Raw genomic sequence first — 72,089 nt, 5'->3', positions numbered from 1 at the left:
TCCCGTTTCATTTGTGAAATTCTCATACTTTATTAGATGGACATTAAATTTTACATGAGATAACTAGACATCCTCATCTTTGCCATGGTTTTAGTCCCATTCATTTATCATACACCATCCCTGATTTATGATTTTTCTAAGTTGATGCATGTTTGGTTGACTTCATTGAGCATGTTCAAAATTGCTTTGACTTTCTGATTTTCATTGACTGCCTTCCACTTGTCCAAATGAGATGAAATTTGACATGCTTACCATGCTGTGGGTTGTGATTGATCATGATTTATTTGGTGATTTTTGGAAAGGTTTAAGATTGGTTTTGATGCAAGTCTTGCTGTTGACTTCTTTGAGCTTCTAAATGCCATGTTTTGACCTAAATTGTTCATGAAATGATGATAGTGATTGATATGAATGTGAACCCAATTGGTATTGATTCTTGATTGTTTGAACATGATTTTGGATGCTTGCCCTTTGCTGTTTTGACTTTTTCATTCCTTTTTGACCCTAGGCTTGTCCTAGTGGTCCTGTTACTCACCTTTGAGCTCATGTTTTCAGGTTGACCAACAAATGACCAATGAGACCATTTCTTTTTGATTGAGCTTGCTTAAATATCATTGTCTAACTTGTTTGTTTTGTAGGTGGCTTGGCTCACATGCCTTAAGCCTTATGCCTTGCACATCCATTTGCTTCTGATTAACTGATGATGTCTGTTTCTCTTTGCTTTGTTTGAAGTTGTATACTAATGTCTGCTTGACTATTTCAGGTGCTTTTAGTTGCTCAGTTCCTTGTGAACTTTTGCTTTGCTTTGCTTGTATAAGCAATTTGCATTGAGGTATATTTCTAATCTTCATGTAGTCTGGAAGACCTGGCCTGTTACTTGGTCAGGCAACTGTCTGAAGTCCTCCTTAAGAGGCAATGTTTGTGGATGTTTAATTTTGTCCTTGCATAGAGTCAAAGACCTCCTAAGTGAAGAGGCAATTGGCAGAACCTAAGGGATATGCAACCTATCCCCTGCTATTCTGTGTGTCATCTGCTTCGCTCACACCACTGTGTTGATGCATTGCAGATACAAACCCAAGATCTTGTACAACTGTACAGTTGAGTCAGTATCAAATGTGTAGAAGGGTTCCCACTTTCTGAACCCACACATTCTTGTCTTGAGCTCTCCCAGGCCAGGGATAAGAGCTGTGAAGTCTTATCTTCACTCACCTTTCATCTGCTTCACCTTAGCCCCTCAATGGCAAGGTTAAGAGCACATTCACCCAGTTCCAGAGGTTTGTTTGTTGAGGTTGATATGACCCCTCGACTAAAACCTAACCCTTGTTTGAGCCACTTGCTTGTGTATAGTGTGTGCTATCTGTGCTTGTATGTTTGTTTGACTTGCTTCCTGTGCAAGTTAGGGTTAGTTTTTACTTGCTTCCTGTGCAAGTTAGGTTTTGCTTGGCTTGCTTCCTGTGCAGGTTAAGTATGTGTGTGGCTTGCTTCCTGTGCAAGCCATGCTTAGGATAGGTTGGCCCTTGTGCCATTTAGCTAGAAACCTTAACTTAGGGATGATTTTGCATGATAACATCTAGGCTCGAGTCGTAGTCTCCCTAGTTGTGTCTCCCTCTGTTATCTGGTTAGGCTAGTCCTTTTTCCCTGCGTAGGGGAACTACGTCGCCCTGATCCTCACACCAGATGAGGTACGTAGGCAGGAGATGAGCAGATCTCTCCGGGCGCCTGTGTCTTTGTTTTGTGTTGTCGTGTGCTTGGAAGCTGATGTAAGTCCATCGAGTGGCATTCGGGTTCCAGTGTTTGTGTGTGTTTTGGTTCGGATGCTGATGTAAGTCCAGTGATTGGCATTTGGGCTCCACGTTTGCCTCCTTGTGTGTGGTTGGTTCGGAAGCTGATGTAAGTCCAGTAATTGGCATTCGGGCTCCATGTTTGCCTTTGTTTATGTTTGTTTGTGTGCGTGTCAGCCGAGCTACGAATGCTCTGATTCTCCTTCGTCCAAGGAGATACGTATGCATAGGATGCGATATCCTAGCGAGCATGTGTCGTTTCCCCAGTCCGAACTACTTCGACTCTGATATCTATGCCTGATAGACTAAGTAGGCCCAGGATGCGATATCCTGCCGAGTCAGTTTCAGTCTTGTTTTCTTGTGTCTCTTTCAGCCAGTGTGTGTGTGTGTGTTTGAGCAGTGTTTAGCAACCATTTTCCTTCCTTTTGTGCGTGGATCCCGTCGAGTACGACGGATGCGTAGGGGTGCTAATACCTTCCCTTCGCATAACCGACTCCCGATCCCATTCTCTTTGGTCGCGAGACCATGTTCTTTCCTAGGTTTACTCTGAGCGTTTCCTTTCCCTCTTTTGGGATAAATAACGCACGGTGGCGGCTCTGTTGTTCTTGTTTTCCCGCCGGTTTTTCGCGTGATGCGACACACGGGCCGTGGTGGATTCAGGTGTTGCTCCCGGTTGGGGGAGTCTGTTGGAATTACCAGTGAAAGAAGATAAGTTCGGGATTGGGTATCAGCCAGTTTTGACTTCTACAACACTTCAGGGGCCGATCACTTTCTCCAGTGCTGGCATCATTCAGTATGGTCAAGTCTCTGCAGTCAACGAAGAAGATGGGGATAGTGATTGTGACATTGACAACTGGGTGTGTCCGAGGATCCCGGGTGAAGTCATCAACAATTGGTCTTCTGAAGAGATTATCCAAGTCACTCTTCTTGAAGAGTAATTTTCTTTGTTTATTCATGCATATCCAAGTCTTACGTTCCGCCCAGGGCGTAATGACTCATTGTAGGGCCCGTCTATGTGACACTTGCATTTTTATCATAAATAAAGGACGTATTTTTGCATTCAAATATTTCGTTCCCTGTCTTTCTATTTTTGCAGTTTTTCAAAATAAAAAAAATGGCAATGTTTTGTTTAGTTTTCACTTCTTGTTCACACTCATAAGCACATACCATCACTCATGCAGATGCACATCACCGGATCCTATTGATAATGTTTCTGCTACGGCTCGTTTCGACTTTGAAAATCCAATCTTTCAAGCTGAAGAAGAGGATGATGAAGACTGTGAACTCCCTGAAGAGCTTACCAAGTTATTAAAACAAGAGGAAAGGGTTATTCAACCGCATCGAGAGTCTGTTGAAGTGATTAATCTCGGCACCGAGGACGCCAAGAGAGAAATCAAGATAGGGGCTGTTTTGAGAGATGATGTGAAGAAAGGGTTGATTGGATTGCTGCAAGAGTATGTTGACATCTTCGCTTGGTCTTATCAAGACATGCCCGGGCTGGACACAGACATCGTGGTACACCGCTTGCCTCTCAAAGAAGGTTGTCCTCCGGTCAAGCAGAAGCTCAGAAGAACAAGACCAGAGATGGCTGTCAAGATAAAGGAAGAAGTGCAAAAGCAGTTGGATGCAGGGTTTCTAGCAGTCACCAATTATCCGCCATGGGTTGCAAACATCATCCCAGTACCTAAGAAGGATGGAAAGGTACGGATGTGTGTCGACTACCGGGATCTGAACAGAGCTAGCCCTAAAGATGATTTCCCATTACCTCACATCGACGTTTTGGTGGATAATACAGCTCAGTTCTCGGTATTCTCCTTCATGGATGGCTTTTCTGGCTATAACCAAATCAAGATGGCACCAGAAGACATGGAAAAGACAACTTTCATAACCCCATGGGGCACCTTCTGCTACAAGGTGATGCCGTTTGGTCTGAAAAATGCCGGAGCAACATATCAACGAGCTATGGTAACTCTGTTCCATGATATGATTCATCATGAAATCGAGGTTTATGTGGATGATATGATTGCCAAATCTCAGACAGAAGAAGAACATTTGGTGAATTTGCAGAAACTGTTTGAGCGTTTGAGGAAATTCAAACTGAGACTTAACCCGAACAAGTGCACTTTCGGGGTGAGATCGGGAAAATTGCTGGGTTTTATCGTTAGCGGAAAAGGGATTGAGGTGGATCCCGACAAAGTAAAAGCGATACAGGAAATGCCAGAGCCAAGAACAGAGAAGCAAGTCCGTAGTTTCTTAGGGAGGTTGAACTACATTGCAAGGTTCATCTCTCACCTAACAACCACGTGTGAGCCAATTTTCAAATTGCTGAGGAAAGATCAGGCTATCAGATGGAATGAAGATTGTCAAAGGGCTTTCGAGAAGATAAAAGAGTATCTACAAAAACCTCCAATCCTTATACCTCCAGTTCCTGGGAGACCTTTGATAATGTACCTGTCAGTGACCGAGAACTCGATGGGGTGTGTATTGGGACAGCATGACGAGTCTGGTCGAAAAGAGCATGCCATATACTACCTTAGCAAAAAGTTTACCGACTATGAAATCAAATATTCGCAGCTTGAGAAAACTTGTTGTGCTTTGGCCTGGGCTGCTCGCCGACTGAGACAGTATATGTTGAACCATACTACCTTGTTGATTTCTAAGATGGATCCAGTGAAGTACATCTTTGAGAAGCCGGCTCTCACCGAACGTGTTGCCCGTTGGCAGATGATTTTAACAGAGTATGATATCCAGTATACATCCCAGAAAGCCATCAAAGGGAGTATTCTATCAGACTATCTTGCTCAGCAGCCGATTGATGATTATGAGCCGATGAAGTTTGATTTTCCAGATGAAGACATCATGTTCCTCAAGATGAAAGACTGTGAAGAGCCAGTTGTTGAGGAGGGACCTGATCCAAATGAAAAGTGGACTTTGTTGTTTAATGGGGCTGTCAATGCTAGAGGAAGTGGAATTGGCGTTGTCATTACAACTCCGAAAGGTGCGCACATACCTTTCACCGCTCGTTTGACTTTTGAGTGCACAAATAATGAAGCTGAGTACGAGGCCTGTATTTTGGGTATTGAGCAAGCCATTAATCTGAGAATCAAGACTCTGGACATCTTCGGAGATTCAGCTCTGGTGATCAATCAAGTGAATGGTGATTGGAATACTCTCCAGCCCACTCTGGTCCCCTACAGAGACTACACGAGAAGACTGTTGACTTTCTTCACAACAGTAAAATTGTATCATATACCTCGTTATGAGAACCAGATGGCAGACGCACTTGCTACTCTATCCTTCATGATCAAGGTAATTCATTGGAACCATGCTCCCAGGATCGATGTGATGCGCCTTGACAGGGCCGCATATGTGTTTGCTGCTGAACTGGTAGTCGATGACAAGCCTTGGTATCACGATATCAAGTGCTTTCTGAAGAATCGAGAGTACCCTACAGGGGTATCCAACAACGACAGAAAGACTTTGAGAAGATTGGCAGGAAGTTTCTTCTTGAACAAAGACAATGTGTTGTACAAGAGGAACTTCGACATGGTTTTGCTCAGATGCGTGGACAGACACGAGGCGGACATGTTAATGCAGGAAGTTCATGAAGGTTCCTTCGGTACTCATGTCGGCGGACATGCAATGGCTAAGAAATTGTTGAGAGCGGGTTATTATTGGATGACCATGGAGTCAGATTGCTCCAAATATGCTCGGAAGTGTCATAAATGCCAGATTTATGCTGATAAGGTGCATGTGCCGCCAAATCCTCTGAATGTGATGACTTCGCCATGGCCGTTTGCTATGTGGGGCATTGACATGATTGGAAAGATTGAGCCGACTGCTTCCAATGGGCATCGCTTCATCCTTGTTGCCATCGACTATTTCACCAAGTGGGTCGAAGCAACGTTGTTCGCGAATGTCACCAGACACGTGGTTGCCCGTTTCATCAAGAAAGAAATCATTTGTCGCTATGGGATTCCCGAAAGAATCATTACTGATAATGGTTCTAATCTCAACAACAAAATGATGAAGGAGTTGTGTCAGAACTTCAACATTCAGCATCACAATTCTTCCCCTTACCGCCCTAAGATGAACGGCGTTGTTGAGGCGGCAAATAAGAACATAAAGAAGATTGTGCAGAAGATGGTCGTCACGTACAGAGATTGGCATGAGATGCTACCCTTCGCCTTGCATGGGTACCGTACTTCAGTACGTACGTCGATTGGGGCAACCCCTTACTCCCTGGTGTATGGTATGGAAGCAGTCCTACCTGTTGAAGTGGAGATTCCTTCTCTAAGAGTCCTGTTGGATGTCAAGTTAGGCGAAGCCGAATGGATTCGGACAAGGTTCAATAAGTTGAGTCTTATCGAAGAGAAGCGAATGGCAGCCATTTGTCATGGGCAGTTGTATCAGAGTCGGATGAAGAAAGCCTTTGATCAGAAAGTGCGTCCTCGTTGTTTCCAAGTCGGAGATTTAGTGTTGAAAAGGATCCTTCCTCCTCAGACAGATCACAGGGGCAAGTGGACTCCTAACTATGATGGACCGTATATTGTCACCAAGGTTTTTGATGGTGGGGCCTTAATGCTTGCAACTATGGATGGTGAAAACTTCACTTCCCCTGTGAACTCAGACGCGGTTAAAAAATACTTCGCATAAAATAGACCCGCTGGACAGTAAAAAGAATAGTCCAGGCAAAAATGGGCATCCCGACGAACCAAGAAAATGAAAAGGTTCGGGCAAAAATTAGGGATTAAAAATGAAAAGATCGTACACCCAGTAAGTTGAAAACCTGAAAAGGCAACTTAGGCAAAAATGGGTATCCCGGTGGATTGAAAACCCGAAAAGGGCGATCCAGGCAAAAGTTAGGGATTAAGCGAATGACTGCGTTCTGAGTTAGTTCTGAATCTCATCTCATGTCGATGACTGGAAATTTTCGAAAGGTAGGAAACAGTCCAATCACCTTTTCAGAAGGCTGATCATCTGGAGGATCTTGAAGACGGGCAAGTCATAGCAGAATTGGAACCCAATAGAAATCCATTTCACATTGCCATTAGATTAATTTCTATTTTTATCTTTTGTGCGATTACCTCTTTCCAGGGATTGCTTCCTGATGTAAATGCCTATTCAGAGGCCATTCAATCAATAAAATCATGTTATTCAGTATATCTCTGTTTTCATTTTCATTTTACTGTTTTGTTTGCAAAAATAACGTTCGAATTTTTGATAAACATTGCATCATGACACATAAGGGCTTTACAGGTACATGCTTAATAAACATTTAAAATTGCTGTAAATTTTAAGTGCTTTGGATCGTCTATTCAGAACAGATACCCTCGGGGCATTTCCTTAAAATCCCCTGCAGATGATCGTGAATATCTTCCCCAGTGAAGTCGCCAACAGACGAATCTGGTGTCTTATCCCTGCAGAGCTGATCAGAGTGTTGGATTCTTCAATCCCCAGCAGGTTCTCACCACTGTACTTCCCCAAGCGTTTGTTTCAGGACATACACTCCCCAGTAGAGTTGACAGTGCCAGACTATATATCCCCAGCGGAGTTGACAGTGCCAGACTGTATCTTTCCAGCAGAAGTGGCTGCTTCTTAGAGTTCGAGGCCAGATCGATAATCCCAATGCCAGATCCATGGTTTCTTTCCTTGAAACAAAACCTCGGTACTGTATCAGTGTTTGCTTCCCCTGTTGAGTCATCTCTCGCAGATCGTGGTTGCCAGAACCACTATCGCTTTCCCCAACAGCAGGTGTTCGATGTCGTTCTCTCCCCAGTCAGAATCTCGGTATTTCGTCATTGCTAGAACACCGTGTGGCGGGTCATTTCCCCACAAAATTCTTTGCGCTGTGCATCTTCAACAGCCTTGCCAGGGTCCAGAAGATGGTGATCATTTCCCCACTAGATCCCCTTGCCTCAGCTTGGCATTCTACCCAGCATTTCGCATCCCTGCATGTAGAATCATATTGCATTGCATCCTCCCAAATCGCGTAGCATTTCCATTTTCATGGAGAATTACGCCATTGAAAGATTCAAACATACGCATGTAAGCATAAAACATTCTCGGTATCCCAAGTGATAAGCTAGAAGTTGTTTCCAGTACTCAGACTGAAGATTGTTCATGACCCACCTTGGTTATCCCCAACAAGTGTCATTGGCCCATGCGTCGCCTCTATTTTCTTTCCATATTTCTGCCGATGCTGACAGGCATGAAGTTTTTCCGGTATTCAGATCGAAGTGGCGTTCAGGCCAATTTCCGGTATTTAGACCGAAGTGGCATTCAGGCCAATTTCCGATATTCAGATCGAAGTGGCGTTCAGGCCAATTTTCGATATTCAGATCGAAGTGGCGTTCAGGCCAATTTCCGATATTAAGATCGAAGTGGCGTTCAGGCCAATTTCCGATATTCAAATTGAAGTGGCGTTCAGACCAGCTTCCGGTATTTAGACCGAAGTGGCATTCAGGCCAATTTCCGATATTCAGATCGAAGTGGCGTTCAGGCCAATTTCCGATATTCAGATCGAAGTGGCGTTCAGGCCAATTTCCGATATTCATATCGAAGTGGCGTTCAGGCCAGTTTCTGGTATTCAAACCGAAGTGGCGTTCAGGCCAGTTTTCCGATGTCCAGATCGAAGAAGTTTCCGACGTTCAGGTCGATGCAACTTGTGGCATTCAGGTCAATTTTCCGATGTTCAGATCGAAGAAGTTTCCGACGTTCAGGTCGATGCAACTTGTGGCGTTCAGGCCAATTTTCCGATGTTCAGATCGAAGAAGTTTCCGACGTTCAGGTCGACGCAACTTGTGGCATTCAGGCCAACCTCTCGGTGTTCAGACCGGTATTAATAATCTCATATCTCCCGATGTTCATATCGAAGTCATTTCCAGTATTCAGACTGATGAGCGGCATTCAGGCCATGGTTATTTCTGTGTTACCATTTATTTTGGTATCCAAGTTAACATTCTTTTTCGGTATTCAGACTGACTCTCACCGTACCAGACGGATTCTTCTTTCAAGACCACCTCTTTGCCGATTCTGACAGACATTGTTACTTCACTTCACTTCAGTGCAAATTTTTGGGCTTTTATTGTATTCAATCCCTTGATACCTCGAAAGTACGAAAGCAGCTGCCATCTTCTTTCCGGGTCTCCAGTTGATTGAATAGGGGCAGCTGTAATACCCCAAAATTTACCCTTCATTTTTCCTGGAAAAAAAAAATGAAAAAAAAAAATTTAATTAATTAAATAAATAAATAAAATATAACAAATTTTTTTGGACTTGGGTCTCCCTCATTTGAGCCCACTACCCACGAAAATCAGTCTATAAATACTTAAGTTTCAGTAGAGGAAAAGACACTTGGAGTTACACTGGGAGATTCACTGGAGAAAGATTTTGAGAGAAGGAAACCTAGGAACTACTCTGCAGCGACCTTCAGGCAGCCCTGAGAAGTTCACTCCGCCTCACACAAACCCTAGTATTACTTTGCAGATCCGGCCGTACCATTCAATCTTAATCAATCTCTCTCATCAGGTTTGCCATATATCCATCACCTTTATGCCTTTAATTTGAATGCTCTAAATGTATGAGGTATTATGGGTGAATTTGATACCTTTTGATGCATGTCCTTTTTGTGAATTTTAATGGCATGATTCATGTGGTTACATTTTGATTTGGGGGCAACCCTTGATTACCCTATCTTTTTGTCCTGTTTGTCTAACCTTTCTGTTGAGTTTTCGTGAGGGCTCACATACTCTTGCAGGGATACCATCCGGAGGTTTATCCTGATTAATCGTATTGACTGATTTTCTTTGATGGTCTAGCTGGAGAGATCTCAGGGTTGCTAATCCTTTAATTGCTGTAACTTCGGATCTTTATCCGTGTGGTAATTTTTTCCTTTTCTCGTACTTTATCGCTTTCTTAGCTGGAAGACCTCGATAGGAGGTAATGTTTGAGCCCCTTGGTGGCATTTTACTTTGAGATACATGTTTTGTGTTTTGTATTCATATCCCCACATGTAGCGCGGTTCCTTCGTCAAGGACTGCCTGTTTGCCCTCGAGCATCCCAAACCCTAAAACCCATAGCAACACGTTTACTCCTTCTACTACAGGCGAGTAAGTCTCCAAAGGTCGAGCATCCGGTAGATTGCGTATTGATGTCGTTCGTCCAAAACCCAATCCACAACCCCGTAGTTAGCCGAACTACGACTTGCTCTGATTCTCATTCCAGATGAGATACGTAGGCATAAGACGCGATGTTTTAGCGAGCACACATCCCCCAACCCATAGGTCAGCCGAGCTACGAAGACTCTGATTCTCATATTCATATGAGATACGTATGCAGTGGATGCGACATCCGCGCGAGTCATTTCTCTTAACCTTTTTTTAGTAAATAAGTACATTAGATAAACCCACACCCTTTAGACAAGAACCACAAAAGTGGATCCCGTAGAGTACTATGGATGCGTAGGGGTGCTAATACCTTCCCTTCGCATAACCGACTCCCGAACCCAAGATTTGGTTGCGAGACCCCGTCTTGTCCTTTCCTTTTTCAGGTTTACTTCGAGCGTTTCCTTTCCCTCCTTTGGGATGAATAACGCACGGTGGCGACTCTTCTGTCTTTTTCTTTCGCCGGTTGTTTTTTTTCGCGCACTGTATTTTTCAGGTTGCGACAACACCACTTTCATCTTTGGAGATTTTCACATGATTAGGAGCAGGTGTCCTTTTATGGCTTGCATTTTCCATGCCAAACTTCTTCACAATGTTCTTGGCATACTTGCTTTGAGATAGAAAGATAGAGTCTTCCATCTGTTTGACTTGTAGCCCAAGAAAGTAGGTCAACTCTCCAACAAGGCTCATCTCAAACTCAGATTGCATTTGTCTAACAAAATGTTCAACCATTTGTTCTGACATCCCACCAAATACAATGTCATCTACATATATTTGTGCCACCATGAGCTTCCCTCCTTCATTCTTCACAAATAGAGTTTTGTCAATACCTCTTTTCCTGTATCCATTGTCAGTAAGGAACACTGTGAGTCTCTCATACCAAGCCCTGGGAGCTTGCTTCAACCCATAGAGGGCTTTCTTCAATTTGTACACATGTTGTGGAAGATTTGGATCTGTGAATCCTTTAAGCTGTTCAACATATACTTCTTCATTTAAGTACCCATTCAGGAAGGCACTTTTTACATCCATTTGAAACAGTTTGAATTTCAGAATACATGCCACTCCAAGCAACAATCTAATGGACTCAAGGCGGGCTATAGGAGCAAATGTTTCATCAAAGTCTACTCCTTCAACTTGAGTATATCCTTGAGCTACTAGTCTAGCTTTATTTTTAGTAACAACCCCTTGTTCATCAGATTTATTCTTATATACCCACTTTGTACCTATGACATCTACTCCTTCAGGTCTAGGAACCAATTCCCATACTTCATTCCTCTTGAATTGGCCTAACTCCTCCTGCATGGCATTGATCCAGAACTCATCAGTCAAGGCTTCCTTGACATTTCTAGGTTCAATCTTTAACACAAAGCAGCCATGTGAGATCACTTCCCTTGATCTAGTAGTGACTCATTTATCTGGATCTCCTATGATAAAATCTTTGGGATGATCCTTCTGAATTCTGATGGAGGGTCCCTTGTTGATTTTGTCATCTTCAGGTTCAGCTTGAGGAGGTTCTCCTTCCTTATTTTTATATGAGAAGTCAGCTGGAGAATCATTCAGAGATGTCTCGACATCGTCTGTGACATCAGTTTGTTGGTCATCAACCACAACATTAATGGATTCCATCAACACATTAGTTCTGGAATTAAAGACCCTATAAGCTCTGTTGTTTGTTGAATAGCCCAGAAATATTCCATCATCACTTTTGGGATCCACCTTCCTTCTTTGCTCACGATCAGCCAAGATATAGCATTTGCTCCCAAATACATGGAAGTATTTGACTGTAGGTTTTCTTCCTTTCCAGACTTCATATAGGGTTGTGGGAGTCCCTTTCTTCAATGTCACTCTGTTGTGAACATAGCAGGCTATGTTCATGGCTTCAGCCCAAAAATGGTAGGGCAATTTCTTAGCATAAATCATAGCTCTGGCTGATTCTTGAAGAGTCCTATTTTTTCTTTCCACCACACCTTTTTGCTAGGGAGTGATGGGAGATGAGAACTCATGATGAATTCCTTCTAAAGAGCAGAATTCATCAAATTTGCTGTTCTCAAATTCCTTCCCATGATCACTTCTAATTTTGATAACAAGACTTTCTTTTTCTCTTTGAAGTTTTAGACGAAGCTCCTTAAAGACTTCAAAAACATCAGATTTTTCTCTTATAAAATTGATCCAGGTGTATCTGGAGAAGTCATCCACCACCACATATGCATACTTCTTCCCACCAAGGCTTTCTACTTGCATGGGTCCCATCAAGTCCATATGAAGGAGTTCCAAAACTTTGGTAGTGGTGTCATGTCTGAGCTTCTGGTGTGACATCCTTGTTTGTTTTCCAATCTGACATTCTCCACAGATTTTTCCCTCATTAAGGTGCAGGTGGCCCAATCTTTGATGCCATATCTTCACTTCTTCCTCTTTGGCTAAGGTACACATTGAAGAGTATCTAGTTTCTTGAGAGCTCCACATGTAGCAGTTGTCTTTGGACCTAACTCCCTTCATGATCACTTTATTTTCCTTGTTAGTAATCAGACATTCAGTTCTAGTGAAGTTTACATTCAGACCTTGATCGCACAGTTGGCTGATGCTTATAAGATTAACAGTTAATCCCTTGACAAGTAGGACATTGTCAAGGTCAGGAACTCCAGGGCAATCCAGCTTACCCATTCCCTTGATTTCACCCTTTGCTCCATCACCAAATGTAACATAACTCATGGCATGAGGGTGAAGTTCGGTTAGCAGATTTTTGTTCCCAGTCATATGTCTGGAGCAACCACTATCAAACTACCAATCTTCTTTGGCTGAAACTCTGAAGGAAGTGTGAGCTATTAGACTTGTAACCTTTGTCTTAGGAACCCATTGCTTTTTGTTGACAGTCCTGTGATGCTTGGATCTTGATTGGTATTGAGACTGAACAGGGCTAGGATAACCATATAGCTTATAGAGAAGGGCTTCAGGTGGCCAAATCTTCCACAATATTGGCATCTCCATCTTTGATGTTTCCCTTTCTGCTGTTGTGACATCTGATGTGACATCTCAGGTTTGCTTTTAACATGGTTGCCCTTAGGTTTGGATTTTGGTTTGCAAACAGTGTAACTGCACTCAGCCTTGAATCCAATACCAGATTTGTTTCCTGTTATTTGGCCAGTCTGGAGAATCCCGTCTAAGATGGCAGATCCATTGTTAAGCATTCTTACACACTTAGTCAACTCATCTAGTTTGGAATTCAAGAGTACAACTTCAATCTTTAATTTTGAGATGGTTTCCACATACTCTTCCTTTTCATTTTCCAGCTAAGCTATCACTTTCTTCTGGCTTTCAACTTGTTTGCACACTCCTGCACTTTTGTGGTACAACTCTTTGTAGGTAGTGGCCAGCTCTTCAAAAGTTCTTTCATCATCAATTGACTCTTCATCAGACCTTCATCTTCCTGTCAATGCAGTCACATGGTTTGTAGCTTCTTCTGTTTCACTTCCATCAGACCAAGAGGCAACAAGACTCCTCTTTTGTTTCTTGAGGTAGGTTCCACATTCAGTTTTAATATGACCATACCCATTACACTCATAGCACTGAACTTCTTTGGGCTTTTCTTCAGACTTTGTTCTCCTACCAAAGTTGTTGGATTTACTGATGTCAGATGCGATGTTCTTGACATTTCCCTTTGCTCTCACATCTACCTTTTTCATCAGTCTGTTGAATTGTCTTCCCGACATTGTTATCTCATTTGCCATATCTTCATCAATATCTTGACCACCTTCCTCATCTTCCTCTTCAGTGTTTGACATGAATGTTATGCTCTTGGCTTTCTTTTCAGCTCCATCACATATTCCCATCTCAAATGTTTGGAGGGATCCAATTAGCTCATCAACTCTCATATTTGAGATGTCTTGAGATTCTTCTATGGCTGTTACTTTCATAGAAAAACTCTTGGGGAGTGATCTGAGTATTTTTCTTACTAACTTTTCATCTGACATCTTCTCTCCTAAAGCTCCAGAGGCATTGGCAATTTCCAGGATACTCATGTGAAATTCATGAATACTTTCATCTTCTTTCATCCTTAAGTTTTCAAACTTGGTGGTGAGCAGCTGTAGTCTAGACATTTTCACTCTAGAGGTGCCTTCATGAGTAGTTTTGAGAATGTCCCAAGCATCTTTAGCTACTTCGCAGTTGTTCACTAATCTGAAGATGTTCTTGTCTACTCCATTTAAGATGGCATTCAATGCTTTGGAATTTCCAAGGGCTAAGTCATCCTCCTCCTTGGACCATTGTTCTTCAGGCTTTTTCCCAGCAGTGGCTTCTCCTTCTTTAGTAACTATAGGGTGCACCCAGCCTGTTAACACAGCCTTCCAAGACTTGTTATCAAGAGATTTTAGAAAGGCTACCATTCAAGGTTTCCAATAATCGTAGTTAGAACCATCCAAGATTGGTGGCCTGTGAACAGATCCTCTATCTCTCTCCATTGTACCAGAAAGTGTTATCCCTAGATCTCACCCAGAACCAGAGCAGGATGCCTGCTCTGATACCAATTGAAATTCTGGTATCAGATATGAGATGTCGAAGGTAATGTCACGACATTAATATCTGTTACCACAAACAGGATAAAGATACAGAATGGTAAAGCAAATGACACAAGCAATTGTTAACCCAGTTCGGTGCAACTCACCTACGTCTGGGGGATACCAAGCCAGGAAGGAAATCCGCTAAAATAGAATCAGTTCAAAGACTCTCCGTACACTTCAACAAGTTACAATCTTTCTCACCTAATCTCTACCAGTGCAATTTCTACCTAAGCACTCTTAGATATGAGAACCCACTCACTTCCCTACAATCACACCTGTGATCTTAAACAACAATCCCTTGAGAAAAGAAAACACTTTTCAATAACACACTCTTGATTTTACTTCACAGTTTCAATCAAGAAGACACACTCTTGATCTTGCTTAACAGCTTTGATCAAGAAGACACACACTTGATCTTGCTTCACAGCTTTGATCAAGTAGACACACACTTAATCTTGCTTCATAGCTTTGATCAAGTAGACACACACTCTTACTTAACAGCTTTATAGTGACAAATTACAACCACAAGTCAGTCCAATTTAATCATCAAAAGATGACTTGAATGGCTTACAAGTCTCACGACTAAACAGACACAAACCCTAGCTCTCTCTATATTTCGCTCAGTATTGGTTGTGTGTTGTAAAACAGGTTTTCTAAGTCCCTTTTTATAGAAGCTTTCAGTTGGGCTTGGACATCTTGAAAACCCTAAATCTATTTTCCAATTAAATCTTTTCATAACAGTTGGTTAGATCTCCTTGGAAAATAAGTAAATCAGGTTGTAATCCATGATTGAATGCGCCAGCTAATCAGATCTTCAATCATACATAGATTGCCATTAATTGTGCAATCACAAAACACCAGACATTCATACTGAATGTTCTGTGTACATGATGTCATGACATCGGGTCTGACATCCTGGAAAAATCCTGCATAATTCCATAATTCCATTTATAACTTCCAGCAGGTACAAAACAACAGATGCCATGACATTGTGTATGACATCCTGATACAATCCTGCATAATTATGTTTTTCCATTTTAACTCCAGCAGGAACATACATATCAGATGCCATGTCCTTGTGTATGACATTCTGAAACAATCCTGCATGATTATGTTTCTTGAACTCCAGTAGGTACATAAGATATCTTATGTTAAGACATCACACATAACATCTTATGAACACTCTTTGTTTTACTAAAATTGCTGCCAACACTTAGAACCAACAGGTTCTATTTATAGAACCACTTGTGTGGGCTTCAAGCTAAAAAGCCCACTTAAGTGTATTTTGGCCCATATCTTATAATATGCCCAAAATCACTTAAGCGTGTGGTACCTTACCATATTTCGTATTCTACTTAAGTACACTGTACCTTACGATGTTCTATAATTCACTTAAGTGCACCGTACCTTACGGTGTTCCTTAGTTACTCCATCTCTCATCAATCCGTCCTTTGTATGTGACCTTGTAGGTTTTCGCGGCATTGACAATTATATTAAATCACGTATTTAACATAATAAACAATGAGTGGTATCTAGCAACACATCACTGCTACCCAAGACACGAAAATGTTATGTGATCTGACAAAACCTTCTGTGATAATACTTATGTGTATAATTACCATTTTGCCCTTATGTCTATATTGAACACAAGGCATAGACCGTGTCATCCTTGTCCAGTTCAATATTGGACCCATAGACATTTATCCTGTTATGCAGGATGGGCAAATTCCATCTAGGTCACTCATGTCCCTCAACATGCTTCGTAGAGTACCCATCAACTGTCTTTATGGTTATCCAGTTACGGACAATGTTTGATCAGCAATAAAGCACTTGACTCTACATCTAGGGTCCATAGTGGTTTCAGGTCGAAGGGTGGTATACACCATTATCACCATGAGAATAACTTATGAAACTTTGTATAACATTCTATATAATATTCTCATAGCGGGTCAATCCAGTATAAACATTACTCTTAATATTCATACCTATGTTTAAGACTTGATAACTCCTTATCCATGATCCGTGAGATGTGATCATCAGTCTATATACATGATAGTCTTTATGCTTTAATGTTATCCCACTTCACAATAAAGCTCGACTATGGATACTTTAAGAATGGTGTCCTTATGTTTAATATGATCTCATGATCAAGTCACACTTGATACATTAAACGGACTAGCTATTCTATGGACTTTATTAAACAAACGTAATAAAGAAAAAGCCTTTTATTATTAATAAATAATTCGATACAAGTACCAAAAGTATTGGCCTCTAGGGCTTACACCAACAGGCATGTCTTGGTATGACCAAGCAAACACATCAGTATATTCTCGGAGAAGCTCTATCATCCTCTCTTTGACCTATGGTGCGAGCAGTGCTCCAACTTTGACTTCTTTTCTATCCTCTTCAGACCCTAAATTGATTACTTCCATAGGCTCTTTGAATGGCTGAATGGTTTTTTCTTCATTTTCGAGCAGTCTAGAGAGTTCATCTGGAATATTTTCCTCTTCTTCTTCTTCCGCTTCGTACACAGGGAATTCAAAGTTGCAAGAGGGCATAGGGTCATTGGTTTTAATGGATATGTCATAAGTTAATCTTTACATGTGATTTTATGCTTGTTTTAGAAACAAATAAAAGTGTGAAGTTATGTGCAGCTATCTGGAAGTGTTTATTTGCTTTTTTTTAGATTACCATTTTCCAGAAAAAAACAACAAAACAATAAAAACAACAATATGGAAACAAAATAAAATTTTCATTGATTTAATTCTTCAAACGTAAGCCCAAACATTGTCACTTTCGCCTTAGGCATAACGAAAGGATTTTTTTTTGAAAAGAAAACAGACAACAAAATATTACTTTGAAATGTGAACAACCACAGGAACATCAACAGAGGTCCAGTTTTGGCGAATTACTCCGTGAGCTATGTGTAGCACCTCAAATTTGCACCTCCCATTTTGTACATTCATTTCATAATAAGTCATTAACATTACATGGTCCACTGCATAGCATTGCATTGTCCATTTGCCCAAGTGCAAGTCATTAGGACAAGATTGGTTAGGAGGATCAGTTGTGCAAGCAAGCAAGTGTATTTTTCAAGGAAGCAAAGCCCTAAGGTGGGTTCATTGAGTTCACATGACCTAGGGATCATTTTGAAGTGGATTGGCCAAGGATTGGATGATCAAAGCTCAACAGTCAAGCTGAATTTCATCTGAAACCCTAGAAAGTCAATTATGGTCAACTATGCATGAAATCAAGGATTTGAAGGTGGGAGATGGTTTGAAAGGCTTCATTCATGTCCATACAAGTCTCATTTGACATGTCAAAGATCAAGATTGAAGAATTTGAGGTCAGATGAAAAGTTTCCAAAAATAGTAAGTGACCTGTAATTTCAAACTGCCAAAAATGGAAAGGTCTTCTCCTCAAATTTACATCATCATAAAAGCTTCAAATGGAATTTTGTCCAACATGAAAGTTGAAGATCTTGCTCTCACCTTTCCAAAAAGTCCAAGGACATCCATTTCTCATGTGTGGTTGGCAAGTTATGATCAAATCATTGTCAAGATATTTTGAACTTCAAGCTTGGATAACTTTCACACCAATTGGCCAAATTGAGTGGGGTTTTTGGCTACAATCTCCATTTGACATGCTCTATCATAATCATTCATTACATTTCACCAGAAATCATCACACAAAAATTGCATTTTTTCACTTTACTTGAATTTGAATTTGGAGGGAAAAAAGTCCATTTGAAAAATATGCATTTTCCACATTTCCCACCACTTGCATTTGGTCTTAAATCATTTTTGGAGTGTGTTTGGACAGATTTTCGTGCACTGTAGCAAGAGTTTCATGCACATGAGAGGTGAATGACCAATTGCACATAAACTTGCATTTTCCTTAATCCTTGCATTTTGGCTAAGCTTGATTAACAAAGTGGATTAGTGCATCATATAAATAGATAATGCTAACAGAATTTTGGATTAACACTTCATTCAAACCAGATCTAGATAAAAATTTGAAAATTGCATAAACTCTTTCTCTCCATTTTTTCTGAAATTCTTCATAGAACTTGCATTGTTCTTCGGGGATCCATCATACACACGCCTTTTGGAAGTGAATTGTGGCAAAGAATCATCACTGTTGAGCTGTTTCTTGGACTGTTACATCAAGCATCTCCCATGGCAGTTGCATTTTTGAGCAAGATCGAGCAAGATTGAGCATTCAGCATTCATCCATTCATCAACCTGAGCAGTGTAGAGCTTCTGTTTCACCTTGCCAAGGCCAGAAAAACACGTTTCCAGATCTGCATCTTCATAGAGGTTGGAATTCGATACTCTTGATTCTTGTAATTAGGATATGCATCTTACAGATCCTCCATTGCTGATCATAATGAACTTTGGATCTTGAATTTTCATGCTGTATTAAGAGAGATATCTGGATTTTAAGTTTGGTTGATGAAACTTCCTTTGATCGATTCTTTTAATATGATTAGAATTAGGTCAAATTATGATTGGATTGATGATGTAGGTTAAGAGATGAATCGAATGGTATGCTGCTTGTTAATTTCTGTGAATGTTGTATCATCATGATGATGAACATGATGAATGTTCAAGAACCCTAGCAATTTTCATTTTCCGACTTGTTTTGATCTCCTGGCCCGTGTGTTTGCATGTTTTTGGTGTTTCTGGACCATGTAGCCATTCACACATCGCCACCTGTATTAGTGAAACGGCGCGTTTCACTTGAAACGCGCCAGGTTTGAAGTGGAACGCAGCTCGATTCCGGGCGATGGCATTTTCCTTTTGGCATTTGCATTATTTTTCACATAAGCTTCACATGTTCATGATTGGTTCTTTCACATTTTTTATTTTTTCTCTACATTAGGAAATTCATATCTCAATGAATACTTGTCCAAATCACATGAGTTTTTTTCCATTGTGTTCCTTGTGATCTCTAGTATTTTTTGATGATTTTTATGAAAATTGTGCACGTGTGGAATCTGTTTGGGCTTAGGGAATGTTCATACATGTCATTTGTTGCACCTTGCTTACCATTTTGATTGTGAAATTGTGATGCTTAATCCAAAATTCTTGAAACTTTGCATGTGTAAACTAGAGACCTTTAGGAACATTTTGGCTTTGAGTTTGTGATTTTATCATTCCACGTTTGTGAGATATGATCTGTTCATTGGAGGTGTGACAATTTGTGTCACACCATTTCTTGTCCAACTTGTGGAATTTCTTTACCATGCCATATGAACTTGAAATGATCTGAATTTTTGCATGTTGATACTTCTGGATGTTAAGTTTGTTCCTGAATTTATGTGGATTTTTTTAGTGCATTTCCAATTTGTTTGAGAATTTCTTTGCTGTTTGACCATTTGTGGACTTCTTGTGAGTCATGATCTTATTTGATTTGTGAAATTCTTGTTGTTTATTGGATGGACTTGAAATTTTGCATGTGTGTTCTAGACACCTTGAAGTTTGCCATGGCTTTGATTTGGTTCATTTATCTTATGCCAATTATGTTTTGTGCTTGCTTAAAGTTGATGAATGATTTGGTGCCTTGTATGAGCTTGTATATGCATACCTTGACTTATGGATTTTAATTGACTTGCTTCCCTTGGTCCAAATGACTTGAAATTTGGTGTGATGATCCTTTAATGAATGTTGTTTAGCCATGATGTTTTTTTGGGGTATTTATTGAAATATTTTTGAGTTGATTTGAATTGAATCATTCTGTTTGGTTCTTTGAGGTTCTAAATTGCATGCTTTGCCTTCTTTGCCTCATGAAATGATATTGGTTGATGATATGAACATGAGACCACTTGGATTTGATTCTTATTTGATTGATCTTGATTTTTGATAAGTTTCATGTTTTGTTTTGGTTTATTGCTCTCATTTTGACCCTAGGCCTTGTCCTAGTGGTTAGTGCTTAATGTTTGAGCTTTGTTTCAGGTCAAAGAGCACAATTGCTTATACTTGATGATGTGCACTCAATTGGAGTTGGTTTATTGCTTGTTTATGACTAACCTTGAGTTTGTTTTGTAGGCATTGAGACTTATGCTTAGGCCTTGGGGCTTGCACCTTTGTGCATTGATGCTTGTTATCTGTTTGTGCTGTGGACTTGTAATTGTCTGTTTGCCTTTTGTTTAAGCTGAGTACTGATTATGTTGGATTGTTTTCAGGTACCTTAGTTGCTATAGTTCCCTTGTGAACTTGCTTTTGCTTTGCTTGCTAGCTTGAGCATTAAGGTATAATGATTCTAACTCCATGTAGTCTGGAAGACCTGGCCTGTTATTTGGCCAGGCACCTGTCTGAAGTCCTCCTTAAGAGGCAATGCTTGTGCTTGTTTATTTTTGTCCCCAAGCAGGAAAAGACCTTTGATAAGGCAATTGGCAGATACAAGAGATGTGCAATCCATCTCCTGCTATTCTTGTTGAGTCATCCCTTTGCTCACACAACCGGTGTTGATGCATTGTGGACATTTACCCAAGATCCTTGTACAGTTGTACAATTGAGTCAGTGTCATAAGTGTAGAAGGATTCTCACTTTCTGAACCCACACTTCATTTGTCTGAAGCTCTCCCAGGCCAGGGATAAGAGCTGTGAGGCACACCCCTCACTTCCTATTTCATCTGCTTCACCCTAACTCTCAATGTTAGGGTTAAGAGCTAACATCACCCTGATACAAGGGCTTATTTGTCGAGGTTGACATGACCCCTTGACTAAAGCCTAGCCTTGTTTGAGCCCCACTTTGTGTGTATATAGTGTGTGCTATTTGTGATTGTTTTCTTTGCTCTGTTGTGCTGTTTAGGATAGCTTGCTCCCTGTGCAAGTTAGATAGCAACCTTAACTTAGGGATGATTTGCATGATAACATCTAGGCTCGAGTCGTAGTCTCCCTAGTTGTGTCTCCCTCTATTATCTGGTTAGGCTAGTCCTGTGTCCCTGCGTAGGGGAACTACGTCGCCCTGATCCTCATACCAGATGAGGTACGTAGGCAGGAGATGAGCTGATCTCTCCGGGCGCCCTTTTGTCTTGTCTTCGTGTGTGTTAGGAGATGGATGTAAGCCCAGCGATTGGCATTCCGTATCCTCTTGTTGTGTGCTTGGAGTCCGGTATAAGTCCATCAAGTGGCATCTGGTTTCCAGTGTGGGTGTGTTTTGGTTCGGAATCTGATGTAAGTCCAACGATTGGCATTCGGATTCCACGTTTGCCTGTATCTGTTGTGTTTGGTGTGCGTGAGCCGAGCTACGGATGCTCTGATTCTTCTTCGTCCAAGAAGATACGTATGCATAGGATGCGACATCCTAGCGAGCATGTTTGCCCCTAGTCCGAACTACGTCGACTCTGATGTCTATGCCTGATAGACTACGTAGGCCCAGGATGCGATATCCTGCCGAGTCAGTTTCTTTTGTTTTCCTGTGTCTCTTTCCGCCAGTGTGTGTTTGTTTGAACAGTGTTTAGCAACCTTTTTCATTCCTTTTGTGCGTGGATCCCGTCGAGTACGACGGATGCGTAGGGGTGCTAATACCTTCCCTTCGCATAACCGACTCCCGATCCCATTCTCTCTGGTCGCGAGACCATGTCTTTTTCCAGGTTTACTTCGAGCGTTTCCTTTCCCTCTTTGGGATAAATAACGCACGATGGCGGCTCTGTTGTTTCTTTTTCCCGCCGGTTTTTCGCGTAATGCGACAGCTGGCGACTCTGCTGGGGATAAAGTTGTTGACCTCTTGCTGGTCCATCTTCCCTAAGCGAGTCACTCCTAGCGTTCTCTAGGTTAGGGTTTTGGTTGCTGTTTGCTGTTATTTATTGCATTCATTTATTTATTGTTTGCATTTATGTGTGCATTAATGTTTGCATTCATTCATATTCATCTGTTGGTTGTGCTGTGTTTCTCTGTTTGGGGTGGGAGTTACTTGAGGTAAAAGGCCCAATACCCAGGCTATGAGTGAAATCTAGGAAACCTAGGAATAGAGTGATTCATGGGAAGCGGGTGGTATGCGCCACTTAGCGGAAAATTGATATCACGAGCAGTTCAGACTCTGATGGGGTATTATCGGTGCATACATCGGGTGTGCATAGGATGATATTCTTGAAAGGGTTGTTTATCCTGCGTTTCTCTCGACCTTACCCTGGCCTAGATGACACCCGTGAGTGGGGAGGGAATGATCATTATTACAGGTACAGTTGGTGACTTGTTGGTGACTTGTGGTCCTGTTGGTGACTCTGTTTCTCAGATTGGGTTCAGATGACAGTTTATCAGATGACTTTGGGTTTCAGATGAATTGCGGTTCCGAGTTTTAGCCGAAGCTTCGATCCTGTGTTCCGAGTTAGCACAGCCTGCCAGTTTTGTCTGCATCATAGCATGTTTATTTTCAAAAGAAATGCAATAAAAAAGAATTGAAAAAAGGGAAAAAAAAGAAAAAAGAAAAACTAATCTCTGCATGCATATCATTTCTCAGGTACATTCCAGAGCTTGTTCACTGATAGAGATGGCAACAGTCCCAGAGCCGAAGCGGAAGACTTGTTCCTACATTTTTCACCGTGAGCCTTTGACATCGCTGATAGAATTAAGCAACCTGGTGACCAGTGATCATATGAGGGGGTTCGTGGATCAGTATGGGGATATTCTGACACTGTTGAAGATAGTAGTCGATCCGGTGCCGTTGCAGACTCTTCTTCAGTTCTACGACCCAGAGCTTTGTTGCTTCACCTTTCAGGATTATCAGTTGGCGCCTACTCTCGAGGAGTACTCCATTCTGTTGAGTGTCCCGATTCAGTATCAGGTTCCTTTCTTGGATGTGCCCAAGGAGGTTGACTTCAGAGTTGTTGCCAGAGCTCTCCAGTTGGGGGTCAAGGAGGTCAGTGATAATTGGAAGTCCAGTTGGGATGTTGTGGGTATGCCTTTGAAGTTTCTATTGAGAGTTGCTAGAAGAGAAGCAGAGAAGGGGAATTGGGAAGCTTTTCACGCCCAGCTTGCTGTCATGATCTATGGAATTGTCTTGTTTCCGAGTATGCCCAACTTTATGGACTATGCTGCAGTCTGTATTTTCATTGGAGGAAACCCGATTCCTACTCTGTTAGCTGACACTTATTATGCTATCCACAGTAGGCATGGTAAGGGGGAGCTATCAGAGGTTGTCTTCCACTGTTGCTCAGATGGTTCATGTCTCTCCTGCCGGTCAGTGGACCTTTTGTGGACGCTCAGAGCACTTATAGGTGGACTCAGAGGGTTATGTCTCTTACTTCATATGATATCAGATGGCAATCTTATCGGATGGACGTGCGAGATGTTATTATGAGTTGTGGAGAATTCTGGAACGTGCCACTTGTGGGGACTAAGGGTTGCATCAATTACAACCCAGTTCTTTCTCTTCGCCAGTTAGGGTTCGTGATGAATGGAAGACCACTTGAAGCGGAGATAGCTGAGAGTCTGTATTTTGAGAAGCGAAGCGACCCTGTTAGGTTGGAGCAGATAGGAAGAGCTTGGAAGTCTATTGGTGTTAAGGATGGAGCTGTCTTAGGGAAAAAGTTTGCCATTGCTATGCCTGATTATACTGATTGGGTGAAGAAGAGAGTGGAAACTTTGCTGTTGCCCTATGATAGGATGAGTCCGTTGCAAGTGCAACCGCCTTTGATCCTTGCTGAGAGTGTACCTGCTGAGCAGTACAAGCGAGCCCTGATGGAGAATCCCAGGTTGAAGGAAAAAGAGCAAGATGCCCAGATGGAGTTGTATCAAGCCAAAGCTGATAGGTTAAACCTGACTCATCAACTCAGAGACATCCAGGGTGTAGATGTTGGTGGAGTGAGGAGTAAGAAGAGATCTTATGCAGAGATGGAGAACTTGCTGGATACAGAGCACAGAGAGTGTTTGAGATTGCAGAGAGCTGAGGCCAGTTATCTGAAGAAGATCAGAGACTTGGAGAAGCAACTCAGAGACAAAGATATCCAGTTGAAGAAGGAAGTCGACCAGAGACTTGCATCAGAGAACCAACTTGGAGCAGAAGTTGTAGAGCTTAGAAGACAGTTGAAGGAGAAGATTACTCCCTTGCCGGAATGCTCAGAGTGTGAACTGTTGATAGACCAGTGTCACTACTTGAAGACGCTCATTCCTGGAAGTCATTTGTCTTAGCTTGTATTCCTGATGTATATGTTGAGAATCACCCCCAGGCCTGTTGGGTGGGATTCGTTGTTGTACTTTGATGTATCTGGATCTTTGTTGACATTGTTGTATGATCCTGTTGCTCATTTATAGATGAGGTTGTTGGTTTCACTCTGTACTCATTGCTCTTGTATGTTGTTCCTGTGCTTCCTGTGTTGTTCTTGTTGCAGGTTGCCATCTTTTGAAGATGAATCAGGCTCTTTGAATGCCTGAGAAATGATCATATCATGTGCATCATATGCATTAGCATCATACTCATATCATATTGCATAACAGGTGTTCTTGCTCGCGACTTCTCACTCTGGTTCCTGTGTCAGGCAGGATAGCTGATCAGAGACCGCACCGGTATTCAACCAGACTCAATCAACAGAGAAGTATGGATCAGGTTCAGACTAAGTTGGCTGAGATGAGGGCGAACATGGCCCAGTTTATGACGATGATGCAAGGGGTTGCGCAAGGTCAGGAGGAGCTTCGAGCCTTGGTTCAGAGACAAGAGACTGTGATTCAGACGTCCAACCGTGCTTCGCCTGTTGTTGCACCTGCTCATGAGAATGTCAATGTTGCTGCTCCCGCCAACGACTATGCCGTCGGGGATGAACTAAGGGGGATAAGGATTAATGGACAGCCTCTTGCTGCTGAGACTGTCAATGTTAGAGCTACCCGGGCTCCTATTTGTCATTCAGCTCCTATTGTCGATAGACAAGAGGACATGTTCACATTGCTGAGTGAAGATGATGAGGTGGTCAGAGTTGAGGATAGGGATCGGAAGGTTGATGCCCTGGCTGAAAAGATTCGTGCGATGGAATGCCAGAACTCTCTTGGTTTCGATGTGACCAATATGGGGTTGGTTGAAGGTTTGAGAATCCCATACAAATTCAAAGCACCGTCTTTTGACAAGTACAACGGTACTTCTTGCCCTCGCACCCACGTGCAGGCATATTATCGGAAAATCTCTGCGTATACAGATGATGAAAAGATGTGGATGTACTTTTTCCAAGATAGTCTATCTGGGGCTTCTTTGGACTGGTACATGGAATTGAAGAGAGATTCGATCCGATGCTGGAGGGATCTGGGTGAAGCCTTCTTGAGGCAATACAAGCACAACATGGATATGGCGCCTAGCCGGACTCAGCTGCAGAGTCTATGTCAGAAATCCACTGAGAGCTTCAAGGAGTACGCCCAGAGGTGGCGTGAGTTGGCTGCGAGAGTTCAACCCCCTATGCTGGAAAGGGAGTTGACCGACATGTTTATCGGCACTCTTCAAGGTGTGTTCATGGACCGGATGGGAAGCTGCCCATTCGGTAGCTTTTCTGATGTCGTCATTTGTGGAGAGAGGACTGAGAGTTTGATCAAGGCTGGTAAAATCAATGATGCTAGTTCCTCGTCTTCCAAGAAACCTTTCTCTGGGGCACCTCGCCGAAGAGAGGGTGAGACTAATGCTGTTCAGCATCGCCGAAATCAGAACAGAAATCAGTACCGTCAGGTGGCTGCAGTGACCATTCCTGCACCTCAACAACGTCAACCTCCACAACAACAGAGGGTTCAACAACAAATGCCACAACAACAACAACAACATCAACAACGTCCGTATCAGCCAAGGCAGAGGGTGCCTGATAGACGTTTCGACCCACTACCCATGACCTATGTTGAGTTACTGCCGGAGTTGCTCAGACTAGGGTTTGTTGAATTGAGGACCATGGCGCCATTGACAAAAATACCACCTGGGTATGATGCCAATGTGCGTTGTGACTTTCATTCTGGTGCGCCGGGACACCACATAGAGAATTGCAGGGCTTTTCATCATAAAGTCCGGGACTTGATTGATGCCAAGACTATCAATTTCGCTCCCGTACCAAATGTTGTAAATAATCCTATGCCTGCGCATGGTGCCCACCGGGTGAACTGTGTTGAAGGGTTTGAAGCTGAGGATTTGGTTGTCTGTGTGGATGATGTACAGACTTCTCTGTCAGTAGTAAAGGGCCGTTTGCTGAACGAGGGTGTCTACCCGGGTTGTGACCAGGGTTGTGTTGCCTGTGCAGAATCTGAGAATGGTTGTGAACGATTGAGGGCCGGTATCCAGGGTCTGATGGATGAGGGCTGTGTCCAGTTTGTTCGGGCTGATAATAGAGATCGTGGGGCAGTGTCAACTGTCACTATCTTTTTCAAACCGTCTGAAGGACGTGGACAAAGAGTTGGTGGTGCGCCTACAACAAGTGGTACGCCAGTTACCATCTCCGCACCAGTAACTGTCACCGCTCCAACTACTATTGATGTCTCAGGTGGAAGACCTGTTGTTGAGAATAATAAGGTTGTGCCTTGGAGGTACGACAATGCCTACCGGAATAATCGAAGGGCTGAGAATCGGGTCAGGCCGACCAATCAGGCTCCAGTAACTATTGCTGCACCTAGTAGAATTCCCGCGGTTGTGAGTCCAGTTGTGGATAATGTTGGGGGTCCGGGAGGCTTTACTCGCAGTGGACGTTTGTTTGCTCCTCAATCGTTGAGGGATGCCAATGCTGAGGCTTCTGCTAAGTCGAAGGGCAAACAGGTTGTGGTTGACGAGGAACCGGCTCAGAAGGATATGCCCGAGGGTTCGTTCGAAAAGGACGTGGAGGAATTTATGAGAATCATTAAGAAGAGTGACTACAAGATCGTAGATCAGCTTAACCAAACTCCGTCCAAGATTTCAATCCTCTCTTTGCTGCTGTGCTCTGAGGCACATCGTAATGCCTTGTTGAAGATGTTGAATATGGCGTATGTACCTCAGGAGATTTCCGTCAACCAACTGGAGGGCGTTATTGCCAACGTGAGCACTAGACATGGTTTGGGGTTCACTGATCTTGATTTGACGCCTGAAGGGCGAAACCATAACAAGGCCTTGCATATCACTATGGAGTGCAAGGGTGCAGTGTTGTCTCACGTCTTGGTGGACACCAGTTCTTCTCTGAATGTCTTGCCGAAGCAAATTCTGAAGAAGATATTTGTTGAAGGGGTTGTGCTTACTCCTAGTGACCTGATAGTTCGTGCATTCGACGGATCCAAACGTTCTGTGTTTGGGGAAGTTACATTACCTGTGAAGATAGGTCCAGAGGTGTTTGACATCATCTTCTATGTTATGGACATTCAGCCTGCCTACAGTTGTTTGTTGGGGCGTCCATGGATCCATGCAGCAGGGGCAGTCTCGTCAACTCTCCACCAGAAGCTCAAGTATGTCTGGAACGGTCAGATTGTGACCGTGTGTGGCGAAGAAGATATCTTGGTGAGTCACCTATCCTCGTTCAAGTATGTCGAGGTGGATGGCGAGATCCACGAAACTTTATGCCAGGCGTTTGAGACTGTTGCTCTCGAGGGGGTGGCGTTTGCTGATCAGAGAAAGCCGGGTGCTTCGATTGCTTCGTACAAGCAGGCCAAAGAGGTTGTTGACTCTGGCAAGGCTGAAGGTTGGGGCAAGATGGTGGATTTGCCGGTTAAAGAGGATAAATTTGGTATTGGCTATCAACCGTTGCAAGCGGAGCAAGGTGTGCAAGCAGGTCCGAGTACCTTCACCAGCGCTGGGCTGATGAATCACGGTGACGTCTTTGCAGCTGATGTTGAAGATGGTGACAGTGATTATGATCTCGACTGCTGGGTTCGCCCGAGTGCACCAGGGGAAGTTATCAACAATTGGACAGCAGAGGATGTAGTTCAAGTTACTCTTCAAACAGAGTAATTTTCTTTTGTTTTTTCATTCTGCACAAAACCCTACGTTCTGCCCAAGACGTAGTGGTTCATTGTAGGGACACATCATGTTTTTACAATGATTATCATGAATAAAGGACGTTTTGCAAACAATTTTGTGATCCCTGTCTTTCTATTTTTGTTTTTCACTTTTCAAAAAAAATAAAAATGGCAATGTTTTTGTTTTTGTGACTTTATTGAACTCTTTTTCTAAAATAAAGCATTAAACATGCAGAAGTGATTTCACGGCATCTACTATGAACAATTCTGTTATGGCTCAGTATGATTTCGACAATCCCATCTACCAAGCTGAAGAGGAGAGTGAGGAAGACAGTGAACTCCCTAAAGAATTGGTCAGATTGTTGAAGCAAGAAGAAAGGGTCATCCAACCTCATCAGGAGGAGTTGGAGATTGTGAATCTTGGTACTGAGGACGCCAGAAGAGACATCAAAATCGGGGCTGCGTTGAAGACAGAGGTCAAGAGCAGGTTGATTGAGATGCTGAGAGAGTATGTAGAGATATTCGCCTAGTCTTATCAAGATATGCCTGGGTTGAATACTGATATTGTGGTTCATAGACTACCTCTCAGAGATGATTGTCCTTCGGTCAAGCAGAAGCTTCGTAGAACGAGTCCTGATATGGCAGTGAAAATCAAGGAAGAGGTTCAGAAGCAGTTCGATGTTGGTTTCTTGTCAGTGACGACGTATCCACCGTGGGTAGCCAACATCGTTCCCGTGCCGAAGAAGGATGGCAAAGTCAGAATGTGTGTCGATTACCGAGATTTGAACAGGGCGAGTCCGAAAGATGATTTCCCATTACCTCACATTGATGTATTGGTTGATAATACGGCTCAATCCTCGGTATTCTCTTTCATGGATGGCTTCTCGGGCTATAATCAGATTAAGATGGCGCCAGAGGACATGGAAAAGACGACATTCATTACACCTTGGGGCACGTTCTGCTATAAGGTGATGCCATTTGGGCTGAAGAATGCCGGTGCTACCTATCAGAGGGCAATGACGACTCTCTTTCATGACATGATGCACAAAGAGATTGAAGTGTACGTGGATGATATGATTGCGAAGTCGCAGACAGAAGAGGAGCATCTGGTTAATTTGCAGAAGTTGTTTGACAGATTGGTAAAGTTCAAACTGAGGCTGAACCCAAACAAGTGTACGTTTGGTGTGAGATCAGGGAAGCTGTTAGGCTTCATTGTCAGTGAGAAAGGGATTGAGGTTGATCCAGCGAAAGTCAAAGCTATTCAAGAAATGCCTGAACCGAAAACAGAGAAGCAGGTTCGTGGGTTTTTAGGGAGATTGAACTACATTGCAAGGTTTGTATCTCACCTAACTGCCACATGTGAACCGATATTCAAATTGCTAAGAAAGAGTCAAGCAATCAGGTGGAATGATGACTGTCAGAAAGCTTTTGACAAGATAAAAGAGTATTTACAGAAACCTCCAATCCTGATTCCTCCAGTTCCTGGGAGACCACTGATAATGTATCTGTCAGTAACCGAGAACTCGATGGGGTGTGTATTGGGACAGCATGACGAGTCTGGTCGAAAAGAGCATGCCATATACTACCTTAGCAAAAAGTTTACCGACTGTGAAATCAAATATTCACAGCTTGAGAAAACTTGCTGTGCTTTGGCCTAGGCTGCTCGCCGACTGAGGCAGTATATGTTGAACCATACTACCTTGTTGATTTCTAAGATGGATCCAGTAAAATACATCTTTGAGAAGCCGGCTCTCACCGGACGTGTTGCCCGTTGGCAGATGATTCTAACAGAGTATGATATCCAGTACACGTCGAAGAAGGCCATCAAAGGTAGTGTTTTGTCAGACTATCTCACTGAACAGCCGATTGATGATTATCAGCCTATGATGTTTGAATTCCCTGATGAAGACATCATGTATCTTAAGATGAAAGATTGCGAAGAGCCTCTTGTCGAGGAAGGACCGGATCCTGATGACAAGTGGACATTGATGTTCGATGGGGCTGTGAATGTGAATGGTAACGGTGTTGGTGCAGTGCTGATCAATCCGAAAGGTGCTCATATACCTTTTTCTGCCAGGTTGACTTTTGACGTCACCAACAATGAAGCTGAGTATGAGGCTTGTATCATGGGGATAGAAGAAGCCATTGATTTGAGGATCAAAATGCTTGACATCTATGGAGATTCTGCTCTAGTGATCAATCAGGTCAATGGAGATTGGAATACAAATCAGCCGCATTTGATTCCTTATAGAGATTACACCCGAAGAATACTGACGTTCTTCAAGAAGGTGAAGTTGTATCATGTCCCCCGGGATGAGAATCAGATGGCTGATGCTTTGGCCACTTTATCCTCCATGATCAAAGTTCATTGGTGGAATCATGTGCCACATGTTGCAGTGAACCGACTCGAGAGGCCTGCGTATGTGTTTGCAGCCGAGTCTGTTGTGATTGATGAGAAGCCGTGGTATTATGATATCAAGAACTTCCTCAAGAGCCAGGAGTATCCTGAAGGTGCGTCAAAGAATGACAAGAAAACCCTGAGAAGGCTAGCGGGAAGCTTTTACTTGAATCAGGATGACGTGCTGTATAAGAGGAATTTTGACATGGTCTTGCTCAGATGCGTGGATAGACACGAAGCAGACATGTTGATGCAGGAAGTGCATGAAGGTTCGTTTGGTACCCATGCTGGTGGTCATGCAATGTCGAAGAAATTGTTGAGAGCCGGTTATTACTGGATGACTATGGAATCCGATTGTTTCAAGTACGCTCGGAAGTGCCATAAGTGTCAAATTTATGCTGATAAGGTGCATGTACCACCAAGCCCTCTGAACGTCATGAATTCGCCTTGGCCGTTTGCCATGTGGGGGATTGATATGATTGGGAAGATTGAGCCTACTGCTTTTAATGGATATCGCTTCATCCTGGTTGCGATTGATTACTTCACCAAGTGGGTGGAAGCAGCTTCCTATGCTAATGTTACCAAACAAGTGGTTGCCCGGTTCATCAAAAAAGAAATCATCTGTCGTTATGGAGTTCCTGAGAGAATCATCACTAACAATGGTTCGAATCTCAATAACAAGATGATGAAAGAGCTGTGTAAAGACTTCAAGATTGAACATCACAATTCTTCTCCTTACAGACCGAAGATGAATGGTGCTGTAGAGGCGGCAAACAAGAATATCAAGAAGATTGTGCAGAAAATGGTCGTGACGTACAAGGATTGGCATGAGATGCTGCCTTTCGCTTTGCATGGGTACCGTACCTCAGTACGTACGTCGACCGGGGCAACCCCGTACTCCCTTGTGTATGGTATGGAAGCAGTCCTACCTGTTGAAGTGGAGATCCCTTCTCTGAGGGTTTTGTTAGATGTCAAGCTGGACGAAGCCGAGTGGATTCGAACAAGGTTTAATGAGTTGAGCCTTATTGAAGAGAGACGACAAGCAGCTGTGTGCCATGGGCAGTTGTATCAGAGAAGGATGAAGCGAGCCTTTGATCAGAAAGTGCGCCCTCGAAGCTATCAAATCGGTGATCTAGTTTTGAAGAGGATCCTTCCTCCCGGTACAGATAACAGGGGCAAGTGGACTCCTAATTATGAAGGTCCATATGTTGTGAAGAAGGTCTTCTCCGGTGGAGCCTTGATGCTTACAACTATGGATGGTGAAGATTTTCCGTCCCCTGTTAACTCAGATGTAGTCAAAAAATACTTCGCATAAATTGACCCGCTGGACAAAAAGAATAAAAGAGTCCATGCAAAAAAGGGCATCCCGGCGAACCAAAAAAAACAGAAAGAAAAGGTTCGAGCAAAAATTAGGGATAAAAATGAAAAGAATTTGTACACCCGGTAACTCGAAAACCCACAAGGGCGGCTTAGGCAAAAATGGGTATCCCGGTGGATTGAAAACCTGAAAGGGCGATCCAGCCAAAAGAGGGATTAGAGCGAAGACTACAGTCTGAGTCATCTGTACTTCATCACGCTGCATCGTCTGCCATCTCGAAAGATGTGATCGGTCCAGTCATTCTTCTCAGAAAGCAAGGAGTTTGGAGGAAAACTGATGATCTGTGAGTTATAACAGAATTGGGAAATAGTGGATGCCGTGTTCACATTGCCATTAGGATAGATTTTTCCTTTTGTGCGTAATTACCTCTTTCTAGGAATTGCTTCCCAATATATTCGCCTTTTCAGGCACATTTTCAATCAATAAAAGTCGTTATTCAGATAAATAGCTCTCCTATTTTATTTTTACTGTTTTGTTTGCAAAAACATCCGAATTTTTGATAAACATTGCATATAAAAAACATGAAGGCTAAACAATAACTTGCAGAAAGATAAAACATTTGAAAATCATTTTGAATGTTGAGGACGCTTGAGCGTATCTTGTTCATGTATCCCCTGGGGCATTTTGTTGTGCTGTTTTGCAGGTCGTTATCTGTGAGAATGTTTCCCCAGCAGGCCTGGAAGTGGGCGTATTCCCCAGCGGAGGTGTCAATGGAGCGTTGTTCCCCAGCAGTCGGGTTTGAAGTACTGTTATCCCCAGCGTGGTCGTGAGCGCTTGTTCCCCAGCAGGGTTGTTGATGTCTCTCCCCAGCACGGAGTCTGGTATATTACTTTCCTCACCAGAGTATGCTCTTCCTCAGCAGGTTGGTGTGTTACCCACAACAGAGTTGCTTTCCCTAGCAGATCTCCCGAGCAGAGATTTATGTTGATTGCTTTTCCCCAGCTAGTCCCCGAGTGGAGCGGGTTCAAAGAAATTTATCTCCAGCAGTTATCCTACCTGTGGATTGGATGAGTTTTCCATAGCGGAATGATATTTGCATCCCAGCTAAGTCTATCCTACTTATGGATTAGATGGGTCTTCCACAGCGGAGTAGCATATATTTCCCATAGCAGAGTTTATCCTATTGGTGGATTGGTTGGCTTTCCCCAGTGAAGTCGCCTGGTTATCCTTAGCAAAGTCGCTTTGTTACTCCCCAGCGAGTAGTTTCATTACTTCGCCAGAGACTTGCTTTGTTTACTTCCCCGGTGGAGTCGTATTATTGGTTCCTCAGCGCCGTCGCCGTTGGGTAGTTGTCATACCCCAATTTTGACCCTGAATCGCTGATTCAATACATTCATCATAGCTATTGCATGTCTATATAGCATACCATGCATTCCATACCGCATAGTGCCTAAAATATCAGTCGAAATAATTTTTTTGGAAATTACAGACAAACCGATTGAATTAATCAACGGATGTGCGTCAAATCAGTGAATGAAAATTTTAAAATCAAGCTTCTAGACATCAATTTTATTGATCTATGTTTCGCGTAGTTTAATCCGGTATGCTCGATTTATTTTTCAGCAAATTTTCTTGGCCACCCTTTTGATCAGCTCAAGCCTATTTAATCGGTCAAAATTTATTTCAAAATTAAAAGAAACGTTGTTTTTTTCCAATAAAGTTATTTCACACTGATTATTTTGGTGCATTCAGTTTAATTTTTCGAGCGCCCGATTTTTATTATTTTTAAACCCATTTATTTTTACCCTTTTGGCAAAAGATTCAGAAAAGTTAAATAGGTTTGTTCATGTCTTTATTTTTATTTTATTATGGTTATTTTTAAAGGTGTGAATTTTTATTTCCTTTGATTAATTTAATTTGTTTTTTAAATTAGAGCATCTAGAATGAGTATTTTTTTATTTAAATTAGTTGTGTTTCTTTGCTTTCATATTGACCATTAGATTCGATTGATCAATGGTTCATGCTTGCAATCCATGTAATTTTTGTTTCAACCAATCAAAAAATAGGAATAAATTAAAAATAAGAAAAGGAATAGAAGGATATCTCTCTCCTCTCTCTCACTTTTCAAAAGAGGACAAAAAAATAAAAATAAAAATCTCTCCTTCCAAAAAAGGACTCTCAACGTCTCTCTTGAGGATCTCATTAAGAGATCCCTCTCTCTGAAAACAAAAAGACAAAAAAAAAAATAAGCGAAACAGTCTCTCCAACTTCTTCACTCGGGAAAAACCCTAGCCGCCACTCACCAATCCGCCTCCACCCACCTCACTTCATCATCTCTCTCACAAAAACACTTCCTCAGCTTCTTCAACCCAAAACCCCCAATCCGCCTCCACCCACTTCCTTCACTCCACGAAATCTTCACTCTCCAGCTTCCTCTTCCACACCGTCTCTCACCTCACGAACCTTCACTCCACGAAACCCTCACTCTCTCAAACTCCACCATCTCCGCTCCAATGACCCCACCACCTAAAGGATCTTCCGATCATACTAATTCGCTCCCACTCAAACTTTAATTTCGAATCGTGATCCATCTCGTGCATCTAATTCCAGTTTCGGATCCTCAACTGTCGGTCACACGCACGACGACGATCTGTTCGTAATAAAAAGGGACAGTCCAGTATACGATGGTGATTTTGCATCTAAGTCGGAGATTTCTTCTCCGCGCCGGTTTATGAAAAACCAGTATACGATGACGATGCTTTTGATGGGGTGCCTGGGTTGAAGAACATGACGAAGGTTAGTTTTGATATTTTCTTCGTGTCCGAAAATGAAGAGGAGTTTGGTTCTGGCAGGAAGGGATTGTAGAAAAAGGATAAAGTTGTTTCTGTCTTTAACTATTTACTACCTGGATTCGGAAGAAGTGAACCATCGTCTAGTTACTGGCATATTCCTGGTATTGGTTTGTCTTAAGAGCCAACCGTCAGTACAATAGAAACCTTTTCAAAGTTTGAGTCAACTTCACCATCCGCCGTACACGGGATTATTGCGCTACGTCAAAGCATACAGCTCATATGTGTTTGAGTACGATTCTCGTCAGCACTGAGATGGGGCAATTTTCTCATGTCTCAAGCTATGTTAGCAAGGTTGAATAGGGAACAGATGCCCTTGACCCGATAATAATTTCCAAGCTCCGATGTGCCGCAGGATTGACAAATCTAGAGGCCAAAAAGTATAAGCTTGCTTCTCGAAAGTTTCTAGAAACAGGCCCAGAACTGGGTAGTCACTATAATGATGTAATTGCATCTCAAGATGTTGCAACATATGGGGAACTTTGTGCACTTGCAACATTTGATAGGGCGGAGTTAAAGAGTTGGGATCGGTATCGACGTCGGCGTTTGGATCGTGTCAAGGAGGTCTCTGAAGAAGAGTTTCGCGTGTGGCTGGAAAGAGACCAGAGATCTTCGCCATTCCTCAAAATTGTGTCGTACTTAGTGTAGCACGCTGTATATGTTATAGTCATCGTGAAAACCGTCAAAACTCACCACTAACCATAACCGTGTAGCCACTTTGAACCACAAAATCAGCAACACCGATGCTCATGCGTGGATTTCGAACTACCGTCGACAACAACATAACCTTCTGCTCGGATGTAAACAACGGTAACCTCTACATTCTGAACTTAATATTCAATCCAATCCATTTTTGGTTCAAAAACAGTGGTTATTGTCCTTTATTTTTGGGTGTTTGTAAATGGTCTTTCATAGTTTTTTTTGAGCAGGGTTCTGTAGAGTTGTTGTTGCAGGTTCATCAGTTCTGCAAACCAGTTCCTTGCCGAAGGTTTTGGTTTAGTAAGTTGATTCGGTTTTGATACCGTTAATTTGTAATGTAGCTATAGTGTTTGTGTTGTGCGTGTGTGATAGCTAATGACTTTGAGAATTAGATTGAAAGTAGATTGAAAGTAGCATGTTGTGTACAATATTGATGTGTGGTTATGTTGATTGTTATGTGAAAGGTTATGATGTTTGCTTGGAAACCACTGAGATTGAGACCGATTCGTGCTTACTTGTTTTGTTTAAGTTATCATGTTATTCATAAACGGTAGATGAATGTCGACCTCCTGTTTCAAGTTCTTTTTTTTTACAGGTCATTCTTGTTTCTCGATGTCGAGTTAATAACGGTTTAAGGAGAAATTGGATTGATTAATGTGGTGGTAGTAGAAAGAACTATGAACTGGATTTCATTTTGATCATAAATTAAGTTATTTTTATTTTATTTTAAAATTCAATTCATTTTAAAAAATACTTATCTCAAATTAAACTATTTTTTATTTTATTCAATTCATTCTAAAAAAATACTTATCACAAGTTAAATTATTTTTTTCAATTTTAATTTCTTTTAAAATTCAATTCATTTTAAAACCACTTATCATAAATTTAGTTATTCTTTCAATTTTAATTTATTTTAAAAAATTCAATTCATTTTAAAACCACTTATCATAAATTTAGTTATTCTTTCAATTTTAATTTATTTTAAAAAAATTCAAATCATTTTAAAACCACTTCAATTTCAATTTAAATCACGTCTAAATGCAATTCATTTTAAACCATTCCAATTTCAATTTAAATCTTGTCTCAATTTATTTGAATTAAACTTTGATCAGGTACCAATTGACCTCTCTTAAACCAAGTGCAATATTCAAAATCTTTTCTAAAAACGTGAAGAAAAAGATTACCTGGATGGAATGTCCAGTCGTAATCCCGAATATTAGGCTCAAGCTGTAAGAGCTATCAAGCCATAAATATTCGTCTTCTCTCCAAAACACTTTCTAATATTCAAAATCATTTTCTAAATAAAACGTGAAGAAAAAGGTTACCTGGATGGAATGTCCAGTCGTAATCCCGAATATTAGGCTCAAGCTGTAAGAGCTTGCAAGCCATAAATATTCGTCTTCTCTCCAAAACACCTGTAAATATCTCAAACCATCTTCTTAATAAAGTTGGAAGAAAAAGATTACTTGGAGGGAATATCCAGTCGTAATCCCGAATATTAGGCTCAAGCTATAAGAGCTTGCAAGCCATAAATATTCGTCTTCCCTCCAAAACATTCATAAATATTCGAATCATTTTCTTAGCAATATTGGAAAGAAACAGACTGCCTGGGTGGAATGTCCAGACGTAGTCCCGAGTATTAGACCCAAGCTGTAAGAGCTTGTAGGCCACAAGTACTCGTCTTTCAAACTTCAAAATACCTAATTCCTACCTTAATACTTTTTCAATAAAGATGGAAATGGAACATGGTGTATACCGTGCACTCCTGAGACTAGGATTCGAGATGTATATCTCGCTCATCCAAGTCCTCGCCATCATTCAAAATACATCCAACCAATCAAACTTTTTCTCGCCGCCGTGTGGTTAATCAAAAACCTTTTTCATAAATGAAAGATATATTGTCTTAAGAGATACAAAACAATGTTTCGGCCATGATTGTTGAGTATAGATAAATGACGCTTTTCCGAATGTAGATTTATAAATCCGTTCGATGTGTGGTATGCGTTCACTCCTCATCTGTTTTGGGTAAAATAATGTTTTCGTCGATTAATACAGTATGACTTTCGCTAAAATCGACCAACAAACAAACATTTTTCTACCCAGAACTACGTAAGCCTTGATTTCTCTTTTGAGATACGTAGGAGCAGGATTTTTTAATCTTGTCAGGCCCACTAATAAAAAACTTAGGTTTAGTCTTTCATCAAAAATCTAAAAACATTTCTTCTCTCTTCTATTCTTTCTTTCCCACCTAATAATCTGAAAAGCCTAACATTTCAAATTAACATTAACGCACACAACTGACCTAATGGTTCCCGTTGAGTACAACGGACGTGAGGGGTGCTAATACCTTCCCCTTGCGTAATCGACTCCCGAACCCTAATTTGGTTGCGACGACCAATAATCATTGTCGTTTTGTCTTGGGTTTTATCGATATTTCCCCTTTCCTTTTTAGGAATAAATAAAGTTCGGTGGCGACTCTGTTCAGTCCATCATTGCGAGCGTGCGATCGCGCTTCGCTTTGAAGTCGTATCCCCATTTTTTTCGAGGTGCGACAGTAGTTTTCAGCAAAGTTGCTTTGATTATTTCCCAAGCGGAGTCCCCGAGTGGATTGGGTCCTGTGAAGGATGTTCCCAATGGAGTCTATCCTTTCCTCAGCAACAGTATTGTTTCTCCAGCATGAGTGAGAAGTCGGTGCTCTCCCCGCAGAGTTTCCCTCAATCAGAGTCTCCCCACAGAGTTGGAGTATCGGATCAGTTGGCGTCCCAGCCAGTTTTGCATTTTGCATATAGTAATCATTGCATCCTCAAAATCGCGTAGCATTTCCATTTCATATGGAGCATTACGCCATAAAAAAATTCAAACATATGCATTCATGTGTTCGAAACCAATCAGACCGTATCCCCGGCAGAGGCGGATTTTTGATCAACATCTGTACGACACGTTTGCTACAGTTGCTCCTGATAGCATTCAGGATTGATATCCCAGAGAGGTTTATTTCCTCATCCGTTGGTGAAAGGAAAGCCTGTTTCTCCCCAGCGAGATCCCAGCAAGTGTTTAGCCTTGCCCTGGCATGTGTAGATGTCATTTTGTGATATTGATCAGTGTCATGTCAGCACCCGTGTGTGTTCTTTCTTTGGTGTCGGTAAACACCATCTTGCGGTGTCGGTAAACATCGAGTCGTATTTCCCAGTCATTCGTTAATGTATGGTCGTCTTTCTTTGGTGTCGGTAAACACCATCTTTCGGTGTCGGTAAACATCGAGTCTCACCCCAGTCATCGGTTAATGTCTGGTCTTCTTTTGATGTCGGTAAACATCATCTTTCGATGTTCGTAACGTCGTCCTCCTTCCCTAGTGAAGCATTCCTCCTCTCCGTTGGTGTCGATAAACGTTGAGTTTTTCCCAATTGTCCGTTGACGGTTGTTTGTGTTCATTATCCCCAGGAGAGTCCTCTTCTCCGTTGGTGTCGATAAACGTCGAGTTTTTCCTATATGTCTGTTGACTTATAGTGATATCTTTCCCCTCAGAGTTTACCTCTCCGTTGGTTTCGATAAACGTTGAGTTTTTCCTATTCGTCCGATGACGTCTGGTGGCACCCTTCCCCATGCAGAGTTTACCTCTCCGTTGGTCTCGGTAAACGTTGAGTTTTTCTCAGTCGTCCGTTGATGTCTAATTGTATACCTTGTTCACCAGTCATTCGTTAATGTCTGGTTGATGCCCAGCCAGAATCCCCAGTAGAGTCGTCGGTGTACGTCCTATTCGGTTTCCGGTTGTCATCCCCCTTCCTTAGTGAAGTGGCTTCACCTCTCCGTTGGTTTCGATAAACGTCGAGTTTTTCCTAGTTATCCATTGATATCTAGTTGTACTTTCCTGAGTAAGTCTCCTTCTCCGTTGGTGTCGATAAACGTCGAGCTTCTCCCGTTTGTCCGATGACGTCTGGTCGAGTTTTCTCCTTCTCCGTTGGTGTCGATAAACGTCGAGCTTCTCCCGTTCGTCCGATGACGTCTGGTCGAGTTTTCTCCTTCTCCGTTGGTGTCGATAAACGTCGAGCTTCTCCCTTTCGTCCGTTGACGTCTGGTCGAGTTTTCTCCTTCTCCGTTGGTGTCGATAAACGTCGAGCTTCTCCCTTTCGTCCGTTGACGTCTGGTCGAGTCTTCCCAGTTCATCCGTCGTCCGTTGATGTCTGGTTACCTCTCCGTTGGTTTTGGTAAACGTCGAGTTTTTCCTGGTCGTCCCCAGTAGAGTTACCTCTCCGTTGGTTTTGGTAAACGATGAGTTTTTCCCACTACGTCCGTTGACGTAGGGTTGTATCTCTTTCCCAGTCATTCCTTAATGTCTGGGTACCTCTCCGTTGGTCTCGGTAAACGTTGAGTTTTTCCTAGTTGTCCGTTGGCATCTAGTTGAGATTTCTGTCCCCAGTCATCGTCTTGTGATGTCTGGATGTGGTTGTGCCTTTTGGAAGGAAAAATCAAAATACCCAGTAATAAATATCAGATCCCAGTGGATGTTTCCGTTGGTGAATCCCCGCAGTGTGCAAATTTCTACGGTTCTTGGTATTCAATCCCTGTTTACCCTGAAAGTATGACAGCCGTTGCTCTCATCCGTTCGGGTTCCCAGTTGATTGAATAGGGGCAGATGTAGCACCTCAAATTTGCACCTCCCATTTTGTACATTCATTTCATAATAAGTCATTAACATTACATGGTCCACTGCATAGCATTGCATTGTCCATTTTCCCAAGTGCAAGTCATTAGGACAAGATTGGTTAGGAGGATCAGTTGTGCAAGCAAGCAAGTGTATTTTTCAAGGAAGCAAAGCCCTAAGGTGGGTTCATTGAGTTCACATGACCTAGGGATCATTTTGAAGTGGATTGGCCAAGGATTGGATGATCAAAGCTCAACAGTCAAGCTGAATTTCATCTGAAACCCTAAAAAGTCAACTGTGGTCAACTGTGCATGAAATCAAGGATTTGAAGGTGGGAGATGGTTTGAAAGGCTTCATTCATGTCCATACAAGTCTCATTTGACATGTCAAAGATCAAGATTGAAGAATTTGAGGTCAGATGAAAAGTTTCCAAAAATAGTAAGTGACCTGTAATTTCAAACTGCCAAAAATGGAAAGGTCTTCTCCTCAAATTTACATCATCATACAAGCTTCAAATGGAATTTTGTCCAACATGACAGTTGAAGATCTTGCTCTCACCTTTCCAAAAAGTCCAAGAACATCCATTTCTCATGTGTGGTTGGCAAGTTATGATCAAATCATTGTCAAGATATTTTGAACTTCAAGCTTGGATAACTTTCACACCAATTGGCCAAATTGAGTGGGGTTTTTTTGCTACAATCTCCATTTGACATGCTCTATCATAATCATTCATTACATTTCACCAGAAATCATCACACAAAAATTGCATTTTTTCACTTTACTTGAATTTGAATTTGGAGGGAAAAAAGTCCATTTGAAAAATATGCATTTTCCACATTTCCCACCACTTGCATTTGGTCTTAAATCATTTTTGGAGTGTGTTTGGACAGATTTTCGTGCATTGTAGCAAGAGTTTCATGCACATGAGGGGTGAATGACCAATTGCACATAAACTTGCATTTTCCTTAATCCTTGCATTTTGGCTAAGCTTGATTAACAAAGTGGATTAGTGCATCATATAAATAGATAATGCTAACAGAATTTTGGATTAACACTTCATTCAAACCAGATCTAGATAAAAATTTGAAAATTGCATAAACTCTTTCTCTCCATTTTTTCTGAAATTCTTCATAGAACTTGCATTGTTCTTCGAGGATCCATCATACACAAGCCTTTTGGAAGTGAATTGTGGCAAAGAATCATCACTGTTGAGCTGTTTCTTGGACTGTTACATCAAGCATCTCCCATGGCAGTTGCATTTTTGAGCAAGATCGAGCAAGATTGAGCATTCAGCATTCATCCATTCATCAACCTGAGCAGTGTAGAGCTTCTGTTTCACCTTGCCAAGGCCAGAAAAACACGTTTCCAGATCTGCATCTTCATAGAGGTTGGAATTCGATACTCTTGATTCTTGTAATTAGGATATGCATCTTACAGATCCTCCATTGCTGATCATAATGAACTTTGGATCTTGAATTTTCATGTTGTATTAAGAGAGATATCTGGATTTTAAGTTTGGTTGATGAAACTTCCTTTGATCGATTCTTTTAATATGATTAGAATTAGGTCAAATTATGATTGGATTGATGATGTAGGTTAAGAGATGAATCGAATGGTATGCTGCTTGTTAATTTCTGTGAATGTTGGATCATCATGATGATGAACATGATGAATGTTCAATAACCCTAGCAATTTTCATTTTCCGACTTGTTTTGATCTCCTGGCCCGTGTGTTTGCATGTTTTTGGTGTTTCTGGACCATGTAGCCATTCACACATCGCCACTTGTATTAGTGAAACGGCGCGTTTCACTTGAAACGCGCCAGGTTTGAAGTGGAACGCAGCTCGATTCCGGGCGATGGCATTTTCCTTTTGGCATTTGCATTATTTTTCACATAAGCTTCACATGTTCATGATTGGTTCTTTCACATTTTTTATTTTTTCTCTACATTAGGAAATTCATATCTCAATGAATACTTGTCCAAATCACATGAGGTTTTTTCCATTGTGTTCCTTATGATCTCTAGTAATTTTTGATGATTTTTATGAAAATTGTGCACGTGTGGAATCTGTTTGGGCTTAGGGAATGTTCATACATGTCATTTGTTGCACCTTGCTTACCATTTTGATTGTGAAATTGTGATGCTTAATCCAAAATTCTTGAAACTTTGCATGTGTAAACTAGACACCTTTAGGAACATTTTGGCTTTGAGTTTGTGATTTTATCATTCCTGGTTTGTGAGATATGATCTGTTCATTGGAGGTGTGACAATTTGTGTCACACCATTTCTTGTCCAACTTGTGGAATTTCTTTACCATGCCATATGAACTTGAAATGATCTGAATTTTTGCATGTTGATACTTCTGGATGTTAAGTTTGTTCCTGAATTTTTGTGGATTTTTTGAGTGCATTTCCAATTTGTTTGAGAATTTCTTTGCTGTTTGACCATTTGTGGACTTCTTGTGAGTCATGATCTTATTTGATTTGTGAAATTCTTGTTGTTTATTGGATGGACTTGAAATTTTGCATGTGTGTTCTAGACACCTTGAAGTTTGCCATGGCTTTGATTTGGTTCATTTATCTTATGCCAATTCTGTTTTGTGCTTGCTTAAAGTTGATGAATGATTTGGTGCCTTGTATGAGCTTGTATATGCATACCTTGACTTAAGGATTTTAATTGACTTGCTTCCCTTGGTCCAAATGACTTGAAATTTGGTGTGATGATCCTTTAATGAATGTTGTTTAGCCATGATTTTTTTTTTGGGGATTTATTGAAATATTTTTGAGTTGATTTGAATTGAATCATTCTGTTTGGTTCTTTGAGGTTCTAAATTGCATGCTTTGCCTTCTTTGCCTCATGAAATGATATTGGTTGATGATATGAACATGAGACCACTTGGATTTGATTCTTATTTGATTGATCTTGATTTTTGATAAGTTTCATGTTCTGTTTTGGTTTATTGCTCTCATTTTGACCCTAGGCCTTGTCCTAGTGGTTAGTGCTTAATGTTTGAGCTTTGTTTCAGGTCAAAGAGCACAATTGCTTATACTTGATGATGTGCACTCAATTGGAGTTGGTTTATTGCTTGTTTATGACTAACCTTGAGTTTGTTTTGTAGGCATTGAGACTTATGCTTAGGCCTTGGGGCTTGCACCTTTGTGCATTGATGCTTGTTATCTGTTTGTGCTGTGGACTTGTAATTGTCTGTTTGCCTTTTGTTTAAGCTGAGTACTGATTATGTTGGATTGTTTTCAGGTACCTTAGTTGCTATAGTTCCCTTGTGAACTTGCTTTTGCTTTGCTTGCTAGCTTGAGCATTGAGGTATAATGATTCTAACTCCATGTAGTCTGGAAGACCTGGCCTGTTATTTGGCCAGGCACCTGTCTGAAGTCCTCCTTAAGAGGCAATGCTTGTGCTTGTTTATTTTTGTCCCCAAGCAGGAAAAGACCTTTGATAAGGCAATTGGCAGATACAAGAGATGTGCAATCCATCTCCTGCTATTCTTGTTGAGTCATCCCTTTGCTCACACAACTGGTGTTGATGCATTGTGGACATTTACCCAAGATCCTTGTACAGTTGTACAATTGAGTCAGTGTCATAAGTGTAGAAGGGTTCTCACTTTCTGCACCCACACTTCATTTGTCTGAAGCTCTCCCAGGCCAGGGATAAGAGCTGTGAGGCACACCCCTCACTTCCTATTTCATCTGCTTCACCCTAACTCTCAATGTTAGGGTTAAGAGCTAACATCACCCTGATACAGTGGCTTGTTTGTCGAGGTTGACATGACCCCTTGACTAAAGCCTAGCCTTGTTTGAGCCCCACTTTGTGTGTATATAGTGTGTGCTATTTGTGATTGTTTTCTTTGCTTTGTTGTGCTGTTTAGGATAGCTTGCTCCCTGTGCAAGTTAGATAGCAACCTTAACTTAGGGATGATTTGCATGATAACATCTAGGCTCGAGTCGTAGTCTCCCTAGTTGTGTCTCCCTCTATTATCTGGTTAGGCTAGTCCTGTGTCCCTGCGTATGGGAACTACGTCGCCCTGATCCTCATACCAGATGAGGTACGTAGGCAGGAGATGAGTTAATCTCTCCGGGCGCCCTTTTGTCTTGTCTTCGTGTGTGTTAGGAGATGGATGTAAGCCCAGCGATTGGCATTCCATATCCTCTTGTTGTGTGCTTGGAGTCCGGTATAAGTCCATCAAGTGGCATCTGGTTTCCAGTGTGGGTGTGTTTTGGTTCGGAATCTGATGTAAGTCCAGCGATTGGCATTCGGATTCCACGTTTGCCTGTGTCTGTTGTGTTTGGTGTGCGTGAGCCGAGCTACGGATGCTCTGATTCTTCTTCGTCCAAGAAGATACGTATGCATAGGATGCGACATCCTAGCGAGCATGTTTGCCCCTAGTCTAAACTACGTCGACTCTGATGTCTATGCCTGATAGACTACGTAGGCCCAGGATGCGATATCCTGCCGAGTCAGTTTCTTTTGTTTTCCTGTGTCTCTTTTAGCCAGTGTGTGTTTGTTTGAACAGTGTTTAGCAACCTTTTTCCTTCCTTTTGTGCGTGGATCCCATCGAGTACGACGGATGCGTAGGGGTGCTAATACCTTCCCTTCGCATAACCGACTCCCGATCCCATTCTCTCTGGTCGCGAGACCATGTCTTTTTCCAGGTTTACTTCGAGCGTTTCCTTTCCCTCTTTGGGATAAATAACGCACGGTGGCGGCTATGTTGTTTCTTTTTCCCGCCGGTTTTTTGCGTAATGCGACACTATGAAGTCGGTCGGAACATCTTGATGATTATCTTCCACAATGGCATTGGCTTCAGCTGCTTCGTCTTCTGACCCGGGATGTATTCAAGTTCTCTATGATGAGGAAAGTAGAAAGGCACATATGCATCTTCTGCCTCAAGATCATATTCAGGATCATCGCAGTAGGGTTCCCATGTTGAATCATTATCCTCAGTGACGACACTTACTTCTGGCAAAGTGGGATTAATGAACCCTCCACTATGGAAAGTTTCTTTGATTGAACGAACAGATCTACTTCCTTCTACAATCTTCTTGGAAGTAGGAGAAAAGCCTAAACCCTCTCGGTGTTTATTTTCTGGGAGATCCAAAATTGTTCCCCAACCATCGGTTATACCATCATTGACTAGCCGTGTTGCATCCTTGAATGAACAGATGGATACTCCTCTCTTGATATCTTTGTCAATCAAAGAAAGGGCTTAGAATTGAGTTCCAACACCTTCTTCAGGTTCAAGATAAGAGAAAGATGATAAGTGGCTCACAACTAGTGTTTTCTCCTCATAGACTGTCACTAGCTTCCCGTTCTTCACAAATTTAAGCTTCTGGTGCAGAGTGGAAGTGACTACCCCAGCTTCATGGATCCAAGGCCGACCTAATAAACAACTATACGCAGCTTCTATGTCCATCACCTGGAATGTTATCTGGAAAGTATGAGGTCCGATGGTCATAGGAAGGTTAACTTCTCCAATGACTATTTTTCTGGAACCATCAAAAGCTTTAACAATAATCCCGCTACTCCTCATAGGAGCACCTTGAAAAGAAAGTCTGGAAAGTGTCGACTTCGGCATGACATTGAGAGACGATCCTGTATCAACTAACACACTTGACAAAGAGTCATTCATACAGTTGATTAAGATATTTAGTGCCATGTTATGATTTCTTCCTTCTTCGGGGATCTCTTCATTACTGAAACTCAAGTTATTGCAGGTCGTGATGTTAGCGACGATACCATCAAATTGTCCAACTGTCACATCATGGTCTACATAAGCTTGTTCTAAGACTTTCTGCAAAGCTTCACGGTGAGCCTCAGAGTTCATCAACAAAGATAACACATATATCTTGGAAGGTATATGTAGTAATTGTTCCACCACATTGTATTCACTTTTCCTGATAAGCTTAAACACCTCATCATCATCACTTTTCAGATTCATGTTATCAGATTGGCCAACCGGTTCAAAAGGGATCTCAACATGAGCCTGCTTTCCTGCTGCGATATCCTCAGTCCTTTTTGAAAATATACGCCCACTCCTTGTGACTCTGCTTACATCAGCGATGTTAACAATGGAGGGTAGAGGGACATCATTTCCATTCTCAATCATTGTAGCATTGTACTTGTAAGGCACAACTTTATCATATTGGTAGGGAACTGGGTCCGGTAAGTTAATGATCAGAGGAGTCACAAAAGTCTTCTGACTGTCATAAGTAATCTGAATAAGCTCAGAGTCGTTGAACTGAGGAACTATGACATTCACTTTGTTGTCACTATTGACCATATTGACTTGATTATAATCTCTGTCTTGGTAGGCTTCGATGTAAGCTTGATCCATTTGATCCTGGAGATCTGTTACAACAGTTAGGCATCCTTGAGAGTTCCTAGAACAAACCCTATAAGAGGCATAGTTATGTGGAGGCACAAAACCATTCTTGTTATATCTGGCGTGTTTCTTTACTAAGCTCTCTCCCAATAATCGTACATCATGGATCCGAAAACTGCCCGGGCAACCATATACCATGTTAACTGAGGCTGAACCATGTTACGGTAGAGGATTAACTTGAACATTGGGGTTTACATCCTTAAATGAAAGGATACCAATCTTGATGAGCCTCTGAACATCTGACTTTAGACCAAAACAGTTTTCAATGCTATGTCCTGGTGCCCCTTGATGGTAAGCACAAAATTGATCTGCCTTGTACCAATAGGGAAGGTCTTTTGGCACAGGTGGGGAAGACCTTGTCTGGACATGATTTTTAGCTAGCAGTGCTGGAAACAATTCTGCATAGGACATTGGGATAGGATCAAACTGTGGCCTTTTTTGAATATGATTTTGATTGTTGAGTTGAGAGCGAGCTTGTTGTGGAGGATGTTGATGTTGTTGATTTGGTGGTTGTTGTTGAATATGTTGTTGTTGCTGATGTTGTTAAGGATAATGTTGTTGATGTTGATGCGAGAACTGTGGTTGATAAATTGGCGCTACCATTGGTGGACTAATGATTGGTGAAACGGCTGCAACATGTTGATACTTTCTTCTTTATATGCCATATGAAACGACACTAACATCTGATTCTTTCTTTTTGGAGAAATTATTGGCGAATTTATTAACATGACTAGAAGCGCAGGCTTCCTTAGTCAAACGTCCCTCTTGGACTGCTTCCTCAAGTCGCATGCCCATGTTTACCATCTCGGTGAAATCACTGGGTGCACTGGCGATCATGCGGTCATAGTAGAATGAACTCAGAGTTTTCAAAAAGATTTTAGTCATCTCTTTCTCTTCAAGTGGATGGAAAATTTGTGCAGCAATTTCACGCCATCTTTGAGCATATTCCTTGAAACTCTCTTTGTCTTTCTGAGACATGGCCCAGAGTTGATCTCTGTCTAGAGCCATATCTACATTATATTTGTATTGACGAACAAAAGCTTCACCAAGATCGTTGAAAGTACGAATCTTTGCACCGTCCAAGCCCATGTACCACTTAAGAGTGGCACCAGTTAAACTGTCTTGAAAGTAGTGGATCAGAAGCTGATGGTTGTCAGTCTGAATGGACATCTTCCTAGCATACATAACCAAATGACTTTGAGGACATGAATTTCCTTTGTATTTCTCGAATTCTGGTACTTTGAACTTAGGTGGAATTTGAACATTAGGAACCAAGTAGAGTTCGGAAACGGTCTTGCCAAAAAGATCCTTACCTCGAAGAGCATTGATTTCCCTTTGCATTTCTAAGAACTGATCTTGAAATCCCTCTAACATTTCATCTACTCCCACAACTTCACTTGGAGCAGCGTGAAAAATGTTTTCTTCATTATAAGGAGTTGTATGCACCACAAGAGGAGGTACAAACATCACATCAGTCACTACTGGAGTTTCAACGTTTTAAGGGCGATATCCTATTGGCATATAATCATGAGGCATACCCCAAGGGAAACCAGGTGGCATGTGATATTGTTGATCATTGACGGCCGCCACTGGAATGAGTGTTGAGACGTTCTCATAGATTGTTGTTCGTTGCAATGGATCTTGAGAATTGTCCGATGACTGATTTTGAGCAGCCACCGAAGTGTCCATCATAGCAGTAAGCCTTTCCAAACTGTCTTTCAAGGTGATTACTTCCTCCCTGAGCTCTTGGTTTTCTTGTTCAAGTTGACTCATCCTTCTCTGGCGACTGGCTCAAGTATTGTACTGGTGATTCAGTTTGACTATTGGAGGGAGAAGACACATGTAAGTTTCTTGAAATGCAAGAACTTATGCTTGAATGATGCATGATATGCAGATGCAAAATATGAATTTTAATTTTTAAGAGACTCAATAATTTATTGCAAATACTATAGAGACAAAATTTGGTATAAGCTGAACAAAAACCTCTTTTTATTAAACAATTGAGGGATTACAAAGGGTGAAATACAATTTCAACGATCCTAAACAATACAAGAGGAAAACAACTAAGTCTATGAGTCCTAAGGAATCTCATATGTAGAAGGTCCTGCTGCTGGCTGATGCTTCCGTTTCTGCCTCTTTAGCTGAGCATTCTCGATCATAAGCTTGTCGACGATTCCCTTCCAAGCACCTGAGGTGGAAGGTATGCTGGAGTACTCATGAAATGGCTGGACTTTAGAGAGAAGTAAACCTTCTTGTTCCTCATGTTTCTTCACAGCTTGTTGTTCCAAAATCTCAATCAAATCATCCTTCTCCTTTAGTTGTTGCTCCATCTTCATCTTCTTATCATTCAAGACATGGAACTTGCCTTCCCAAGTGTCTCTTTCCAATTTCAAACTATCCAAAACTTCTTGAAACTCTTCCCTATTCTCAATAAGAATGGTGGATTATGATGTTACAACAAAAGGGAATGAGGTTTTCTCAAGAGCATATGGCATCTTAAGTTCACTGGCTCTAGCACAAACCCATTGGGTGTAGGGCTCAAAAGCAACACAATTCTTTCTTCCTAATCGGTCTTTTCCTTTCCTGTGAATGTTGCGCCAAGCATGTATGATTTTATCCTTTAAACCAGAACTCTCTTCGTCGTTGAGGTAAAAGAAACCTGACAACAGAAGGTTGTCGGGTTTATCTGCCATAGGATATCCTAACTGGCGTCTGGCAAGGATGGGGTTGTAGTTAATTCCCCCATGTACACCAATGAGAGGTACGTTAGGAAATTCACCACAACTGTCAATAATTACTCCAACATCATAGAAGGGGTCATACCAATGTATACTCCCTTGATCAATGGACATGAACCTCTAAGACCATCTGAGCTTCTGCAGATTCTCCCTGAAGAGCCTGGATCTGGGCAAGTGAGAAATGAACCACTTATATAGGAGAGGTGCACAACAAAGAATGGTTCCACCACCTTTCTTAGTCCTGTGATGGATAGAATGGTAGGTATCTCCAAGTAATGTGGGTACTGGGTTACCAATTAAGAAGATTCGTATAGCATTAACATCCACAAAGTCATCAATGTTTGGGAAGAGTACAATTCCATAAATGAGTAGAGCAAAAATGGCTTCAAAGGAATCTCTACTATCTGCTTCTATAAAGATAAAGGCTTTCTCCAACAGGAATCTAGAGGTTAGACTTAGAATTCCTCATTTTTTTAGTGAAGTTGTCCTTCACAACAGACGTTTCTAGGTGAAGTGCTTCTGCAATAGCTACTGATGTAGGGGTCTTCTCTGAACCACTGAATGGTAATTTGTTAGAGACTGGAAAACCAAACCAATAAGAGTATTCTTCTAGAGTAGGCATAAGTTGGTAGTCTGGAAATGTGAAGCAATGGTAGAGTGGATCATAAAATTATACCAGTGTGTTGAGAACTCCATCTTCAACCTTAGTCTTCAAGATACCCATAAGTCTTTCATACTGAGCTCTGAAATCCTCTGGACTAACTATCATAGAACCAAGCTTCTTAAACTCTATTAAGTCAGGACATTTGAAAGTGTATTTCTTGGTATTCCTCCTTCCAAGTTCCATTTTACCTATCGATATTTGCAAAAGAAAACTATTGAGTTTCTTATTTTTTATGCAAAAGGTTTTTATGGATGCATGAGTGCATGAATGAATGTTTCAAAAATATGAGTTTAGGGTTTTGACATTAAGCATGGAGCCAAGGGTCTAACCATCCCACAATGTATGAACTAATAGGTTTATTTTGTACCTGTAGAATAAGGTTCTAAAGTGGTCCCCAGAGTCATAGATCCATCTTTCGGATATTATCAATTTAACGACTTGCTCGTAGACCAATAATATTCTTAAAAGAAACTTGTCTGAGTGTAGCATCACGTAACAATTACCTCATATCTTACACCTGAATAATCTCCGCACTACATCCTAAAAAGGCTTAGAGGGGTTGAAAGGGTTCTAAAGGTCCTCAGTTTCTTAGACTCCCAGATCAAAGATAATAATGCCACTACGATTTACTCATAACAACAAATATTACCATCAAAGGGGTCTCCACTGAGTGGGGTTATATCATATGTTAATCATGCTTAGGATTACTCCATACATGTAACTTTGATTATACCACCATCCTATCTTATTTGTATTCTCTAATCCGGGTTAGGATTTCGTCACCACTTATAGATCTCCATAATGAATCCCAAGAAAACATAGCAACAAATAATAATAAACGCATATAAACAAGTTAGGTATCACCCACTTAATATTGAATCCCCAGTGAAGTCGCCATTTTTGTCGCGGTGAAGAATCGGAGACCAAGCTATTGATTAGACTTGACTCATGAATCAAGATATCACCACCGAACTTTAATTTATCCAAGGGAAGGGGAAAAGATTCAAAAATAAACCCAATATGTATATGCAAAGCTAAAAGATTAAACTTAAGCTAAGAAAAAGGGGGGGGGGGGAGATTCTAAAGGTACGGGGGTGTGTTATGAAAAGGGAAGGTATTAGCATCTTAATCATCTGTAGTACTCTACAGGAACCTTTTAAATATGTGTTTGGTTTAAAATTGTTTGCTATTTGATTGGGGAGATGAGAAAAAAGAACATTTTTTTATTGTTTGACGATTTGGAAAGACATTGACTATTATGCCTACGTACCCGTGAAGGATCAAAACCTCGTAGTTCGGGTTCAAAAGTAAGAAGGGATTTGTTGGGGTTGATTTTATGAGAAAGAGACAAATTGTCATCTTAAGGAGAAAACTCCCATTTAAACCACCATAAACATGTGGAAGATAGATCTTTGCATCAAATTGAAAGAAGGATTCTCACTTGGATATAGAATCAACAAGTATGCCACATACCTCTTCCAAATGGAAAAGAATCAATATCAATCTCAACAATGTTATGGGGTAGGAGATTTAAATCTCAACTAGGTATAACTCATGTCTAATCCTTTTATGAAAAGGTTTTAAACATGGAAAAGCCAATGTGGCAAAAGGGTTTGAATTAAGTTTGTGTTTTTTAGGTCTTATGAAAAGATCTTTGAATATGCTTAAGTGTTTTGAAGCATTTGATTAAGAAATAAAAGGAGAAACAATGACCCAAGTCAAAGTTTATTATGAAAGTGTTTATAAAAAAGAGAGAGAGATAGGATCCCAAGGTTTAAATTGAGGGGAACCTAAGATTGTATCTAGAAGTTTTTGGATTAAGGGGAAGCAAAATTGTATAGAATACAGATGAACACACACACGCAAAATGACAATAATGTCATGATTCTTTTCCCTTGGATATAAACAATAACAAGATTGAACATGTATTAATATTCTGGCACAAAATATGGCTAAGTACAATGGCAATCACAAGGTATGGATGACAATGTTAAACATGGTTTTTTAGGCATTGAGATAAGCATAAACAAGACATGACGAAGTTTCACATGACATCACAAGACACAACATATTGATGGTGAAGACAAAATCATACTTGACATAGTAAAAGCATTCATTGGTACATGGTAAACACAACATGAATCAATTTAGGTCAAACATGCATCACATTATAAGTTTTCACAAAATAAACATTAGACTTGAATCAAATTTCATGATAAGACCAAACTTAAGTGGAAATCTAATCACCTCCTAACCATTCATTCAAACATGTTTTCAAGGTGAATCAATTGATACATTGTATAAAAATAGTTAAGTTCAAACATGTTAACGATAACAATCAACATTTAAAAGAGTGTGCTTTAATCATACAAACTTTTAACATCGAGAACAAATAAGACATAAGTCGAAAGAATCGATTAGGAGCCTTAAAAAACACTTAAAACACATATTTTACATCCAATCAAAAGTGGTGAAGTAAATAATATTTTTAGTATTTTTTTGGTGTCATCATAAAATAGACATTCTTATGGACACATGGCAAAAAGAATGGGCCAAAAAGGTTAAGGGATCATGAAGTTATGAAGAAAAATGAACATTTAACAAACAAGAAAAAATAAACACTACGCTGGCCAGGTTCGAACCCACATCCTTGGGGTTCCATGGACTTTTTCCAATGCCAACTCAGCATCATCTTCAACCTTTCTCTCTCATTTTCGTTTTCTTTTTCCCACTATTTTTCCAATCTTTCATCAATCATATCTCTCTCATTTCTCAACCATTTTTCATGAAATAAAGATCAAAATCGCATAGAAAAATGCAAGGAACACAATGGTACCATAGGTTTTGGCTAATAATCAAAGATAGAGATGCACGAAGGCAAAAACCAGAACTGAAACTTTAGGTTTCATGCAACATAATTTCACATAAAAAACAATATAAATGACATGTAAGCTAATGATCCTTCTTAACATAATAAATGCTACATATTTGGTTCAGAAATCAAAATGAAATGACGTATGTATGATGAGTTTCAAAATGCAAGAATATACCTATTGGAGCAAGGTCCAATGCCTCTTCAATACTACTTTCAACTACTGTTTGATGCCTCTCCTAATGCTTATGAGTTCCCAGAAGATGATTGGAACCTTTGGTTTGCAGAATGCACAAGCCAAATAAGAGAATGGAGGTTAAGGTTGAAAAGCTCTCAAGAATGGAGTTTTTCTTAGAAATCTTGGTGTAAGGATAGATGAGGCTTTGTCCTCTATTTATAGGGATCCTTGAGGGTTCAAGAAGCCTCAAATATCATAAAATAATTAAGACTTGTACTGGTTTGCTTGCTTGGTTGGTTCTTGCACAAAACACCAAGTAGGAAGCATGGCAAAAGCATGGGGGGCTTGGAGTGTTTTATTGAGCTTTGTATGAAGTGTAAGAGTGGACTTGATCTTTAGAGTTGGTATGTATCGGATCCAAAGCCATTTGGGAGCTCAATGGTACTTAATGTTGGGTTAAAACCACTTTACACAAATGGAAGTGTAACCTTTATGCCAAAAATGGAATGATTCATTGTAATGGCTTGGTTGCTTGAATAATGGCTCAAAAGTGTGTGTGATATTATGATTAGAGTGAGATTTAAAAGTAATAAGTACATGTACTTGTGTATTTGTTTGGATTTGTAGTGTACTTTGGCTTAGAATTTGACTTATGAACCATTCCATGAGGCTGTCTTCCCAAATTCGATTCTCTTAGCTTGAGCATGTGAATTTATTGATCTCTGACATTTTGGAAAGATGGAATCATGATCTAAAACTTTCATGTTGGTAATGTTTCTTGAATCTGTTGGGATCTGGGTGAAAAACTGGCATAAAGTTGGTCACTTGACTAGGTCAACATGCTGAAAATTTCACTAAGTGTTTTACCACTTGACAAACAAATGAATCATCCACTTCATGACCCCATATCTCCTTATTCGTGAATTTTTTGAGGTTTTATCACCTAGAACAAAGTTGAAGTATGAAGCAAGGTCTTTAATCTGATCGTTGGAGCAAAGAAAATGGTGTCTTGGATCATAAGTTATGGCCTTGGAAAGTTGGATACTTGGACATGTTTTTTAGGGACTTAGTAAAAATTTCAAATTCTCCATCTTTGCCCTTTTTGCAAGTAATCTTGATTTTCTTGACTAAACTTGATCAAATGACTTCAATGATCATATTTTCACAATCCTTGACTTGAAAAGTCGATAGTTGACCAAAAATCTTAAAAGTCAAACTTTGACTTTAAGCATTTGTTGACTTTTTCATCAGTTGTGTTCAAACTTTCATCTGCTTATGAACCTAACCTCTTGAGCCATATGAATTGTATGAGTGGGTTATGAGTACACATTTTAATACCTTGGATCATGCCTCAAGCCATAGAATCATGCTTTGGTCAAAGAGCCAACATCAAGCTGACTTTGACCAAAACCCTAATTTTGAGTGTCAGATGAATTGTGGCTTGATGAACTTGAGATGGAATGATCTTGAAATCGATTCTTATTGATGGAAGTCACTTGATTATTTGGTAAGAATGAGGAGTTTGAAATGTTAAAACTCATGACAAGTCTTGATTGATCAATCTTTGAAAGCTCTTGGTGCAAAACCCTAGCTTAAGACAAACAAAGTAAAAAATCTTTTTGTATTTTCAATAGGTTAGTAGTGCAAATATGCTAGATGTCATGCAAATGGTACAAAGGGTGGTGGCATCTTAGGGTTGAAAATTAGGGTATGACAGTATCGACCATGCATCAAAGGATTTTCTTTCTGTAAACCTATTATACAAATTGATGGTACATGGTTGTACGGGAAATATAAAAGGAATCTTATTGATGGTAGTGGCACAAGATGGCAACAACAACATTTTTCCAATCGCCTTTGCCCTTGTTGAAGGGGAGACTACTGAGGGATGGAGTTTTTTCCTAAGAAATCTCCGATTGCACGTTGTCGCACCTCGAAAAAATGGGGATACGACTTCAAAGCGAAGCGCGATCGCACACTCGCAATGATGGACTGAACAGAGTCGCCACCGAACTTTATTTATTCCTAAAAAGGAAAGGGGAAATATCGATAAAACCTCTAAAAGAAAGGATAAGATATGGTCATTAGCACCCCTCACGTCCGTTGTACTCAACGGGAACCATTAGGTTAGTTGTGTGCGTTAGTGTTAGTTGAAATATTAGGCTTTTCGAATTATTAGGTGGGAAAGAAAGAAAGGATGAGAAGAGAATGTTTTTGGATTTTTGACGAAGGACTAAACCTAAGTTTTTTATTAGTGGGCCTGACAAGATTTACGAATCCTGCTCCTACGTATCTCAAAAGAAAAATCAAGGCTTACGTAGTTCTGGGTAGAAAAATGTTTGTTTGTTGGTCGATTTTAGCGAAAGCTATACTGTATTAATCGACGAAAACATTGTTTTACCCAAAACAGATGAGGAGTGGACGCATACCACACATCGAACGGATTTATAAATCTACATTCGGAAAAACGTCACTTATCTCGACTCAACAATCGTGGCCGAAACATTGTTTTGTATCACTTAAGACAATATATCTTTCATTTATGAAAAAGATTCTTTGATTAGTCGCACAGCGGCGAAAAAGAGTTTGATTGGTTGGATGTATTTTGAGTGATGGCGAGAGCTTGGATGAGCGAGATATACATCTCGAATCCTAGCCTCAGGAGTGCACGGTATACACCATGTTCCATTTCCATCTTCATTGGCAAAAGTATTTAATAGAGATTAAGTATTTTTAGGTTTGATTGAGAAAGGGTTTGAAGAAACCACATTGACAATTTTAAACGATGGCGAGAGTTAAGATAGGCGAGGCATCCGCCTCGAATCTTAATCTCAGGAGTGCACGGTATACACCATGTTCCATTTCCATCTTTATTGAAAGAGGTTAAGATAGGAATTAGATATTTTAAAGTTTGAAAGACGAATACTTATGACTTGCAAGCTCTTACAACTTGGGTCTAGTACTCGGGACTACGTCTGGACATTCCACCCAAGCAGTCTGTTTCTTTCCAAATTATTGTTATGAAATGATTCGAATATTTACGAATGTCTTGGAGGAAAGACGAATATTTATGGCTTGCAAGCTCTTACAGCTTGAACCTAATATTCAGGATTACGACTGGATATTCCATCCAGGTAATCATTTTCTTCCAACTTTATTAAGAAAATGGTTTACATATTTCATAAATATTTTGGAGAGAAGACGAATATTTATGGCTTACAAGCTCTTACAGCTTGAGCCTAATATTCGGGATTATAACTGAATATTCCATCCAGGATAATCTTTTTCTTCACGTTTTATTTAGAAAAAGATTTGAATATTGGAGGGTGGAAGAGAAGACGAATATTTATGGCTTGCAAACTCTTACAACTTGGGCCTAATATTCGGGATGACGACTGGATATTCCATCCAGGATAATCTTTTTCTTCCAACTTTATTAAGAAAATGGTTTAGATATTTCATAAATATTTTGGAGAGAAGACGAATATTTATGGCTTACAAGCTCTTACAGCTTGAGCCTAATATTCGGGATTATAACTGAATATTCCATCCAGGATAATCTTTTTCTTCACGTTTTATTTAGAAAAAGGTTTGAATATTGGAGGGTGGAAGAGAAGACGAATATTTATGGCTTGCAAGCTCTTACAACTTGGGCCTAATATTCGGGATGACGACTAGATATTCCATCCAGGGTAATCTTTTTCTTCAGATTTACTTATGAAAATGGTTTGAAGTGATTTGAGGGTAATTGAAATACAAAAAAGTAAATGTGAGCATGCAAAAAGAAAAGAGCTCATTGCAAGAAGGCCCAAGAGTAAGCCACGGGACTGAAAGCCAACCGAAATCGAGAGCAAACTGAATTTAGTTCTAAGTTAACTTAGAGTAGATTCATGTATGAATCACTCTATAAGAAGCCGAGCAAAATCTATGCGCCCAAGCGATTTTCAGAAGTTAAATTGAATTTTAAATGCGAAGTCGCAATGCAATGAAAGGTAACAACAACCAAAATACTATTATAGCAGTGTTATAATTTTTTTTTTACATCAAATCAAAGTAATTGAAAAATAAAAAGCTAAAAACAAAACACTTGATATCCACAATGAATTTGTATTAGTACAAAATTGAAATACAACTAAAAATAAAATGAAATGTGAAAACAATATTAATATTACATATAATCTATGTTAAAAAATTAACAAAGCTCATTAACCTAAAGAAATTGAAATACAACTAAAAATATAAATATATAAAACTCATTAACCTAAAGAAATATAAATACATATAAAATTAATATTATATAATATCTATCTTAAAAAATTAACAAAGCAATGTGCAAGATTTGACCGAAATTATATAGAATTAAAACTAATAGTAATATATATCTATGATATGTATAACAGTAAGTTGTATAAAAAAAAATCAAACTAATAGTGATAATATATCTATATATACGATCCGAAAGAAAACTGCAAGTAATATATAAAAACTAAACTAATAGTCTACATATATATTAAAAATGGAAACTGTGAGTTATATATAAAAAAACAAAACCGAAAAGTAGTAATATTAACAATGCTGATTCACTTCTATACCAAAAGTATATATACTACTGTAAATCAACCTAAAGTATATGTATATATTAAACTTAAAAATAAAAAATATATATATGAAAAAAACAAATATATATAACAAAACAAAAAGAAGTATCTATATCTATATGATCATTTAAAACAGCTGGAAATAAAAAGGAGATCTATATATATAAAACAAAAATTGAAAGAATAAAACACATAAAACTAAAAGTTATGACTATTTATATCTACATACAATCACTACAATCTCTAAGAACAGCAATATATATATATATATATATATATATATATATATATATATATATATATATATATATATATATATATATATATATATATATATATATATATCGGATACTAATATATTTTTACATGTAAAAAAAACAAAAGAAAGCAAGACTTAAAAGAGAACAAAGGCGTAAAACAGTTACTTCATGGAGATATGAAACATATACCGTGGATTGAGGTGTCATGGTGTGAGTATGAATTTGGTGTTAATGGGTTTTTTTTGTGAAATTGAGAGAAAACTTAAGATAAGTGGAACCGATGAAAATGAAAGAGAGTTTTTTATTAGGGACAAAGGAACTGCGCCGCTTGGCCTCCTTTTTTCTTTTGCTGAGTCCCTCCTGTGATATATATATAATAGGGTTTCTAAATAATCCTTTCCCACAATACCCTTATGATGTCTTAAGAGATAAATATGAGTTTAAATTAAATAAAACAAATAAAAATTGAACATTTTAAAATGGGTAAAATAAAATTAAAATGAATGCATACTTAATTCTTTTTTTTTTTTTGACATTTTGATAAAAAATAAATAAAAATCAAGCTTAAAAATGCGTGAAAAATTAAATTGAATGTACACAAATTATCAGCGCAAAATAAACTTCTCGGAAACATGCAGTTTTGATCAAATTTAGAAATAAAATATAATCGATTAAAAGGCTCATGCTAATAAAAAATGTGACCGAAAAAATTAGCTGAAAAATAAATCGAGTATACCAGATTAAACTACGTGAAATGTAAATTAATAAAGTTGATGTCTGGAAGCTTGATTTTAAAAAATTTCGTCCACTAATTTGATGCACATCCGTCGATTAATTCAACCAGTTTTTCTGTAGATCCGAAAAAATTATTTCGACTGATATTCTAGGCACTATGCGGTATGGAATGCATGGTATGCTATGTAGACATGCAATAGCTATGATGAATGTATTGAATCGGCGATTCAGGGTCAAAATTGGGGTATGACACACGTTGCACCTCAACCTAACTTATGTTTGATCTCCGATCGACACCCTTCAATCGTCAGTGCATATAAAAACATTGATAATAGCTGGCATGATCCTCCTTCGACACATGTCTTCTGCATTAGACATATTGCTCAGAATTTTATGCGGGAGATCAAAGACAAAACATTGCGAAAGAAGGTTGTCAACGTAGGTTACACATTATCAGAACCTTCTTTCAAACACTACCGCGAAGAAATAAGATTGTCAAACGCATATGCAGTACAGTGGATCGACAATATTCCATTGGAGAAGTGGACTATGGCATACGACAACAGTCAACATTGAAGCCACATGACAATAAATCTTGTGGACTCAATGAACTCTGTCTTCAAAGGCATTCGAAATCTACCTATAACTGCTTTGGTGCATGCAACACATTTCAGGCTAGAGGCGCTGTTTGAGACCAGACGTTCCAATGGAGTTTAGTGTTGCAATCTGGACAGTTGTTCAGTGATGCTTTAATGAAATTCATTAGACACGAAGCTGCCAAAGCAAACAACACGTGGTCACGGTGTTTGACCGTACTAAAGGTTGACACAGTGTTGTTGAGTCCATGGATCACAATAAAGGCATGTCGATGGGACAATACAGAGTGGAACTAGATACAGGTTGGTACGACTGCGAAAAGTTCCAAGCCTTTCATACGCCCTGCTCCCATGTCATTGCGGCATGTTCAAAGGTTCGAAGGGATCCATCTTACTTATTATCTGACATTTACAAAGTCATAAGCCTATCAAATATTTACAAAATTAGTTTTTCAATAGTGGCAAAAGAGGATTACTGGCCAGAATATCAAGGGGACATTGTCTGGCACAACGAAGTTATGCAAAGAAAGAAAAAAGGTCGCACAAACAACACCCGTATTAGAACCGAAATGGATACGGTGAACAAAATGGTTAAATTATGTAGTTCATGTCGTCATCAAGGTCACAATCGTACTAACTTTCCTAGTGTTGGAACGAACACAACAAGATAAATTTACATGTATCTCTTTTGTAATATATAAAAAACAAAATTTATTTCATATGATAAGTTTGTGAGGAAATACTATCACAAACAAATACAAGACATTCAACACACAAGCAACACATAAACAACAACACAAAAAACTAAAACAATTAAAATACCATTACAATAACTAAGCGATTACAACCATCAAAATAATTTTGAACATATTATGCATCATCCTATGAACGTCTCTGTCAGTCTTAATATCCACTCATTCACGCATTTCTCCATTTTGGTTGAACGTGTACACAAGCCATTGGATTCTTCTAATCCTTTCACCATCTCCAATTTCTCTATCTAACCAACACTTCAACGTCCGATTAAGATGTTCAAACGAATCTATATTCCAAAGTTGAATCTTTATCGGAGACGCAACGACGGAAAAGATTAAATCGACATTTTTCTTTCGAATGTATTCAGACATGATTAAAAATAAAAAATTGAAGGAGATTGAAGTAGAATGAAAGAAAATATGGTTGTAGGGTGAAGGTTGTGTGAAAAAATATGGGTGAAGGACGAAGTGTTTATAGAAAAACTTTCAAAATCATGCGCCAAAGAACTATGCGCCACATAACTGATGCACATGCATGCGCCAACAACATTGACGACTCCATGCATTATTTTTAAAGCATGCACCAATGATACTGACGTCTTCGTTTTCTGTTAAATGAATGCGTCAGTTGATCTGACACATCTTTTTAAAAATATGGTTATTCCGATAATTTTTTTAACATATTGATTATTTTAAAAATTAATTTGAAAAATGTGATTATTTTAGAAAACAATTCCCAAAACATTCTATTTTCTTACTATATTATTATAGATAAAAACAATACGGGAGTTATGGGGAGACCTGACTAATTGAGTCAAAAAAGAAAAGAAAAGAAAGAAAAAAAAGGGTAAAAGAATTGTGATTGTATCAACGCGCTTGCTTCCTCTTTTGACATAACGTTTGCTTTCTCTTTGATTCCGTGTAGGGACCGTTTTCCTTTTCTCACTTGCATTCTACATCACAATGTTATTCACCTGACTAGTAAGTAGTAACCGACTTTCTCTGCCTCAAAAATCAAAATGCCTTCATTTTGGGGTTCGATTTTGCTTGGATTCGGATTCGGTGTGGTGGCTGTTGTTGCCGTTCAAGCTCTGGCACTGTTATGGATCATCAAACGGTTACGCCACAGCCACACGCTCCATGGCGAACAAGCTCATCAACTGGAAACTGAATCAAACCAGCTTGATCATCAACAATCTCTTCATTTTGCGTCTCACAAGCAGGTCTGTTCTCAGCTCAAACTCCAACTCCGGTTTTCCCCCTTTTCTCACTTGTGTTGTGTTACTGTGTTCGTTATGGTAAAATACTGAAAATTAGAAATAATTTTTGAAGTTTCTTCGAGTTAGAGAGGGCGGTGTAAGCTAATTGTGTGAACAAAATTGATTTTGAATGAATCGATTTTGTAATGAGTTGAATGGGAAAGTGATTTATATTTGGTAGAACTGGTTGAATTAGTTAAATTGAGGGATAAAATTTACTGTAGAAGTAAAAAAAATTAATTCCTAGTTTAAGTTAATATCAATTCAGCTTATGCAGATCTAAACATGGCATAATCAATTCTATATTTCTGAAATCAAATTTGACTCAGTGCAAAAGTGAAACCAAAATACACAAGATTATGGGCCTGTTTGGGTAAACAGCCTATTTACAGCTTATAGCACAAGCGCTTATCAAAATAAGTGCTTATGAATAAGTTCGCATAAACTATTTTTATAACAAAAGATAAAATAAATATAAATTGTTTTTATATATGTTATAAGTTGTTTTCATTAGCTATCTTGAAGAATTTATAGAAATAAGTTTTAAAAATTTATGAAAAATGTCATAAACTGTTTTGATTAAGTCTCCCTAATAGTGTCACAAAATTTATGGGAGTAGATAAGCTCAAATAAGTTCATCCAAACAGGTTCTATGTATTTGATTACCAAAATAGTGAATAAACAGAACATTTTATTATTATTTATTATTAAACTCTTTATCATAATAGTTTTGGCTTTCAGGGTGTGGTTTGGGTCCTTGAATCAGGAAAAATTCCAAAAGAGCCAAAAAGAAAAGGGTTATTGGAGGTTTCACCTATTAAAATGTATGGAACAATCAAGGGTGAGTCACTTATTTTAAGAAAACCTGATGGTTTGCAGTCGCACTCAACAATTGAACTCAAGAGTTGTACAGTTCAAGCTGTGTCAGCTTCAAACCTTTCTTCAAAAAAATGGTAATGTCATCTCAATGTTATGACCCTCTTTTTACTCTCTTATTAGATTCCAGTACCCTTAAATTTTTCTCTTATATATGAATGCAACATTCTAGGATGAATGTAGAGAAAAAGAAGTGACAAAGTCATCTAACAGGTAGCAAGAATTACCATAGTGGCCAGAGTTGTAGTTCCTCTTTTTTAACTTCTCTTTTGTTCCTTTCAAAAGGAAGATTGTCCAAGTGAATGTATTTTGATTTAACGTATGACTCAATGCTCAGAATGTAAAATAATTTGCAGACTTCACTGGTATTTAATTTGGCACAGGGAAATCTCATATCTTTTGACCCTTGCATACCTTAAACTAAAGTAGCTTTTGATAGCAAGGATTTTCGATATCATAAGTAGAAAAATATTGGAAATATTAGGCCCTGTTTACTTTCTAAATTTACTGTTTTCATTTCTAAAATAAATAATCAAAGTTATAATGTGTTTGTCCAACTGTTCTAATTGTAAATTTCAGAAAGAAAAGTCAGTTAGAAAATTGGATAATGCGAAAAGTCCTTTTCACCAATTCCAAAAAGGCTACTGTAACTCACAACCTGCATATAGTGATGGAAATGAAAAATATGATGGATTGGTGGTGAGAAGAAAGCTGCTTTAAACTCATAAAACCAAAAATGAAAACTATGCATATTATGAATTGGTGGCAGTGAGAAGAAAGCTTCTTTACACTCATAAAACCAAAAGTGAAAAGTGAGCATATGATGAATTTGTGGCAGTGAGAAGAAAGCTGTTTTACACTCATTGAAAACTGAACATTCTCGGGAAGTAAATAAACCATAAGTTTCGTTTTAACAACCGGTCATATATTAAGGAAATTAAGTACTTTGAGTTATTATTTGATTGATGATTATTAGGTTTTTCAGTTTTTGTATTGGTTTGAGTCTAACTCATTCTTACAAAACCAACTTGTAAAGTGAGGAGTGTCATCTCTATCCTATGTGAGACTTGTTTTTTTTCTTTCCAATAATAATAATTTTTGTCTTTTTGGTACAAATTGGTGATGAATCTTACAGGGCAAAAAAGTTCCCCATCAAAGTGGAAAACAAGACCTCAGTAATATACAATGGAAGTAAAACTCTATATTTGTATCTGGAAACTTCATGGGAAAAAGAAGCATGGTGTAAGGCCCTCTATCTAGCTTCATCTGAAGAAAAAGAAAAAATCAAATGGTTCACCCAGGTGCATGAGGACTTTCATAGTTACCTGGCATCCTTAAATTCTGTGTATCATTGTTTTATGAAACCATCAGTAGGATTAAGTGTTGAGGTAATAGAAAGGGATATAAAGCCTGATGATCCTTCCTCAAAAGTTCGTCAGTTTTTGAAAAAAATCGCTAAAAAAACTTCCCGAGTTGGTTTGGAAAATAAATCTACCTGGACTTCATTGTCCGGCCATGAAGGAAAAAAGAGCACCGAGAACCTTTGTGCTAGCCAAGATGCAGTTTTGGGAACTGATTCAACATCAAAGCATCTTAAAAATTCTTTGGTAGACAATGCTACCCCATTATCTTCGAAGTTACCACATTTGGGAAGCGAGAATATTCACTCCGTCAGCTCTGAAAGGGATATTGAAAAGAAGTTTGATATTGATGAGGGAACATTATGCTGGAATTTATTGATTTCCCGACTCTTTTTTGACGTCAAAGGCAGCCTGCAGTTAAAGAGATCGTTGCAAGAAAGGATTCAGGTTTAACCTTTCCCGTTTGACATTTAAATGTTTTTGCATGAGTCTGTTTTTATTATGTTTGTTTAGCGTCATTTCATTTTGGTATCAATTTCTAGCTATTTAGCAATATTTGTTGTATGAATTGATAATTTTATGCTGAAAACATGATACAAATACAAGCTATTATATCTTCTATATTAAAGCCTTTTGCATTTTTAGTAGTTCCAAAAACTCCTGATTATAGGTACAAGATGGACTCTGTTAAGTTTAAGACTTTAACTTAGAATGTTCTATCATTTGAAATGTCTCTATGGAGTGGTTTTGTAAATTTTACTGATTGGGTCCTAGGATAGATTTATATCCCGTCAAATCACCCAGATAAAAAAGGAAGTAAATGGAGAAAGTAAGCGTTGATTCCAATAATTGTTTGAACTGTAGTTGATTTTCTTAAAGAGCTCTAGTGTTTGTTTACAGAGAACAACAGCTTAGAAAACCACATTTCATTATATTTTCTGAGAAAAATGATGGTTGTTTCTTTCTCTTTTTTTTGCCACAGAGAACATTGTCAAATATGAGGACTCCCAGTTATATTGGTGAAATCATCTGCACTGACATCAATACTGGGAATGTTCCACCTTGTATTGTAGGAATGAGGGTTCTTCCTATGGAAATGAGTGAGGTTTGGGCCTTAGAAGTTGACATTGAATATTCTGGAGGAGCAGTATTAGAGATTGAAACAAGGCTTGAAGCTCGTGAACTTGAGCTCCAAACAAAGACAGAAGACTCAAATTCGGAGCCGAGCAATGTTGGAGCTGTCCCATCAGATCTTCTTGAAGGTTTTGAATATTTAGAAAAGCAATTGAAACTTGAAGACAGAGATAATGATTTTCAAGGGCAAAAGGATGATGGTAATCGAAACAATGGTTAGTAAATAAATCCCAAAAAAATTCAATTGTTCATGCACTTTTTAGTGAGGTTGTATCAATTCCAATAATTTATGAGCTTTATCAGAGTTCTATCAAACCCAATTTTTTATTATCCTTTTTCTTCCTGAAATCTACTTCCTTTTGGTTCCACATCTATTTTTTACTGTAATTTCCATTTTTTTAAAACTAAGCTTACAGGTAGAATGGTACGTGGAGAATTGTGTGGCTTTCATTGTAGTTTTCTCCCTTCTGTTTTCCTAGAGGATACAGAAACAATTGTTTCTAGTTCTGCTTTCATAAACTTTCAAAATGTGTAGGGGAGATAGTTAATAGTTTTCATATATGGAAGTGTTATTATATTGTATTTAGATCGATGAAATAATGTGAATATTGTTTTTCCCTAAGCAGATGCATCAAAGAGCTTTAAAAGCACAATGCCTTCCTCAAATGATGGACCACGATGGAAATCAGTGTTAAATTCTGTTGCTAAACAAGTTTCACAGGTACTTTCTACTACTCCATTATTCTGTTCATTGCTTATTCCCACTACGCCTTTTGCAGTTCCTAGACTTCTTTCTATTTTAAACATGTTGTGTGGTTATACCAAATGTGTTTTCCCTCATTATTTTGATGTGTGACATACCTTAGGAAATTACACTAACCTACCGAAAGCCCTTCAGATGTTACAAAATATACTGACTTTCCTTTCAGTATCTTTTCATTGTATTGATACCTCCTCTTTGTAACTGTTTCCCAGACACTTGTATCATGCAAAATCTTTTCATACAGATATATCCATGAAAAGTTAACCTCAAGGGAGGTTTTTGTATAATACGAAACTAGAGGCGGTATTTGCATAGGTTTTGTAAAAATTCATTGAGTCCAATTTAAGGATATTTTTGGTTTGAAAAATATTTTCTATTTTCACCTTTAGTTATAAAAATTATAACCACTATTCGGGTCATATTATCATCCAATGCAAGGTTCTTGACACACTCCCTCACACTCTACTAGACATTTGGAGTGTGGCTCCAGCGGCCCATTAAGGGGTGATCCAACGGGTCTAAGATATCTATCATTTGGTAACCTTACTTAAATTATAACCACTATTTGACTTTTATTTTCTACTAAGTTTTGGTATTCATATATGCATTTCTTTATGACTCAAATGATTAACGTGCACCTGTGAGTATTTTGACATTAGCTATGCATGTCATCTTCACCCGCACTCTTCCTGTTTTGCACATGCAGGGAATTGTAATTTACCTCATTTGGATACTCCTGAATATTGCAAATGTTGGCCTTGAGAATTTTCTAATGCATTCATGCACATACACATTTAAATATTTAAAAATGTGCAGATGTTTTATTTTTCTATAGCTATCAGTTTATAAACAGGTAACCTTGTTTTATTCTCAAAGTAACAAATGATTTCTTATTGAAAGGTTCCTCTCTCTTTGGCAATAAAAGTAGCATCCCTAAAAGGGACGCTGCGTTTGCATATAAAACCACCTCCCTCTGATCAACTGTGGTATGGTTTCACATCAATGCCAGACATAGATTTCATCGTGGAGTCTTCTGTTGGAGAAAATAAGATAACTACTGGGTACTTCTCTTCATTAATAGTCAATAGGCTAAAGGTATGATAGCTCTCTTTCCATTTGATTTATAATTTCAACAATTTTAGTTAAATACTGCTCTCTCCCTGCAGCTTTGCAGTTTTTTTTATTATGGTCTTCAATTTTAAATGTTTTCTCGTTCCATTTTATTTATTTTTATTTTATTTTTCTAGAACTATTTTACGTATATCATCAATACCAGTAATTACAAAAAAATATATAAAGCCTTAAAGGTCTGTTTGCGAGTTGTTTTTGCAGGGTTTTGAAGGGGAGGACGTTGGCAGACAACGTCTATCTTTTGATATTTTAAAAATAAATTAAAAAAAATAAAATTATATGCTAATGTATCATATTGTTTTAAATTTTTTTTTTAAAATTTTCAAATATGTATCAAAATATAGACGTAGCCCTTCCTTTCAAAAATCAACTCGCAAACCGATCCTAAGTTTTTTCCTCCTTCTGTTAGTTCATATGTGCTTCCTTTACATGCCAACATGTTCTCTCATTACAAATGTCTACCCTTCAGTTAAGTGTGTAACCATAGAAATCAGGCTTTATTAATATTATTTTTCATTGTACATCTATTTAACAAAGACCTTCTTTTGTTGAGATGTTTATGTTTATGTATGCATCAAATAGTTATTATGCATTTTGCAAGATTGTTGACATCCTTAATCTTCAGTACACTTCAGTAGGCTATGAAATATGTTTAAACTTCATTTCTCTGTAAAAAGGACTATAAAAGTTGCTTTTAACTGTAAGCTAATTCAACCTCGCTCATGCAGAGAGCAGTTTTGGAAAATATAGTTCTCCCAAATTGTGAAAACATATGTATCCCATGGATGTTAGCAGAAAAGGAAGATTGGGTTCCTTCAAATGCTGCTCCATTCATATGGATTAACCAAGAATTTAGGAATGAGACTTCCACTTCAATTAATACCAATAAGCAATCTTCTGGTGGAGTGGAAGCTAGGTCAAAAGCTAGTGCAAGCACCTCAACTAATGGTCAAGCAAACAAACAACAAAAACCGAAGAGTGTCGAATCTAGTCATGAACCAACTAGTAAATCATCAGATTCTTTAGTACTACCAACAAGTTCATCTGGTTCACAAAAACTGGAGAGCAGCAGCGGCTTGGAAGAATTGACAATACCTTTATTAGAGAATGAACAACCACAAGATACTAGGGGTTTAAAAGAACCTTCATTACAGAATGACAATCAACTCGAAACTAGTGAAAACAAGATGGAAAATATTTCAGAAATCCTCTCACCACATGGAAGTATGGTAGTGGTGGAGAAACAAAATCACACCCTTGGCCATGAAGATGGACTTCCAAAGAAAATGGGGAGAAAGGAAAGGATGTTAGGTTTGGGGAAGAAAATGGGGGAGAAGTTGGAAGAGAAAAGACGTCATATTGAAGAAAAGAGCAGGCACATTGTTGAGAAGATGCGAGGACCATGATAAATGTAGTTCATGGTATGATGATCTTGTGAAAAACAATTTCTATCCATACAATTTAGATTCATGTTTACTCTCATTTTGAGGAATGTTTCGCTTTAGATATTATTAATCATCAATGATCATTCATTATAATAGATCTTGTTTGGGGTCAAGACACTAGTTACTTCTTCACTTCATTACATTTAATGTACTAGCCAATCTTACATTTTGATTTAGAGTCAATGAGATTTAAAAAAACTTATTGCATCAGCATCAAGTGGATAACATTACCTCTAATTGCAAATACATTTAGAAGTTGATAGACAATGTAACTTGTACATTTATGAAGCATATTTCTAGGTGAAAAATAATGTGTTGTTCCTTTATTTGTCCGCTCCCCGATAGGAGCAACGACTAGTTGAATGGTTTGCCAACACAGTGTGTGTCAAAACATGACTTCTACTGTTTATCTTCTTTGGCACAAGAAACTAATTGCTTTTGGGTGTCAGAACATACATTATCTTCTTCTACTGTGAATCTAACTCAGCAGAGATTTCTCCCAAAACCAAAGATTGTGTCAATTGCTGCAGATATCACCACACATCATCAAAACCATAGAAATTCAAATTGCTCTGCACTATAAAAAAGAACAAGCCTGACTAACTATCTTACCTCCCATAAATCTCTAGCATCAACTTTAGTTCCTGGTTCCAGACCCATTCTTATCCAGGATGCAGCTACTGTTGCATTTGATTGAACTTCTGTTCCATAAGATAAATGCTACTTTGTTATTACTAAGAGGTCCTACTCATACCTATCACCATAGATTTCTAATAAGAAATTGTGTGCAAGAACTATAACACAATTTTCACATGGGTATCATATGGATGGATATAATACACAAATAATATTGCCTACAAGGTTGCATTAGTTTGCATTGTGAAGAAAATTTGTGTATCATTATAAGTTGCAGATCCAGTTTGTGTTGAAATGTGAAGAAAATTTAGTATCATTATAAGTTGTGAGGAACTTAAACTCAAACACAAATAAAAATGAAAAGATAAAGATATCACCTCCAGATCATTGTTGCTTTTGACTTTCTTTCCTTGAACTCCAAGTTTATCAAAGCATGTTGGTTTCAAAGAAATCTTTATTGAAGAAATCAATGCATTTATCTTTCAAGAAAGTCTACTTGCCTTAGTTTACTGCAATAACTTCCGAGTTGCATATCAGCTCATATGTTGTATTATCCATTGCTTGAATATCACAACCAACCAACAAGGGGCCTATTTAAACCCAGAAAAGTAGTTAAACAACTACCTCAATATATATTAAATTGTCTTAACAACTGTTATTTAAAATTTGTTTCATGCACCTTAGCTAGGGGGTGTGCAAAAAAACCGGTTATCCATAGCTAAATTGGTATCCAAATGGTTCTATTTTTAAAAAATCAAATCAAATGCTAAAATAAAAATTTGGGTATCCATTTTTTTATCCAAATGAGGTTATTCAAGGAGATGAGGTTATTTTCTTGGATGAGGATCATATGATTGTTATGTGAAGCTTACAAGAGCTAGGGTTTCATTTTGGAGCCAATCCACCAAGTGGTTGAGGCTCAAGCTGATCAGAGCACTTCTAAGTCATCTGTCAACCAAAAAGTCAACAGAAAGTCAACTGAGGGATAGGAAGTGGAGAAATGAGTTTCAACACTTCATTCATGTCCAAAAGAGGCTTATTCATCATGTCAAATGCATATCTTGAAGAATTTGAGGTCAGATCAAAAGTTTCCAAAAATGGAAAGTTTTTAGTTCAAATTCAACTTGATCTTACATCATCAAAGAAGCTTCAAATGAAATTTTGTCACACATGAAAGTTGAAGATCTCTCTCTCCAATTTCCAAAAAGTCCAAGATCATGAATTTATGATGAATGGTTGAGGAGATATGATCAAATCATTGCCAAGTGTGCTTGAAACTTCAAAAGACCATATCTTTTGACTCATGGCTCCAAATTGAGTGCTCCTTTTTGCCAATTTCTTCTCATGACATGAACTTTCCAAAACATTCATCACTTTGCATGAAAATTCATCATATGATCATATGCATATTCATGCTTATTTTGGAGGGAAAATGCTAATTTTGAAATTGGTGCATCATGGGAACAAATCACCTCTGCCATTGTGTTAATTGGAAGTTTTTAAGTGAAATTGATCAGCCATATAGCACTGTTCACGTGAGATTGCTCCATGCACCACCAATTTTCCAAATTTGCCAATACACCTTATTTTCACTTAATCTCAACTAAACATGCTTAATTTTGATTAGGAGTGGATTAGCATAGAGTATATATTCATAATCATAACAGAATTTCAGGGATTTTCACCATTTCTAGATCTAAATTCTCTTTCCCTCCAATTTTCTCTCTCAATCCAAATTCAAATTTCTTTCACATAACCTTGCTATTTTCTTGCATATTCTTGTTCTGTGACATTGATTTGGTGTAGATCAAGCTCTTAATTGCAGCATTTGGCCAAGATTCGTGTGGTGCAAGCTCAAGAACACAAGTATGGAAGTTCAGATTTGAGCAAGATCTAAGCCACTACGAGCTCCAATTTCTTCATAAAGCTTCATAACAGTGATAGAGGAGTGGATTTGAAGCTTGCCAAGCCTTGAATCGCGCGTTTTCTCAAACTGTTCTTCAAGAGGTAGGTTTTTTGAACCTCTTAATTATTCAAATAATGCACATGTTCGTGTAGATCCTTCCATGCTGGTTAATCTGAGCTAAATTTCATGTGATTTGGATGAGAAATGCATGAGATATAGTGAATTAAAGTTTGACATGTCAAAATGTTTTTGATCGATTCTTAAGTTTCATGATGATTTGGCCTTGGTTAATGATTGATCTGTAACCTACATTGAAAGTGCTTTCAAATGATATAATTATTTTGGAATTCTGGAAAAAATTTGGTTGCTGTTCGCTGTTGCTCCGCCGTCTTCGCGAAGAAGACGGTGGAAACCACCGTGTACCGTACGCGTACCATACGCGTACAATATGCTTTGGTTTAGACTGTACGCGTACCATACGCGTACCATAGCTAGGGTTCGCTCTGGTTCAGCGCTCCAAAGCTACTGTGCGCGCGCTATTTGCCTTCGTGTTGCCTGTTCGATTCCAGCCTGATGACATTTCCATTTCTCCATTTTATTTCATTATTTTTCATGTTTTGCAATGTTTATTTCATTTTATGCATGATCTTCAAAAAATCACCAAAAATAGTATAATGATCCAAATAATTCCAGGTTTTTTGCTAAATGATCCTTGAGATGTTTAGAATTTTATGGTTTTGATTTTACGATTTTACCATTTCTGGATTTTGAATTGTGGATGATTGATTGAACATGTATGCTTTTGTGACCTTGCTTCATTCATCCTATCATAAAATGCTCATACCTGATCCAATTGCCATGAAATTTTGTATGATGTTTTTTAACATGTTGATGGATTTGTGTGATTTTATTTGGCATATTTTGCTATTGTCTTCACTGTTTGGGACACATGTACTTTAGGTGTGACAATTTGTGTCACACAATTGGATGTCTAGCTTGTGAATTTTCATATCCATATCAAATGAGCTCCTCTGTTTATGATTTTTGGCATGATGATTGTATTAGACATGTTGTGCACACATGAAAATTTCCATAATTATTTGATTCATTTCTGTTTTGATATGGAATTTTGATTCTTGATGATCATTTGAATGCTTTGAAATTGCCTTTGACTTCTCTTGCTCACTACATGACTTTGCTTAATGATTTTGATTTGGTACTTTTTAGGACATGTTCTTGATTGAATGTAGTTGCTTCATGTTGAATATCAAATTCTGTTTTGACTTTTTGCCCCACCTTTGACCCTAGCCTTTGAGCTAGTGGTTTGTTCTCATCCTTTGGACTTTGTGTTTCAGGTTTCAAGCAATTAGCCACATTGGTTGATATGATCTCATCACGTGAGATACAAGTTATTTTGGTTGACTAACCTTACTGTTTTGTAGGTCTTGGGGATGATGAATTAATTTAGTTTGCTTGCATCTCATGCCTTGCATTGATGTTG

At 39.3% G+C, this 72,089-nt stretch overlaps 1 protein-coding gene and 1 pseudogene across 2 annotated transcripts; one reads left to right on the top strand and one right to left on the bottom strand.

The window, feature by feature from the left end:
- The first annotated feature begins 60,876 nt into the window (after window positions 1–60,876).
- On the top strand, window positions 60,877–68,159 carry LOC127091005 (uncharacterized). Of its 2 annotated transcripts, none has more exons than XM_051029493.1 (7): window positions 60,877–61,300; window positions 62,078–62,289; window positions 63,348–64,020; window positions 64,556–64,922; window positions 65,334–65,428; window positions 66,371–66,565; window positions 67,330–68,159. In XM_051029493.1, exons 1-7 carry the CDS (start codon window positions 61,097–61,099, stop codon window positions 68,005–68,007), a joined length of 2,424 nt encoding a protein of 807 aa, XP_050885450.1. In that variant the 5' UTR covers window positions 60,877–61,096; the 3' UTR covers window positions 68,008–68,159. The 2 variants fall into 2 exon arrangements, with proteins under 2 accessions (XP_050885450.1, XP_050885451.1); XM_051029494.1 differs by having other exon boundaries at window positions 62,065–62,289.
- Window positions 68,160–68,474: 315 nt separating this feature from the next.
- On the bottom strand, window positions 68,475–69,264 carry LOC127094043 (alpha-galactosidase-like; annotated as a pseudogene).
- Window positions 69,265–72,089: the final 2,825 nt, after the last annotated feature.

Source organism: Lathyrus oleraceus, chromosome 6 (assembly GCF_024323335.1).
Source record: "Lathyrus oleraceus cultivar Zhongwan6 chromosome 6, CAAS_Psat_ZW6_1.0, whole genome shotgun sequence".
Lineage (NCBI taxonomy): Eukaryota > Viridiplantae > Streptophyta > Magnoliopsida > Fabales > Fabaceae > Lathyrus > Lathyrus oleraceus.
This window is presented reverse-complemented; position numbering and strand designations above follow the sequence as displayed.

Bases quoted from the DNA above. Each gene is read 5' to 3' on its own strand.
- LOC127091005 (XM_051029493.1), top strand. From the start codon at position 61,097: ATGCCTTCATTTTGGGGTTCGATTTTGCTTGGATTCGGATTCGGTGTG. The intron at 64,021-64,555 runs GTTTAACCTTTC...TTTTTGCCACAG, and splicing joins CGTTGCAAGAAAGGATTCAG to AGAACATTGTCAAATATGAG. The intron at 66,566-67,329 runs GTATGATAGCTC...TCGCTCATGCAG, and splicing joins TAATAGTCAATAGGCTAAAG to AGAGCAGTTTTGGAAAATAT.